Raw genomic sequence first — 72,089 nt, 5'->3', positions numbered from 1 at the left:
TAGGGTGAATGTCGGGTGGAGTGAGCATTAATTGAAAAATCCAACCAAGTGAAAATATTTGATGGTTACATCTTATATTTTCCCCTTTCACAAATGGAGCAAAATCATGATTATTTGACCATGAGCTAAGTTTGCACGATTATATTAGCAGGGGAAAAAATTGAACAGTTATAATGTTCTTGGAAAACAATAAGCTAGACCCGTTTGCTAAGAGTTAATTCAAGAACATTGTCTAATCTTCTTGTAAGGAGAAATTAGGTTCAATCCTCCTTTCTATAAGAAAGAATAAGGAGAAGAAAATAACCTATTTTTAGAATAAGGCTTAGGTTCAGTATCTAATTGTATTGGATCCATCGAAATGATGACATATGTTATGTGTCATCATCTTGATGGGTCTAGTACAATTGGACACCAAACTCAATCATTATCTATTTTTATAAGTTTATATAATTCATTTAATACAGTTGAAAGCGAGAGATTGCTATTTTTTTAACCTATACTGTTTCGAGGATCTTTGAATAGCTAGCTAGATTGTGAAACAAAGGTACTTTTTAAAGCAATGGCATTTAGTGCTTGTCATCTTCATTCCTACTATACATAATTAGGGCATGGATGATCCTGACCATGGTTGCTAAGTGTTAGAAAACGAAGGCTCAACTTAGTGGGGGACTGCAACACTCTTCAAGTCTGAGTTATAAGAAAGCTTCAACCCATTTGTCAAACACGCTTTTTATTTTTTACTCTGATGTCAGAAGATGTTTGACAAAAAGTCAATTACACTGTAAACCATATATTGATGTCATCTCCAATGAACATAAGTGATGTGATTAAGCCATTGGCCCCTTTTTGGAGTGATGCAAGAATTTTTTTTCTACTTTATAATTTAAAGATCATTTTTTTAAACATTTAACACAAAATGTTAACCTATTGCTTTCCCATGATTGCTATTTACCACTAGTTTAAGAGACTAATTATTTTTATTGTAGGTTGATTCAAATTTCAAATTTCAAATTTCGTATTTCGTATTTGGCGATTTAAAAAAATATATCAATTTTTTTTTTAAATTGGCACCAAGTGTCTAAGATTTTGTCCTGACTAGTTTTGGGGTGTACAAGCCTTTGATAAGGAGTTTTTCGCAAGTACATCTCAGGTAATTCAAAGGGCAATTAAATTCTCCTAGTTTGATGGCCTCAAGAAAGTGAATGCAGGTAGAGCTGCTTGAACCTAAGATGTCAGAGTTTTATTCCTTGTCCCAAAGTTCACCTGACCAATAATACGCTACACCTCTTAGGTCTTAGGGTTATATATATATATATATAGAGAGAGAGAGAGAGAGAGAGAGAGAGAGAGAGAGAGAGAGAGAGAGAGAGAGAGAGAGAGAGAGAGAGAGAGAGAGAGAGAGAAGTGTTTAAGTTACACCTGGTATAACTCTTTAGAATTACACATTTTTTAAACCATTGAATTTAAGTAGATTCAACGGTTAAAAAAAAAAAAAAAAACTCTCATTAATGCTAATATATTAATTAATCTCATTTGTTATTCTTTATTTAATACATTCCATACTTATTTCTAAACTCAAAAAAATTCATACCTCTCTTCTCTCTCTCTCTCTCTCTCTCTCTTTGCACGTTTCTCTCTCTATCTCCTCTAGGGCTCTTCCACCTCCATGGCTAGGTCGCCGGCAGAAAAGAAAAGAAAAGAAAAATAAATAAATAAGACACAACCTACCTAACTTTGATTAATAAGAAAACTATTGTTATGCCGTTTTGCTATTATGGATGAGAACTAATTATGCACAAATACACATGTTTCTGCTATGCCATTTTATTGCTTGGTCCTTTCTATCTTCTAGATAGTGATCTTATTGTTGTGTTACACAAGTAGAAAATACAAAGATAAATAACTATCCAAAGGAGTATACAACCAGAACCTTAAATTTATAGATGACTTCATAAACTAGTAATGGATGGTCCCCCTCTATTTCAAATTTTATTAGGTTCCTATGTTGCTTAAGTCCACATGAAAGCTTTATAAAGCTTTTTGTGAAAGGTCTCACATTGTCTTTCTGAGCCTCATAGCATGTTGGCTGATTAATGTGTATGTTTTGTTGGTTGTAGTTTAGGTCCTATCTTTGTTGCTCAGTAGGAAAAAAAAAAAAAAAAAAAAAAATATCAGCAATGCCTAATTAGCCCATTCTAATTCATGAGAACTCATACTAGATGATTTAGGTAAAGGAACTAAGGAAGCCCTTCGAGAAAAATGAAGTTCCATGACTGTTCAAAGATAGTAATAGTTGATGTATAAATCCCATTGTGGCCTGCTAATTATGTTGTTTCCGATATTATTAGTATGATCTGTGGACACTCATTATGGTTCTGTAGAAGAAAAGTTTTTAACTTAAAATCTTGTATTAGAAAAATAGTTAGTAACCTAGATGTAATACCATCACTTGTGCAATGCTTAATTTCAATTGTTCCCTTGCAACTATTGTTAAATGGGTCGGGTTAATGTGTGCTCTCAGAGCACACATTAAGTCATTTATTTGTGAAAATATTTTATGAGAAATTAAAAAAGTTGTAAATATTTTGTCAATTTTTCATAAAACTTTTTTAAAAATTGGTATATTATTGTGTGTCCTTAGGACACACGGTAATAAAACCCTTGTTAAATTCGTGTTGGCTAGAATTGCCGATGTAGGCACATTGCTTGCAGTAGGCTTGTTGACAAGATAGAATTGACTATCATCTAGAAGTAATGCATGTTAGATATATTGTCAGATCCTTGATTTTCCATTGCTAAAGGGCTTTTGGTTGGCATATGCAGATGTCCTAAAGCAAGGTTAGGTTGTGGACCCTGCTTCTCGAATGCATTACACCAGTAAGGGAGTCAAATTGTAATGCTTTCCAACTATAATTATCATCTACATGTCAAAGGATGAAGCAATAAAACGGCATAGCAAAACCATGTGTATTTGTCCATTATTGGTTCTCATCCGTAACAGCAAAACGACTTCGCAATATTTTTGTTATTGATCAAAGTTAGGCAGACTGGCTTTTTATTTTTATTTTTGTGAAGGAGATAGAGAGATGAGTATAAATTTTTTTGGGTTTAGAAATAATTATAAGATGTATTAAATAAGTAATAATAAATGAGATCAATTAGAATATTAGTATTAATGATAATTTTTTTTATTGTTAGATTTATTTAAATCTAATGGTTTAAAAAATATGTAATTCTAATATATAACTTGAAGTATCTCATACGCACATATATATATATATATATATATATAAAAATTATATCAATTGAATTAAGTGGAATATAAAGATATAAGGAGAAAGTTTATAGATAAAAAAAAATTAGATAACAAATTTGACAACTGCTGAGTGCTGACATGTCAAATTAGTATTGATGAGTAAAAATGTGATGAAGGCCAAAGAGCAGAACAATACAAGTTTTCCATTGTATATACATAGCATTGGTCAGAATGAGGTAAGCAAAAATACAGCCTTATATTGCAAAAAGACAGATTGGACTTGTGCCACAGAATGATTGCTTTGAGTTGTCCTAAACTTTGATTAATCTCAAAGGAAAAAAAAAAAAAAAAAATCCACAAAAGCTGATGATTATAAGCTGTTCAATTAATGACTTTTTCAGAAGTGTATATTTATTCACGTGCCTTTTGGATTTTGGGAGATACCATGTAAACAAATAATCTCCTTTTATTACTATTATTATTATTATTAGTATTTTTAGTATTATTTTTTTTTCCTGCTAACATTTAGTCATGATTACTTTTGATAATTCATCAAAAAAAAAAAAAGATTACTTTTGATAAAGGGACCCAAGCAACTCTCTTGACCAAGAATTGGAATCATAACCCGTGTCTGCTTTTTCCTTCTCTGTTTTTTTCTTCTTTCTTTGGTTTTCTTTTTCAATTTTCCTGCTCAAGGAAAGCAACAATGTTATAGTTAATTCGTATACCTAGTTCATATTTTGACAAAAGCAAATGAATCTAAATGAGTTGATTTTCTTTTTCTTTTGATCATTCTCTTTTTTTTTGTTTTGCTTTTTTGACAGGTCAAATTCTTGAATTGTACTCCATTCCCTGTCTTTTTATGGCTTCTTGAAACTATTTTGAGCCTCCATATGGAATTAGAAAATAATTTCTCTTCAATTATCTTAAAAAGTACTCAAGATTATAATCATTGCAAATTTGAATTGCTGATTTTCAACCCCCCCCCCCCTCTCAGTAAAATTTTTAATTGTATACTCTTGAACAATTACACTATTAGTCTCGGGTGTTTTATAATAGTAGATATGGAAGTTACTTATCACGCGACAGTATAAAAAATACAATTTGATTTTCAACTTCTTTGAGGTTTTATTTATTTCGATATAAAACTTATGTAAAATATTTTGTATAAAAAATAATTTTTGGAAAAATAATTAATTTTCTTTCGTTTGATTATGACTTGGAAAATTATTTTTTTAGCATTTGGTTACACAAAAATTCCCAACAATGTTGGCAATTATGGGTATGAAAGTGGTGCTAATGGTGGCAACATCAGAGGGAGATGTTTAGTGACAGAGACAACACAAAAGAAGTTGGGAGTGATAATGATGGGTGAGGTTTAGGTTCATGTGGTGCATTGGACCTGTTAAGATAATTACATGTGTTCGAAAGTAGACACATGTTATAATCTCAACGAATCCAGTACAACTGAGCATTGGACTCAAATCTTACCCAATGATAATTATAGGAATAAATACAAGGTTTCTTCCAAAAAGAAAAACATTTTTTTGTCAATTTGGTGTGATTTATTGTTGATTACAGAAAACGTTTTTCATTAAAATAACATTTTTTTTATACAAGATAGAATTATATTTTAGTCTAATATAAGTTTATATGTGTGTGAAACTTCCTCTTGGAGATTTGAGCTCTAGCCCTTACCCCCACACCTCACAAGCACTTATATTTGTAGAGTGATCATTGCACCAATGGTGTGCGGTGGTGTCATTAAAATAACATTTTGAATCATACTTAATACCAAAAGGCATAGAAACTGTTTTACACCAAACTCGTTCATACCACTAGACTTTTTTTTTTTTTTTTAATGAAAAATGATGACATACATGATACAGCTTTCTATTAACAGTTTTTGCCAATTATTGCTAATAAAAGTGTCTTAAGGCTAATATATACAATTGTATGACCAAAGGGGGATGTTTATTTTATATAGTGCAAAAATATCATTTTACATGTATATAAAATTCCAAATTTTTTACCTGAGAGTAAAAATTTACGTCATCAATTGAGAAATATGTTTAGACTAGGGGTAGCAAAATTTGACACGACCCGCGAACCCGACACGACACGACACGAAATTAGCAGGTTATGGGTTGAGGCTTAACGGGTTCGTGTCATATTCGGGTTGACACGGCTAACCCGTTTAATAAATGAGTTGGGTTAGTGTTGAACACATAGAACTCGTTTGACCCGTCTGACCCGTTTAATTAAATGATATTTTACCAATATACCCTTCAAACTCTAGGTATATAAACTTATTAGTTGTTGTGCTTAATTTTCTTTGACATATTGTGATTGATTATTTGTGATATTGGGATATGCTTTAATTTTGATTGTGATTGATTATTTGTGATATTGGGATATGCTTTAATTTTGAATGATTATTTGTGATGCAGTTACTCGTTAGTTCTGAATTTTATATTAAAAATATTTATTTGTTTGTTTTTTCATTAATTTTTATTTTTCATTTTGATAAAATCTGATAAACAGGTCGACACGATTGACCTGTTTAATAAATGGGTCGTGTTAGGGTTGAGGAATCTTGACCCGTTTAATAAACATGTCGGGTTAGTGTTGACCTATGTAGTCGAATACTCATGACTTGACACGATACGAACCCGACACGCGAACACGAATTGCCACCCCTAGTTTAGACCCATTTTTTAAAATTGAACTAAATTAAGTCAACTCAGTTAATTAACCAATGATGATATCAATGAATTCCTGACTAATTAGCTACAACATCAACAAAACACACAAAATTTAAGCCTTATAAACCATCCTCCATTCAATAAAAAAGGATCCAAGCACCCTTAGATCATCAAACTCAAAATCATAGTTCCCAGAATCACTACCAACATCAATCCTCTAACTGAGCAACTAAGAAGGGGTCGAAACGAGTCTTAAGGTGATGAAAAGATATATATATTCTTAAAAGTTTTAAGGGTGGGGGAATCTAATAAGAAAAATAAACCAAATGAGGATTTTTTGAGGCATTAATTTCAAAAACTAGTAATTAATTTTGATTGATAGAAATTCCACAATCATTTTGTAGGACTTGGTTGAAGCCATGGCAGCGGCAAGAGCTCTCTCTTTTGCTGCAGAACTTGGCTTCTCAAGATTAATATTAGAAGGGGATTCAGAATTGATAATCAAAGCACTACAGAGCAAGGAAGACTCACTAGCACCCTTTGGTCACATCCTTGCTGCAGAACCACAACAGATGTCAACTGTATTTCATTTTCCCACATCCGTAAACTTGGCAATTTTGTTGCTCATAACCTTGCAAAACATGTATGACATGTCGCAGGTTTAAAGGTATGGATGGAGGATGTTCCTCCACACCTCTATTCTGTATTGTTAACCAACCATGGTTGATTTGTTAATGAAATTCAAGTCTTGGTTCTCAAAAAAAAAAAAAAAAATTGTAGGATCTTTTAATGCATGCATTATCATGATAATATTTAATTATAACAATGAAAACAAAAGGTTACTACCGCACACTTTTGGTGTGATGGTCACTTCACAAGTATAAATACTTGTAGGATCTTTTAATGCATGCATTACTGTGATAATCTTTAATTATAACAATAAGAACAAAAGGCTATTACCGCACACCCTTGGCATGTTGGTCACTCCACAACTATAAGTGTTTATAGAGTGTGGGGATTAAGGGTTGGGATTCAAGTCTCCAAGAGGGAGCTTTATACACATATATACTTAGATTAGGCTAGTTGGATTTTTTATCTTGTATTAAAAAAAAAAAAAAGGCTTAAATGACTTTCTCAAATCCTCTCAAGGCCCCATAAAAATCAACTAATTTTAATTTCAAGCATTCATGCTCTCTTTGAATCAATTTTCAAACAATGAAATCATTATTTCATATGACTTGATCAAAAACTCATTATTTCACCTAGAAAATGATCACTTTGCCACTTAATTCCACAATAACATATTATGATGTGAATTTATTTAGAAGTAAGATAGTTGTTAGGTTAGTGTTGGCAAATTTTGACAAATTGTATATTTTGTTGTGTTGTAAAGTGTTTATTCTAGTCCAAGATGAAGAACCAAGTTCAGCTCAAGGAGAAAGAATGTTTATTTAATCTCGCCACTCCTTTCGATCAACCACAATCAATCAAGGTAAGCATTCAATCGACTCTTGGCTGAATCTCAATCAATTGAGAATTGGAAAACATGATTCTTTTAAAGGTCCATTAAGTCAATGATCAAGAGGAATTTCAAGCCTTAAATGTAAAAGTGTATAAGGGCTAATTAAACCCTAATCATCTCTTTATTGTGACAAGTTAATTTGAAGACACACGGTATATTAAAGGCTGGGGACTGCTTGCTGAGGCCATAGAGGCACCACAATCGGTTACTCTAAAACAGTGGTGGCTCCAAGATTTTTTTCTAGGGGGATTGGTAGTGGTGGAGTTAGGAATTTGTCATGGGGCAATTAAAAAATAAAATGATTAATTTATATACAATAATCCAAAATAAATACAATTTAGTCTACAATACAGCTATATCGTATAATGGTCTAAAAAATTTATTAATAGTTTAAAGATTAGTAAGACAACAACCATGTTTCTAAAAAAAAAAAAAAAAAAAGTAAGACAACAACCATTAAATGCATAATAACTTATTATATTTATATGTAATATTAATTAAATAAAATATATAATAAAGAAGAATAATTTTTTTTTTATATACAAGATAGAAATTTTACTCTAACTTAATGTAAGTGCATATGTATGTGGATAAAGAAGAACAATAACAAACCTAGGAGTAGAACTAGGAGTGTGTGAAACTAAGAAGAAGAAAAAAAAAAAACTTATATAAATTTTTGCTTTTGAAGTGTATGACTTTTTAGCCATACATGTGGTCACTCTCTTGGAATTGGAGCAAATAGAGATAAAAGCTAAGAAAACTACTTGATCAAACAAAGATAAAAGCTAAGAAAACATAAGAGGAAGAAAGAGAGATAAAGAAAATGAGGAAATAATCACAGATATAAATATATAGATATGTTGGTTGCAACGATAGTGTAATTTTTTGCTGACGAGGAAGAAAAGTGCAGGGAAAAACAACTTTATTTTGCTGTCAACGGAAAAGTAAGCCAAAGTCCCAGATAAAAGGTTTATTTATTTTAATGAATGAGCAAAAATTAAAAACATTTTTTTATTATAAAATTAAATATTTTAAAGTAGTGCTTTGACACTGCTTATACAAAAATTTCACAACAAAATACAGGTGACAAGTTGTTAAAGGTAGGTAAAAAAAAAGTGATATATTAGCAAAAAAAGAAAGGTAAAAAAGTGATGTCAGTTGTGTGTCAAAGTAAAAACTAGTTATAACTTATCACTTAGCCTCCATTATAAAATTCATTATTGTGAAAATATTGTGAAAATAATATTAAAATGATCATATTCAAGTTTATTTTAGCTGAATTTAACTAAATTTAAGGTAAGGGTGTTCAAATATTTATTTTAGGGGAGTCAAAACAATTTTTTTTAAAATTTTATAATAGATGGAGTCACATATGGAGTTCATGCAAAGAATTTCATAATAGAAGAGTCCAAGGTGCTTGGAGCAGTATAAGGTCATGTTGTAAGTTCTATTGGGAATAATACACAAAGTAATAAAAGAAAAACATGGATAACACAAAAGACAAACAGAAATAGATAACTTGGAGGTACAAAATTATTATCCTTAGACAATATTTACCCTCACACCCTTGTTGCTAAAGGGTTATCGCAAACTTGTACCTAGGATATAACCAAGTTGTTGGGTTTTACAGATAATAATTCTGGAGAATAATTAGATGATTTCTTGTGTTTCTCTCTAACTTATAATTTTTTGGTGTTAGTTATTTTTCAAGTGAACATAAGTCTCTATTTATACCCATAGGATTATATTTCATCAAAAGACATGTATGAAGAGTCAAAATATTTCATAAAACCATTCGCAAAATTTTTTTGCAAACATTTAGAATAGTTACTAGAAAATTTTGCAAAAAACTCAATTTTACGAGTTTTGATCGGTCGAGAGTTCCTTTCAACTGTACTCTATAATTCTAAGTAGTGAATTTTTCCTTGCGTAGGTAACACATTCAACATGTTTTTTCCTTTGGATTCATCCATAGATTTTCACATCATCAACAATTCACAATATCCTTTACATTTCTTGCACTTACTCTATATTGATTGAGAAAAATCGAAAAATATAGGAATGCACATTGATAGTTGCAGCCCTAGTCCTCTACAACTCTCTTTGATTGCTAATTGATGCCCTTTTTTGTTATGTTTCCTTTCCAAGTATTAGAGTTCAACTTGAACTCTTCCTTTTTGGAACTATCTTAGCTCATAATTTTTCTCCAAGGTGATAGCATATGGTTACACAATATAAAAATCAAGTTGGGAGTTCAATAATTGGGTCAAGAGCACAGGGTGTCGTTTGGGAGGCATTGTTATTTGATCAGCACCCTGAACAACACTTTATGTCTTGAGTCCTATTATCTATATTTTTTGGTTAATTTTTGCAAGATTTATTGACAAGTTTTTGGGATAATTTTAACCTATTATTTGCCTCTTTAGGCCTTTAAGGTAAGTTAATGCTAAGGGCTATCTAAGGTTTTTAAATTTTAAGTAAGCAACTATTTTTTGAAGATAGTTAATTAATTATCTAAAAACTCTAATTATTCATTATAATTATCTTGTGCATTAATGTATGTTATTAACCAAGTTTAAACCAATGGGATTTTGACACGTAGCTATCACAATTCATTATTTATGAGAACAAATCATAACTAACTACCAATAGTCATATGTAGCTAATCCAAATTTCAAAAATGCATTTCGTACATTAAAATGTGACATGGCTTAATTGTGTGATCTGATGGTTTGATTTTGGCGCTTAAGGTATCATTAGACAGTCTGATTTTTTTTTTAATAAGATATTATTAATATAATGGTTAAAAATGATGATTTTATCCTTTAATTGTAAAATTATCCCTTATCTTTGATTTAAGCAGGTTAAATGAAGGTTGCAAAATAAAGATTTTTATTTGCACTTAATCTCCAAACTAATAATATTGAGGGGTGTAGAATAATAGTTGTTTATGTAATTTTCATTTCCAATGATGTCAATAGAGTGACTATTTTAATTCTTTAAATTGTAACTAGGAGATACAGCCTTGTAATATTAGTTTTATGCATTGGAACAATGTGTATATTCTTTTCAATGCAATGTCTCTTTCAAAATGTTTATTGATTTTTGTCTTAAAAAACGATCAAGTGTGGCGACCACATATAAATCATTCATTTTATTTTTTTTTGTTTTGAGTCCATAAATCCTTCATTTTAGAGAGTTTAATATCCACAGATGAGCCTTATCAATAGACAAAATATAATAAACTTTTAGTCTCCATCACAATTCTTTTAACAATGAACTTGGGTTGTTACTTGTTAGATTAATGATATTTGGATGGAAAGAATGTAAACCAAATAGAATTATTCACAGAGTGAGAGAGAGAGGGGTGTGGTAGGAGGCCGACAAGGTGAAGGTGGGAGAACTGAAAATTATATTGGAAGTCTACATAAAAGTGAGATAAGACTAATCCTTATGTGTTCTTATGAAAAATGATGAATACGCACAAGTGGCTTCGGTAGTACTAGTGTACAACAGCACCAACTGTGGTTGGATTGCTCTTTCTCTTTCTCTTTTATTTACTTGTTATTCCAATTATCATAATTACTCCCCATAACACATCGATCTTATATATATCATTATTAAACAATGTTTGATAATGTTTTATAAATTTAGAACGATAAGCTTCTCTATGTGAAGCAGCATACATGGTAGAATGGATAATGTAAACTAAGAGAAGGGAGCCCACGTTGGTATTATGGAGGAAGAAAATCTTGATAGCAGTTTTTTACTATGTATGCCTCTATGATTTATTTTTGGTGTACAATAATTTTGCATCATCTGAATGAAATTTTGTTGAATTTCAGAGGTAATTTTTTTTGATAAATTTTAAATTTCAGAGGTAATATTAGCATGCTCATACGCAGTTGTATGTATAAATAAAAAAACAAAAAAAAACAAAAAAATTATTAGTGCATGTCTTTATTTTTGAAAAATACTGCATACATTTTGAAGTTAATTAAGTTCTTATAGACCAATTATAATGTATAAAGAATACCTAGATCTAAAGATAAAAGCAAAGCTAAATCTGGAGTGCCATACAATGGATTTCACAATAACCTCTTTAAGCTAGTGCATCAGCGCACTTATTGGTTTCCTTGCATCTGTGTCCTTGAATTCTTGCAATATTCAAGCACCATGCTCTGAATAGAATAATTAGGTTTGGTGGACACCACGCCGGACATGATACAATCCGATTCGATAATATGACAATTCTTAAAAATAAAAAAAATAAAAACGGAGGGGACATATATATATATATATATATATATATATATATATATAGAGAGAGAGAGAGAGAGAGAGAGAGAGAGAGAGAGAGAGAGAGAGATTTTATATATTTTGAAGCATATTTTATTTTAGGTTTTAGAAATAAGATTCAATTAACTGCCCTTAAAACATTTATTAATAAATTATTTTAGGAAAGTTCTAATACTATTTTTATGAGAAATATAATTTTTTTTATCAAAAAATTTAGTTATTTTTTTATTTTCCTATAAAAAAAAGTTTTTAAAAATGTTTCCTAAATCAATAAGCTTTCGTTTGAGAGTTCATAAGGAAATGAAAATGAATGGAATAAAATGTAATTAAGTAATTTGTTTGGATGTCTTAAAATAAAGGTATGAAAATAAATAAAAATGAATGGAATATAAGTAACCTTATTTGGGAGTAACTTAGAGGGAAATGAATGGAATAATTTTATGAAGATATTACTATTAGATCCCTATTTTAAAATAAATGGTTGAATATATAGGGGTATTTTGGATTTTTTTTAAAAAAAATTCATTAAATCTAATTTCATTTCCTCCGATTCCTCCCAATTTTAGAGGAATAAAAATTTGAGGTTTTAAAATAATAGAGAAGAATGTGTGTTTCTTCCTACCCATTTCATTCCTTTTCACTTAAACTCCTAAATTAGGGAATGAACTTTCTATTCTCTCTATTAAAACTTCCAAATTAGAGAAGAAAAGAGTATTTTAAAATTATTATTTTCATTCCTTCCTCCCAAATGAGGGTTAAGGGATCCTTAAAATTTCCTTTAAAAATAAGTATCATTTTTGTATTTCACAACATATCTAAAATTGATTTTAAAATAATAATAATAATATAAATTGATACTCATGATACTATTGTTTAGTTATAAGACTTTAATACCTATTCCTTGATGGATTTTTATTTTTATTTTTATTTTTATAGACAATGAATAATTTTCTTAACAGACAAACAATACACTTTCATTTCAGACCAAAAATAAGAACCTAAACCAAAGTCAAATTAGAAACTTGAGAGTTGATACATTAATTATAATCTAACACTTATAACGATCCATATGACAAACATATTGCATCATAATAAGCCACATATGATGCAAGCGCAACATGTAAGACAAGAACAATACTTTAATTTTAAGTTCTGAAACACTAACCCAATACTTCAGTTTTATCCTTGGTAAGACACTTAAAGGATATGGACTATATATGGACTATATAAACTTGACAAGTTGTCTGAGGTTCATTTGTCAACATACTTTTGACCAATTTGTCAAGACTTATTAGCAGTCCAATCTTTAAATGAGCAATCATTGATAATGGAACATTGAAATTCTTGTTTATATTTTCCCCACACTACGATTCTGTGTGATAGTGATATAACTGGCAGGCACTACAAAAGTCTTTTGGCCATGTTGCCATGCCCTATTGAAAACTAAGTTTAGGGCCTTTAGGCTTACAAAGATTCATACATATTACCAATCAAGCTTGAAGGATCTCGATGGGTTTGTCCGTTTCACCGAAATCAAAGCAATTAATAATCATGAAATAGCTCAATTATTATAAGAAAAAGCAATTGAGTGTGCCTTATGTTTCAAACTTCATTGTCTATAGATGTTGATTGATAGTATTGTTGTTTGGACCTTTAATTAGTTTAAATTGAACTCCATTATTTATTTAACCTTGAAAAGTTGTAAGTGCTAATTTTGTATAAGATCCAGTTCCAGTTCTATGCATGATGCATCACTTTTTTGAGAAAAAAAATAGTGAACATTCAGTGACAAATCATATATGATATCTTCGTAAAATCATAGATAATACTATGTAAGCAAGAAATTGGATTATGTTATGCCTAACTTTCGTCCATTAAATTTCATGGTTTTTCTTAGTTTTTTTTTTAACTGGATTTTCACGTGATTTAGTTTTTGTTTATTTTTTTGAGAATGGATTTTCACGTGATTTAAATAATTCATTAATTCGAGGTTTGTATATTGATCTTGAAATTTGTAGTAGTAATATTTATAAAATATATAGGATACCACACCACACGTCGTAACCTTGAGTTACGAAAAATTAGTCCTTATCTCAAATAACGATGACCATGTTTCATCCTAGTACTGTAATTATTACTAGCCTATAAGAAGAAGATAATCAACACCATTATCAGTAAAACCTTACCTCAATAACACTGATTTTGAAAGTTGAAACAAAAAAATTATAATAAATAAATATTAATTACTACGCTGATCTTGTTTGATCATTCTAATGAAATCTTTATTCAACCCAAAAAAAAAAAGTCAATACGTGGTAGAATGTAGAATCAGTAAGTAAAGATACCATGTAATTGGCTACTGTACTGACCTTGCAAAAGAACAACATTAACAAATTTGTTTTTAGAAAAATTTTATGAGGGTTAAAAAAATTGTCAAAATTTTTTCAATTTTTAATAAATTTTTCTTTTCAAAAATAGTACACAAGTTGCTCATGACAATCGTGTGTGTGTCTATATATATATATATATATATATTAGCACAATCCAAAAGTAAATATAGATTATCGGACTGTGTGCATGGCTTTGTGCGGTTCAGTTAGGTGCAGCCACATTTTCTGACTCATGCGACCTAGTTCTTATTAATAGCTGAGTTAAATTCTTTTGTACAAAAAAAAAAAAAAATTTCTATTACCAACAAAGAATTAATTATTAGCAAGAATTATAAAAGTCAAAGTGAGGAATTCTACGTTCAAAGCTCAAAGATCAAGGAATTAGCAGTAAAATCACATGGGGGTCATGTTGGCCATTGGCTAAACCGGTGCACCCTACCCCAAAATCAGTCGCAGTACTCTTGGATTTTGGTCGCCGGGTAGGCATGGTTGATTTTATACCCCATATTCCTATGTATTAGGACAAACTTCTCTGTATTGCTTAATTTCCCAAGAAGTTCTAGGCTAGAATTTGATGTGGTATGAATTTCATTAGAGAGACAGTGCCTGCGTGCTCATGGATTTATCATGCTCTCTTTCTTGGCTATCATTAATCATGTTGGTTTGACCCTGAGTCCGGAGCACAGTAATTTAACACCTTATTCGCCTCGACTTGGCACTTGGGTTCAAGTCGTGCATGAATCATTAGCATAGAGGTTGATGGGAGCATAGTGGTTAAGTATCTTGTTTAAACATCTAGCTTAGAGGTTTAAAGTCCGTTTAATAAGAAAATTTTAGTAATACTATTTAAGTTTTGTGAAAATATATATGGATAAAAAAATGTGTAAAAATACGCATTACGGTGTTTAAACAAAAATTTTTGTTATTTAAACATTGTTATTAAACAGAGCTTTAGTCATTATAATAAATATTGACTTGCAACTAATTTCACACTCTCATTTTCACAATTATTGGTTTATCACTTTAACATGAATAAGCAATTTTAGATATCACTAATTTGGTAACATTAGATTATTGGTTTAAAAGAATTCCATTTGAACCTTTTCTATGTAGGGTGGCTTTAGAACCTTAGGTCTTAAAAAGGGTTTAGGGATTTAGATCCCTTTAAAGTACTTTATTGTAGACAGTTGACAATCTAATGCGTTTCCCAACAAAGCATTACAAGCATCATTGAGGGAAAATTCTTTGAATGGGATACTAAAAGCGATGAGTTTCACTGGATTAGAGAGATGAAATTATTGTGTAATGGGTATTATTTTAGGTTTTTGATAACTAGTGCGTTCAGACATTCATTAAAAAGAAATATAATTAGGCCATTGCATTGGAACTTGGAAGGCAGTAAATCTAAATAAACAAACGCGTGTTTTTTTTTTTTTTTTGGTTTTTGTTTTTTTTTAAAGGAAAAGTTTAGTTTAGAAAATATTTTTAGAAATTATTTATGAAAAGAGTAAAAAGAAATTAACTTTTTCACATTTTTTTACATTTCTCATAAAAGTAGTATTAAATTTTTTTTCTAAAATTGTCCATTGACAAATGGTTTATAGGCATCAATTAATTAGACCATTTTTTTAATTGACTTATATGCAACTTAGTAGAAAAAGTTGAACGATTATAATAAAAAAAATTCAATATTTATCAATGCCTTAAACGCTTGTTAACCGAGCTGTTTATTTTATGATCTCTCTTTCACACAACACAAGATGTGCATGTTGAAAGTCTCACATGAACAAAACCCTAAAGAAGTTAAAGAATTAGTATAATATAATAGGACTCAAATCTATAAATTTTTAACTTCTAAATCATGATGTGTTCTATTAAACCTTCAATTAGAGTGCCCTCAAATTATTAATTGCCTAATAGTCTAGTATAGACACGCCCATCAGCAACGGGTACGTTGTGAGCCTTGCGAGCCACCTAACTTTCCCCAACCCATTATCATCAGCTTAATTAGCCTTTCAAAATTCAGGAAGATGGAGACTGTTAATTTGTCCCAAGTTATGAACTCTACAGCCACCATTAGTACACTAGTACCAATAGCCACTATAATTATAAGCATTTTATTAATCCAAACCTACTAAAGGAACTTGGACCAGTGTCATATATTTAGTCCTTTACATCGTTGTCTTTGCATAAAGCATGCTATTCATGGAGAAATTATAAATGCCAAATGGGAGACATGGTCCCCAAATTAATGGTCTATGCATTGGACTTTCGTTCATCACTAAACACCATTGCAACCATGCCGATTAATTTTTTGGAAATGTGACTATCACACATAAAATGGTAATGGTGTCTACCTTGATTGATTACCTTGTTTAATTTTTGCAAGAATATTATTTGCCATTGTCGACCACTATTACTGGTGTTACTTGCAACAATGAGGAGTTTCGAATTCTCAACCATCTCTATTGGAGTTTCGAATTCATAATATTGGCAAAGTGGTACGAATTGCCACAACAAGTGAAAACATTTCATTGATCAAAAATTCAAAATCCTATACAAGAACTTTTGACTAAGTTCATGATCCTTGAAATTTAGTCCTTGCATGACAATTATTCTTCGATGAATACTAAATGTACACATTTTTCATTGATGAATACTAAATTGGGAACAAAGTCCTTAATTTCATAGTCTCTGCATTTGGCTTTAGGTGGACACTGAATACTAAGTACAACCATGTCTATAATTTAAATAGATAGTGCGATATAATTTTGTCACTTCTAGCGGTGCTTAGAAGTTAGAACCTAGAAGTGATGCTCCTTTTTGCTAGACAATATATTAAGTTTTCAAGGAAGCAATCACATAAGCTATTGAACACTACTTAGATTAAAGTTATTCATGAACTATATAATTTTCAATTTATATATATATATATATATATATATATATATATCCTAGTCTAAATCTCATCTCATATCACTTTTCTAGCTCTTACACAAGTATTAAATTAAGAGGTGAATCTTTTTTATTAAATTACAATATAGAGAGGTTTTTGATTATCTACCGCAGCTAAGTAAAAGCTCCCATCCTCATCACTTAATATAATAATATCAATTGCCACTATAATTGAAAGCATTTCATTGATCCGATCGGAGCCCTAAAAAAGAAATTTTGAGAGATGTCAGTCCTCAAATTCAATCCCATTTTTCTAACATACTGTGCATGGATGAATATTAAATGAAATCATGCACCTTAATGATAAGACTACTCGATAGGCTTTAGTACAAGTGTTGACACCAAAAATACTGGAATGCATGTTGATAATTTTAAAAGATTACTGCGATTGATGTTGACCCTTTGTTAATTTAAACGATAATTTTGGACGTTTTACTCTTTCTTTTTCATAGGAAAATTTATTTAGTATATTCTTGGAACAGTTGGAAACATATTGGCAATCGGCCAAACACCATGAAACACATATATCTATGCTAACATTTTGAAAGAGTTTCTTCCCAATCACACTTTATTTTTATTATTTATTTTTTAGATAGTGTGGACAGAAGGAGATAAGGTTCAAATTCAGGTATGAGACTTTAAATAATGTTATTATCACTTGAACTACTTCTAAATCTTACTCTAAACAAAGTGAAATCACCCAAAATTTTAAAAGTTCAATGTGTAGTATGATGTCAATCTTCTTTTACTTTTAATTTGAAGATAGACATGAAACTTGAACGTATTTTATATTTCCTCTACGGGAAGAAGTATGCAAAAGCATGTTAAAAGGATAACCTTCATTGTTCTGATACACCTCAATCCACACCCACGGTATAAACTATAGACTATGGATCTAGATGGGAGAATGACAAAACCAAGGCTAACAAAGAACTATGATATATACATCTCATTTCCACCACCACTCATACGGTTCCAGTAAATGGACTGAATTATATGACGATCAAAAAAATCATTTATGGGTCTGTTTAGATACTGTTTATTTTGCTGAAAACTGAAAACAATAAAAAATAATAAAGAAGTTACTGTTCATAAGCCTAACTGCATTGTTCATGGACCATGAATAGTGCAAGAAGTGCTGTCTAGTGGGAAAAAAAGGCAAACGTAGGAGAAATTAATGCAATCCAAACGCTCATTATATATGTGTAGTTTTAATTATATGACTTTCTTAACGAGTCATGTAGCTTGTTTAAATAATATGTATATAATCTTATAAACCATGACATAATAAGAGTTTGTTTGGATACCGCTTATTATTAAAAACTGAAAACTAAAAATTGAAAATACTGTAATAAAATAATTTTTAAATATATAAATAATACCATAAGACTTAGTTTTAATGTTATTTAAAAAAAAATTGTTTATAAGTTTCGTAAATAGTGCACGAAACCCACTAAAAACATGTCTCGGGAAAACACAAACGCGCTCCCAAATGGAGGCTAAATTTTTTTAAAAAAACTTTCAAACTAGTTTAAAACCAAATCATCTTCACATGCGCATGACAAAGATACATCATCTTTCTATTATTGGTTATAACCCAAGTTTGTCCGTGAAACTTTGCATTCATTCATTTATCAATCTGTTTAAGATAAGAAAAAGTCAAACGAGGAAGTGAAACCCAGCAAAACTTGTCATTCTGTGCATGCTACACAAATATCAACAAGGCATCTTTGCGTAGTTTTTGTTTGCTACACTGGTAACCTAGCTAGTACTCTCCTTGCATTGTCTGCACTGTGTACGTAGGGGCTAATGGGTACTACTTTGTTATTAAGCCCAGGCTTCATCGTGATGCTAAAATTTATTGAATACATGTTTACAGCTACGATCAGAGAGATGGGGCCCAACACAAGTACAGAGGTTGAAAAATTAGCCACACAGCCACACAAATACAAATATACAATACGGGCTTAGCTTTGCTGTGTACTGACCTAGTTTTGTGTCTGGGTCGTACAGTGAATTTACTTTCCATTTATACCCCTTAAAATGCCCACATAATGTGCAGAGATTCTTAGGGCAGAATAGGGTCACTTGTGTCCAACCAATAGGGCAGTCCTGGTTGGCAGTGGTACAGAGAAAGAGAGAGAGAGAGAGAGAGAGAGACACTTTTATTTATTGTGACTGAGATTTTCAGATTAAATATCTTATGAAAGATATTCCGCTTAACACGAAGTACAGCTGAGCTTACCCTCCTTCTCCTTCTAATTTTTAATCAGACATGCTGGACACTTCGTCTGCTACTTCTACACGAAATTCAATCTTTTGTTCTTTCATTCTCTGCCCTTAAAAAAAAAAAAAACACACACACACAATAATCCTCAAAATTTTAAACACCTTTTTTTTTTATTTGAGAAAATCTTTTTTTCTTTTTTTACTCTTAACCTTATTTTGGGGTTAAATTTTTACTAAAGTATTTTACTTTGTAGAATCATTTTTACTATGAGAAGCATAAACACTTTATCTAGATTATTATATTTGTGTCGCACTTAAATTAAATTGGTGTTGTATCGACTATTTTATGTTGTAATTTTTTAAAAATTGCATTTGTTACCGTGTCATATTCGTGTTGGTATTTGTACTCTTGTTTGTCTGTGTGCTTCTCAAATTAATATTATTGAGGTAGACTTTATTTCGTATCATTAAATGAATGAAAATATGTAAACTAGATTGACCTAAAGACATATACATAACAAAAAAAAGTAATGAGTAATAAATGCATATTTATCATGTGAATGTGATATTGAAAGAATAAAAAAAAAAGAGTTGAATTTTGATGGTTATCTAAACATTTTTTTTTCCTCCTGAGCAATACACATTATTAATGAAATGAAAAATATTTTTCTTAAAAATCCCATGATGGTATTTGGGGAGAGATAGATTCGGCCCAAGTCCACTTTGTAAGATTGTGGGCAACAAGATTAAAAGATATGATAGTTTTTAAAGAATTACTCTGTATAATTTAAATTAAAAGATATGATAACAGTATAAAACAAAACTAAATAAAAACTAGCTTAAAAAATGTGAAAATAAGTGGTGATTTAAAAGAATTCACAAGAAAATCTTCAAAATACGAATGGTAGTACCAAATATTCCAAAGTTATAGATGGTAGTACCAAAAATTTATAGCAACTAAAAGATCAAGTTCATAAAAAGTGCTACTGGTAGAAGATAATACTATATATATACACACATATATCATTTAATTTTTTTTTTTTTTTAGATTTGTAAAACTGCAAACATGAACAATGCCATTGCATTAATGAAGCCATGGACACCAATAAATCAAAAGGAAAAAAATAAAAAAGCAATTAATAGATGAGAGAGAGTGAAAGAGTAGAAACTAGAAACTTTTTTTTTAAAGGCTTGTTTAAGCCGAGCCGAGTGGAGCCGTATTTGAGAGAAAAAGTGAATTTTATAAACTGTAAAAAAACAAAGCAGTAAAAAGGGTAAAATAGTAAATTAAGAAAAATTGTAGGAGTGGAAGAAGCAAAAAAGATGACGGAAGCAGAATTAACGGCAAAATTTGTCCGTTAGCCTGCAACGGGGGAACGGGGAGATGAGAATCTGATTTAAGATGTACGGTTGATTTAAGTGTGGGTCCCAAACCCATTACGACACAGAACACACCACGCTTCATTATTACTCTCTCTCTCTCTCTCTCTCAAGTATCGCCGCGCCTAAGCATATCCATTCACACACACTCCTATAGAAGATAAAACTAGATAAATTATAAAATTGAAAAAAAAAAATTTATTTTCAATTGATAAGGGTGCAAGAGTAATTTTATTTTATGGGTTGAAATAATATTCCAATAGTAATGCTATTCTTTTTGGCATGGTCTAGGTTCAGTGTTTTTGTACATCGAATTTGGTATCATGTGGAACATGTGTGTATCTAGCGTTTAAAGTGTGTTTGCATTTTATCGAGTCTTTCATGTTTCATGTTTGTGATTCGAAATTCTGACCCCACTTCACCCCTAAACTATTTCTACTTATAAAAAAAATAAACTTTTTTATTTTTTTATTGTTTTTAATGGAAACAAGTATTGATGGCATGCGTGTATTGAGTTTTGCATTAATTGTGTACTTATTCAAACTAAGTTACATAAGTGATTAAGCATAATTGTAACTTAACTAATCTTTTGCGGTATAAGCATATATGTGGTTACCTTTCTTGCGTTCTTTCTTTTTGTTTTTTGTCATGCCAAATAGTATGAGAGCCAACCTAGTAGCACATTGTGATTCGAAGGTAGTGTAGCGCAATGTAATCCTTGAGAAGCATGTCATGTTAGAAACTTAAGTCGAGGAGATTGTGACACTCAAATTGTCTAAATTAATATCAAATTAGATATCAATATTAGTTATGAGAGTGTGATGAGTGTTACATCGATTGTGTACTATGTCAAATTAGTAATTTTAGATAGGGGTTAGCAAACACTGATTGCACCTGACCCACTTGCTTGAATTGGTTTGACCCGACACTTATTCTGCTGATTTAACTTCCTTGGCAGTGGGTTAATCCCAACAAAACTTGATATAATCGGGTTGAGTATCGGGTTTCCTTGCAGGAAATTCCACAAAACCCAACCCATGCGACACCTCCATATCTCCAACTGTTTCTCCTGCCGCCACTGATATAATAGGATCAAATTATCATTTGAATAGACTAAAAATCAAGATTACGGAAGTTAGAATTGCCATAACCATCAAGGCATGGGTGTTTTCAATTGATAAGATGTGCATAAATCTCCATTCGGATTTGTCTAACCTACAAGTTGATGGTAGTAAGGACAAATATAATTGTACATCAACTAGCATTTTCTCAATTCATGACAAAATATGTTAGAAATTAATAGAAAATACTAACAAGATGTTTGATTTGTTTTAAACTAATATTTAAAACAGTTAACTGTAGAAATTTAAGGATAAAATTGACGTGATATTTTTAAAATTTCAAACTTTTTTTTAAAGGATCAATTTTGTTTATACAAAAGATAGTATTAAAATTTTTTTTTTTAGATTGTTTTAATCTATGCCGTCCTCTCTTGATAGCTCTTTATCATCAGACCAAGACACCAACCAATTTTTTGTGTAGGCGGGGATTGAACTTCGGATTTCTTATTTAACCATTGGAGACTTTACCAGCTAAGTTAACTAGAACCCACAATAGTATTTTAATATAAAATGAAGAGTATTGTAATATTATATTTCTATTTTGATTAATAATCATATTATTTGAAAGGTTTATATTTATTTTAGGAGGAACAGAGGGAAAAACTAAATGTCGCTAAACAAATAAATAAAAAATAGAGAGATGTTTAATGTTTGTCGATATAGTGATATCATTATAGCAGAAAGTTTAGTTTACTTGAAATAGAAGGTGATGAAGATGGTTAGTCATGATGGGTATTATCACCTCATGCAGGAGATAAATTACACGGTTCTTATGGTGGACCATGTCACTTATCCATCATTCTACTAAAAGATTCTTAATTATTTATAATTGCTAAGTCAGTAGTTAGATTCTATTAATTTTTTTTTTCTGATTTAGTAATTTTAAACAGGTAAGAGTCTTTTAATGGAATGGTGGACAAATGACGTAGTCTACCGTGAGGATACTATAATTTCTCCACGCGAGGGACTGACAATTGAGGGGGGTGTGAGTGAGTGAGTGTGTGAGAGATTGTGTGTTGTTTTGTGTGTATGTGTGTGTATGGTTGTTTTTGTCAGAGATTGGGTTGGATCATTCGCATGAGTGTTGGTGAGAGAGAGGGTGTGTGTGATTATGTGACAGAGATTGTGTGGTCAAACCCTTTGCGTTATTATTGGGTAGTTAATGGGTAGGTCTCTCGTAAGGAAGGTGAGGGGAGGGGTAAAGCTATAAAATGAAAAACTCATGCTTCACACACACCCTCATTAATTTGGTTTTCCTCAAGTGCCCTTTGTATTGGGTTTTATAACCACTCCTTATAGGTAATTTGGACATAAGGCCTTTGACATTGAGATCATCGACAATGGGTTTAGCCTGAGGCTAGTCCTCCTATATATTTGATGCAACATAGATCCGATATGTAACCTAAAATGATATATGTTGATTCCATATCACGTTAATTACACAATGGATTTAGCTTGGGTCCAGTCTTCCTCTATATTTGATGTGACATGGACATGACATGTATCCTAAAATTGATTATGTGTTGATTCTATATCTTGTCAATTGAACATGAGCAATCGAAGTTGAAAGTCCTATATGTAGACAAAAGACATGAGTGCATGGGTGCATGTGAGGAGAAGGTATCTTATGTATAACGTGTATATGCAAAACAATGAGACTCTCACATCCTATAGTTCCTTCCATGTTGGTAGCACCTACAAGCTATGAATGTCTCGTTGCATTCACTTAAAGCACAAAATACTTTTTCGTATGAGATCTAAGTGTTGTCTATTGTTGTGGGTCTTCTAGTAATGTATTAAGTCCAATGCAGGTGCTTCATGAGTAATGACCATGCTTGCTGCAATGTTGGGTTTACTTTAACGTGAAATGTAAGAATTAGGTTTTACATGCAACTTCTAGATCATAAAAAGTATACAAGAATTTGGAAAGTTCATAAGTGAAATCCTAAATTTTAGCGGGAAAAACAAGGTAATAGACCACGGAATATGGGCTTTACTCTTATTATAATGTCATGAAAATTTTAAATAAATGGGGTTGAAATCATTGAAAGCAAAAAGCTCTTTTATTTCAAAAATTCTTCACAATTAAGTTGTTTCTCATGTGGGCTTACACTCATTGATTTTTTTCTAATCATTATTCACTATAATCATGCATGTGAACGAAGAAAAGAGGGGTAGCCAAACAGTATATCAGCCGTGAATTAGCAATGATATAGGTGTAAAAGTTGGATTGATTTGGATTCATCAGTTGCCAAACCATGGGCCAATGTCTCCATAATATTGCTGAGAAAGGATAGCTAGAATGACAGAATAGGGTCCATTGTAATTGAAAATGTGGGCGCTACGTGAACGTGACCAGCTTTAAATCATTCTATGTATGTAATTTTTGGTAAAAAAAAAAAATCAAAGGTGGGGGAGCTAATTTCGGCTTTGTTATCACTTTCTGCTTCTTGACCGCTAGAGAAGGAAATTGGAAGTGAAGGTTTTGTATTTTATTGAAACAGGAAATGAAGGAAACATTGCTGTGCTATGATATGATGCTATCTAATGGTGGACACTTCCATGAGAGCATTCAATTGGGTTTTTACCATAATGTGGTGGGTGGCCCAAAAATTGAAGAAATGGAATGGAAAAAATGTGTGCTCAAGGCCCATGTTAGGCCCATATTAGTTCAGGCCCGTTGATTCTATCAATGTTAATTTGTGCTTCACATTGTGGTTTGTACTAGCCTATTATCAATGTTTATGCTCCCCATTCCCCAACTATGTTTTTTTTTTTTTGTTGTTATTTATTTGGTCAAACTTTGTTTGAACTACTCAACTACCGCAATTAGGCTCTTCTTTTTGCTTGAGGAACTCCTAGTCCTAGCTACAAGAATGGATTTGGGGTATGTGAAAATGACACTAAACTGGAAGTCTACAGTCAATAGGGTTTTGGTGAGACCAAACCAATCAAAATAGACTTAGGATGTTATGCTTTTTTAATCTCTTTCTGGGCTTTTACAATTTTCCTAGTATTGATTATGGAGCCCATAGCCCGACTTGATCCAAATCCAATGTCCTGAACCCGATATGGATCAGCATTTGGGCGTCCGTTTAGACTATCATTGCACCATGGAATTAAAAATCTAGTAAAATCTCTAGTGGCTAATACGGGAAATACTCTGTAAAATATTTTCTAAAAATATTTATAAATAATATATATTTAAATATTTATAAAATATTTAGTCTAATTAAATGGATTTTTTTAATGAACAAATCATAATTTGTTTAATATAAGGTCACTTTTATTTTAATAAAATAATAAGATATAATTGGTTTTAATTATTATGAATCTATCACATATATATGTGTGTGTGCGTCTGTGTTATATAATGATGAATTTAGCCCAAAAACTAAAATACAAATGATGAATTATTATGAATCTATGATTATATGGGTTGAAATAAAAAAGATTTTTTTTTTTTGATGAACCGAAATAAAATAGATTATATAGACAAGGGGGGAAACATTTGCATTTCATTAAGTTTGAAATAATGAACAGCAGATCTACAAATGGGTTTTATTTTTTTAATATATACTGTATAAAATATTTGGGATGAGTCATGGATTTAAATTTTAAAATTTATTTTTTGATGGAGGAGCTAATTTTTAATTAGTACTAGTTTCATAATGTATATGAGCAGACATATCGGACTTTCAAGATCTGTAGAATTTTGACCTTTGTGCCAACCCAATGGCACGTTTGCTGACTTAAGGTTAAAGGATAACAATTTTTTTTCATCACTGAACTACTGTTCCACTCTTTTTATTTTATTGTTTTATTATATTTTATCTATTTATTTATTTCTGGTAAATTATTATATTATATTTTTCATCTTATATTATACGTATCCCCTATTCCCAAGACATGAATTATATAGGGGCCACGGTATGACTGAACAGTCAATATTTAATTGGCCAATAATAGTGCCTAAGGTGTACGTGTATCCATAATTCCATACCCTTTTGTAAACTAATATAACTTTGAGAATTAATATTCCAAGGCTAGACCGATCACATTGAAATTCAAAACCAAATCAATTCGAATCAAAGATGCATCAATGGTGGAAGACTCTAGTTTAATATAACAGTAAGTAGTAATAAATATAGGAAAAGTAGGTCATGCCTTTTGGATTAGAATCTCAAATTATTAAGATTACTCTATCATGAAGTTATTAAATTCCTAATAATATATAATTAAATGAATGACTCAGATTTTATTTATCATAAAAGTAAAAAAATATATATATTGGTAATGAATGTGACAAATTAAATACGAAGCATTGACTAGAAATCCTTTGTTTAGATATCCTAAAAATTCCAAAAGATGTTAATCTATAGTGGGATTACATATCTTATTTCAACATACTTATAAAAGAGAAGCAAAGAGAGTATGTCAAACATTTCTCAGGCCAAGTGATACTATATTAATAATACAAGAATGTATGAAATTCACTCGTCAAATTCATGGGAGAAGGATGAGTGTAATATGTACGTGTAAGTGTACCAAGTCAACTCAACAGCGACCTATATATTTTGTAACTAAATATGTAGTATTCAAGCATTTCTGAGACCAATATGTATGACCCAAACTTTTATTCAACTTAAAGAAGGTTTAGACTTGATTATTACTATCCAAGCTTCACTCAACTTCAAATACAGTTGCACATATAGAAGATGGAATCAGAATACCGCTTTTTCATTTTGCTCAATAATTATTCAACTATTCCAGTCCATATATCTATGTATATGAACAAAGGGTTCCATTTATTATGCATACAATTTTAACAGACCCTAAAAGTTGATCTCTGGAACAAACTAAATCTCATTAGCATAGATGGTCTCTGAGCAGAAACTTCTTTGAACTTCAATAGCTAGTTCCTCCACACTCAGCTGACATTCAAGCCCTATCTATAACAGTGAATGAGAAATCCACAAATCAGCAAGGTTTGTGATAACTTTGCAAGTTCATAATTTACTAATAGCAAATACAATATCCAATATTGAATAAAATGCAATTATTCTGTATGTCACTTAATATTGGGTATGACGGGGAATCTCTATGTGCGGTTTGTAGAAGATTCATTGGGAGTAGGGATTGTTTGTTCTTTGAGTGTTCTTTTTCAAAGAGACTTATGTTTAATATCATTACAGAGGTATTCCTAGAAGAAAGCTATCTTGCAATGGGATGTGAATTCCTTAAGAGGAAGAAATATGATATCAGTAATTTGGAGGGTGGCTTGGGTTGCTTTGTTTTCCATGTATGCATGATTGCAAAGAAATGCTTAAATCTACAAGGATGTTATTAGGACTGAAGAAATCATACTTCAAGCTATTAAATGGGGAGCAAAAACAAGGGTTGAGTGCGGTAAAAAATTAAATCAAAATTTTGTGTGGCTTGTGGGGGATTTCCTGTTCATTTTTAAAGACTGTAAAGGGTAGTACATAGATAGTAATAGCAGAGTTGCTGTTGGTATATATATTGGTCCTTGCAGGTGTAAGTAATTGCTCATGTATTGTGTTTGTGATCAATAACATCTTGCCTATTCATAAAAAATAAAATAAAAAAGAAGAAGCAATTATTCGCTTATAAATACACAGAAGCATGCCTTTCTTAAATTTGGATTAAATCATACAAATAGCCTAGCTCTAGGTTAAATCATATATTTGGTTCTCAAACATTTAACCTTTATCTCAACATTGTCTTTATATTTTAAAATGCATCACTTTAATCTTTATAATTTTAAAATTGTTTCAATAACATCTTTATTATCATTTGATGAATAAAGACATGTCATTAGTGTGGCAAATGAAATTCATGACATGTCATTAGCTCCACATTATCAAAGTGGTCTTAGTTGCATGAATTTCATTTATATTATTTGTATTTTTAATCCTATGATATAAAATACATTTTTTTGAAACATTTTAAGTATAAAGATGATTTTGGGACAAATGTCAAATGTCAATGACGAAATATATAATTAAACCATAACCCAAACAAAAAAAATGTTTGCATCAAATTCACTTAAGCCCATCCAAACTTATGAATACTACTATAATGCTAAGTGCTCATCTAAACCCGAAAACAACAAATTAAACCCTGAAGTTTAAAAAATAATATATTAAAACTCAATTCATTTAAGTATAATAACATTGTACTTGATGTTTAATATAAGCTAAAAGCGTAATTTGTTACTTTTCAAACTATAAGAAGTGTTGTTTTCAAAAAAACTATAAGAAGTGTTTTTAATTTGTTAAAATACCCCTAATTATAGGGTTTAAAATATATTTCTTTCCATTTATTTTTTACTAGGGTGAATTAGCTGCATGCCCTAACACTGCCTGTGGGTGCCATATGAGACATATGCCTAGCTCATCCGATGGGTGTCAAACAGGCAATGAATAACCTATATTTAAGTGTGCCATGTATGTCGTATATATACATGAAGCTTATTCCTTAAGCGAAAGGTACTGGGTCCAAATCCAATAGACTATGCCTGCAATATGGAAATAATAGAAGCAAAAGAATGTGAAATGATATCTCCCTCCAAAGTTCTCACCAAATTCTAGACAATATAATTAGAGTTTTAAAACAATTAATTGGATGCAATAGAGAATATGATTTCTAAAAGAATAGAACAACAAGAAAAAATACATGTGATCATGAATTCATGATTGGTTTATTGAGAATCTATCATTGACCCTAAAATTTTGAGAATAAAAATTAGTTGTTGTTGTTGTTGTTTGTTTGTCATCTAGAATAGTTTTTTCAATTTCACCTAATAATCATCTTAAAATTGCTTATTTTGTCATAGATGATTGTTTAACCAGATAGATTAATCTAGGTTAAAAAGTAGATTTATATGTTGATATACCTTAATGACAAAGGAGTATAGAACAGCATCCTCCATGCTACTGATATTGAGATGAAGAACTTCGAATTGAAGCATTTCCAACACACTGATTATCTTCAAGATTTGACCAGGTATTCGCTTCGAGATAATTTTCAAGACCACATTCGATCCTGAAATCTTTGCTTCAACATCTGCAACTGGAGAGTTGCAACATGCTCCTAGTTCCTTAACTTGTTCAAACCCAATAAAGGGGCAATCAAGTTGAGGAGGAGTTAGCTGTAGTTGTGGCTTAGGACTAGGAGCAGGGCTAGGGCTTAGACTATTCCTTCTTTTCTTGGATTCTAAAGATTGAAGAACTTGGTGCAACTCCTTGATAAATTCTATCACACCCCCTATTATAGATGCTTGATCTCCCTACAAAAATTCATCATGGAATAACGAAAACCCTAATTAGAAACCATATGTACATATATAGATGTATAGAGAGAGAGAATCAAGGAAGAGAGGATTACCCTTTTGATATAAAAACATGGGGTCAAAGAGCGTAGAACTTTGAGGTGCTCATTCATTTGTCTTCTTCTGTTTCTCTCCACAGCTATGTGAGACATGTTAATGCTTTCTTTCTCTATGTCAAGCTAGCTTTCTTCAAGGCTCAATATAGTGCAGTCCACCCTATTTATAAGATACAATGTACAAGCCAGAAACTACTCCTAAGTTCATATTAAATGCTATATGTTGGTCTCCCGTGAGGATATATATATATTTTTACTTCTCTCTTTCTTTCGCTCTCTCTCTCTCTCATTCATATATTACGCGTCTCACGTTTATTATCTTGGGTCAATTACGTACGTGCCTGATGTGAGTTAAAAGGAGGGTAGTTTTCTCTCATCTTTCCCATGCACATTTATCTACTTCTTTCATTCATTCAATCATGCATGCCATATGCAACCTCTTCATCACTCAATCACTTCGCTTGCTATCTAGCCTTTTATTTTTTTACCCAAATCCTTGTGGGTTTCAGAGTTGTACTAGTTTTTCTTTAGATATGTTTGCCATATTTCTGTCAAACTACGCTTTTTTTATAAGCTAGCTAGCTGTCGTGATATGAGCAAAAAAAATCAACGTACGTGTTGGTCCTTGGCAATGAGACTTGTAGAGTAGATCGATGAGACTATAAACGTATATCATATATGTAAATGATTTTGTAGGAAATTGAAAATAAACACAAAGTCTTTAATACAGTAGCATATGTAGGTCACATTTTACACCTTACATCATTGAAGTTTTTTAGTAGCCTGCATGTATATAGGAACATGGCATGGTGTTTTGATTTGATTTGATTTATTTTGCTTTAAGAATGCTTTTCATACCATATTTTCAAGTTATAGGAACTTATTTTGGATGGTGTTACATATTTTGTGTATACTTCTTAATTGGATGATTACCTATTAATTTTAATTTACTATTAACTCTATATATAAGTATTAACTTTAAGAGCAGTGTTTATTACACACTTTAATCCATAGAGTTTTGTACATACGTCCTAAAGTTCAAAAGTGTGATTTGAAGTCACCAGTTCTACTGCATAGAGGTATGTGTGCAAAACTATGTGGATTAGTTTGCGTGCAACAACATTTACCCTAACTTTAATATAAAATTAAGTCCATAAATAAACATTATATTTAGTTTAAAATTAACCTTAAGGTAAGAAGTGTATAAAAATGTTTGAGTTTGTTTGTTTACTTGGTTATGTACAACTTTTTAAAGTCTTTATATACTTTATTTTGTAATTGAATAAATTAATAAAAATAAACTTATTCAAACACATTATAAATATTTTATTTTTTATTTAATTTTAACAAAAAAATCTATTTTTGTTCCATTATTTTTGGTAATGAAGTATTTGATCATTCCGTACATGTTCATGTAAAAAGGTACGTGTTGCATTTCTAATCCTATGCACATACCACCCCAACTTTCCCACCAACCTAACTTTTCACATAGTTTATTGAGATAGCAAATTGTGAGTTTAAAGTTTTTGAGGTTTGCAGTCCATTAAAAATAATTGTGAGTTTAGGACAATTATTAAGGCATCACTAACACCGTTATTGATTTCAACACTTACATCTTTAAGTTAATTTAATCAATTATGGAAAAATTGTATAAAAAAATTGTCTTGATATAGGCACTTATTTTGGATGGTGTTACACATTTTGTGTATCCTTCTTATATGAGTTGTTAACTATTAACTTCAATTTACAATTAAGTATTAACTTTAAGAACGATGTTTATTACATACACTCTAATTCACAAAGTTTTGTACACAAGTTCCAAACAACAGAACCCACAACTTGAAGTCACAACTTCAAGATTTGAAATTGTGACTTGAACTCATGAGAGTGTTGCTATTTAGGGGCATGTGTGCAAAATTGTGTGGTTTACTTGTGTGCAATAACATTTACCCTAACTTTAATATAAAATTAAGCCCATAGATAAACATTAACTTTAGTTTAAAATTAACTATAGGATGAGAAGTGTACAAAAGCGTTTGAGTTTGTTTGTTTAGGTTATGTACAACCTTTTAAAGTCTTTATATATATATATATATATATATATAATTAATAAAAATAAATTCATTCAAACACATTCTAGATTTTTTTAAAATTTAATTTTAACAATAGATTTCTGTTTTTGTTCTATTTTTTTGATAATGAAGTATTTGATCATCCCGTACACGTTCATGTAAAAAGATACATGTTGCATCTTCTAATCCTATGCACATGCCACCCCAACTTTCCCACCAACCTAACTTTCACATAGTCTATTGAAATAGCAAATTGTGTGTTTTGGAGGTTTGCAGTCCATTAAAAAAAATTGTGAGTTTTGAGCAATTATTAAAACATCACTAACATTTTTTAATTTTTCAACATTTATATCTTTACTAGTTTAATAAATTATGGGAAAATTGTAGATAAAAAAAGGTGTCCAAACAAATTTACTCGAGGTGATGTGAGCAATACACAAAAAAACGTCTAGAACCTTTAGAAAAAGAGTTAATGAGCAGTTGTCAATTGTCATCGGGTTGGTCACCACTCACATTCAGATGATTATGATTATATTATACATATAGAGTGCGAATCCCCACACCACTCTGCCTTGTAGGCGGCGGTGGCTGCCAGTTCTTCAAGCCCGGCAAACAATTCTGAGTGCTTTATTTATTTTGTTGTCATTTTAGCTAAAAGACAAGAATTTAAACCCCCACATAATCATTGAATAAGTGCATTCAAATTCCTGTGCTGTTAATGCATATCATGACCAGGTTAATAATTAAGTGAACAAATTGGTAGAACTAATCAATATATACAGCTGGGATATTGTTTTCTTCCTCTAAAATCATTTCCTTCAACGAATTAACCCATGGCTTTATTAATCTGTCATTGTTTTGATGTTGATAGTATGAGTCTCTTTTCCTATATATGATTTAAAGGAGGGGGGAAAAAAATCACACGCAATGAACGAGGCTCCTGTTTACAGTGACTTATTTTCTAAGTAACACTCACCAAAAACATTACAAAAATCTTGAAGTGAAAGGAATATATGAACTTATTGTCGTATCCTAGTACCACACACACACACACACATATATATATATATATTATGTCCCGTTTATTATTAATTATGTTTTATCATGTTCAAAAGATAAGGATTAATAAATCAGTAATAAAAAAGTGAATTAAGTTGAGAGAACGAAAAAAAGGTGAAAGAAGACCCAAAAAAAAAAGAAGTAACATTATTAGAAGTTATTAAAATAGAATTATTAATTAGGGAAGTCACAAAGAGTGTGACTTCAAATATATTATAGAATGAAGGAAAAAAATATTTGCAGTCACTCTAACTAATTTGTTGAGGATTTATAGTTGATCCCAAAAAATTTGGAATTAAGGTTGTTGTTGTTGTTGTTGTTACTTACTATATCATACAAACCAGAAATTAACAAAATATTTCTTAAATTATCCTCCAATAAATACCATCGAAAAATCTATGAAGGGTAAACTTGGATTGCCCATCCCATCCCAAGTCCCAACTACATTGAAAGAATTCCATGATTAAATGAATGCAAACATAGCTAGGAGAAGTTTCGAGTGAGCAAGAGCATAAGCAGAACACTTTTGAATTCCTATTCAGCCATCAGGAACCACAGACACATTTGAAAGAAAATCTTGTAAGAAATTTGGTGTTTATGGTAAAGGATTGGCAAAGAAATTTACCCCTCAAGGCCTCAACTAATCATCTAGAGGGAGAGACAAGGACCTAACACAATTAGCTATATATTATGTTCATCTTATTCCAGAACACAATGGATTCTCAAGACTCACTTGGGAGCATTAGCATTTGAAGTTCTAAATAAATTCTAATTTTACACTCTAAAAAGCTAAGTTCAGTTAAAGTGGAATTCGTATTTAGGAAAGACGAGTCCAATGGAAAACACAATTTAATAAAGTGAAAATCATCTTTAAAAAAGACAAGTACATGTTTTTAGTTGAGACCAATTTCAATTAAACTCATTATCTAGTCAGCATTGCCAGATGAGTAGCACAAGTGAAAAACTCCTCTACTGGAGAGAGGATTTCAGTGCTTGAACTTGTCTCAGAGAGAGACGAGTTTATGAAACGGCTATTTTCCAAACTAATTTTACAATAGTGCTAGCACATATATTTCAAAGATGTACTGTTTATCAAAAAATGATTAGGTGAAGCCTAAGCATGGGAAAGGAGTTAGGTGAGCTACCATTCCCTCAAGTATAGATAATCAAAATCCTCCTGGTAGTCCAAAATGTCAAATCCTCTTCACAGGTAAACTTTGAATGTATGTACCATGTCAACATCAATGCTTCCATTATAAGGGGGCCAATATGGTCCTGATTTTTCAAGACTTTGGTGGGTTTTCAAAGTTCAAACAGCATCCACAGAGCTTTCCTGATATGAAAAGCAGAACCAAAAGGACCTTTGTCACTCTATATCCACAGCACCTAGACCAATAAGAACATATGGATAAGACAAAAGAGGAGCAAGAGAATTGCAGTTTTAACCTAGCCTGTAAACCATCTAGTCCTTATTTTCAGGGATTATTTGGCAGCACCAGCTTTGCCCTTACATTCAGAATCGTGGCCCAAATATTATTTCAGCTGCAACCTTGTGCAGAAGTGGCTATTAAACTGCAAACAAATGCTAGTTGCTTGCTGTGCCACAAGGAATCATATACTGATTCAAAGTGACAATAATTAAAGAAAATGACAAAATATATGAAACCTTTAATAACAATAAATATGGGAAAAAAATTCAAAATCAAACATAAATAGTATTTCACTCTTGCTTATATACATAATGTCCAACAACTGGTATCTCTGTATTAATTGTACCCATTTTGCAGTATATTTCAAATTTTGATCAGCAGCATCTGTATCTAAGCATAGTTGTCTACAAAGATGATTACTCCTAATCCTTACAACAAACCAAAAGCTATCTGTCCTGCGGTGCTAGACCTCTCAGAGTTTCATCAAGTAGCCCTCCCATCTTCATTTGAAGCATTATAAAGAAATTCATGCCAAAAGGGGGGAAAAATCATTCAAGTTAACTCATAATACAAACAAAGAAAAAGAATATTAATTGCAGCAGAAAAAATAATAACAATTGTATAGGTAAGACAACAAACATATATAGTAGCAAGAAATCTGTTCCAAACACCATCTAGGGCAACAACAAATGCTTCATTGAGACAATAACTAACAGAAGCATTCATTAAACGCAGTATAAAATTTCATTGTTAAAAATAGTTCCACAAAACATAACCAATATTCAACACTTAACTTTCATAACCTTTTTTAACACCATACCACAGTCTGCAAATTATACACATTCTCCATGTAACCCTTAAAAGATTCCAGACAGAGAACAAACATTATTTTACATTCTTCATGTATATTTTCTACTCAACTCAAGGTTATTCTTCAATTTTATTAGCCTTCAGATGGAAGGACCGATAAAGAAGTCACATACAAGGATTTGAATACTTTCTGAATGGGAGAATGGTTGTGCAATGTGCAACAAATTCCACTCTGATGAACTAATAGTATAAAAACCACAATCCCACATCAAGAACAATAAAACCCCCTTTTATGAATTGAAAATTTTTTAAATGGAATTACTTATTCATTATTTCTTTTACAAAGGACAACAAATTTTTATTAAAGAATGTTCTATTTCCAATCTATGGAAAACTCAAAAAGCAAATTGTCCGAGAGAGAGATTTTGACTACAGAAGGTATTGTGACTATTTTAAGTTCTCTGTAAATTTTCATATCAATAGCTTTGGTTATGGGAGCAACATATGAGAACTAAGAAATGCAATCAACCATTTAGTCAAGTAGCAGGGAAAAAAAGGGTGGATAGTATAGAGGTGCAATTGGAGTGATGAATTTAGCAAGGACTTGCTAGTTGGAAGAATGTTAGACATATGAATTTACAGATTTTCCATATATCTTATTGAGAATAAGGATGCCACATAGCTATTGCTGGAAGCATTCAATTACAGGCATTAAAAAAAAAAAAGCTTGCCATAGTGTATGCAAAAAGCCAGAAAGTCATCAACATTTCTAATAATGGCAACACCAACAATATCTATGCTTGATTTTTGAAGTTTTGACAGGGTTAAGGGTAAACTTGTAAAAGTCCAAGTTCAATTCAGTAAAACAGAACAATTCTCAGAAAGTTACATGGCTATACTTCATTTATTACATTGACGTCTTCAAAGCTTAATGGGAATGCTAGTTCAAGATGAGAGGTTGTATAAAAAAATTACAATAAATACAAATAATGATACAAAAACGACTAACCTTGAAGAGATTTTTCAAAGTCCTGTAGTTGTTTAATAAAACCAGAATTAGGACCTGCCCGTGGACGTTTGGTCTTTACATGTTCCAGAGCTTGAGATAGATTCATTCCATGCTTTTTCATTAGATAGGCAACAACTACGGTTACACTGCAAGCCAAAATATGCAAAATAATCTAAGTTCAAAATGAAAGTTCAAACAAGATCACACTCCAAGTGCAAGCCAATTCAAGGTATAGACATAGTTTGCATCCCAATTCCACTTATTTAATGAAGCAAAATATGGTTTCCTTGAAGCATACATCTTAAAAGTTTGTGCACACTTAAGAGATAAGACAAGGCTTCAATCATAAATTTTTTTTATTGGAATAACTAAAACTAATAAAATACATGAGAGAAAAAGGTAAAATCAGAAAAGAAGATAATATCTCATTATAAAAACTGTAAAATCACAACACTTTGAAAGCCCATGCATCATTTATAAGGAGAGGAGATGTCATCTGGTCCAGAGACCATTGGCAAGAAGATCCCCAGAAAGCAAATAACCTAGATAGGGAAGAAAAAATCACCTTCTGGACCTTCCAACAAGGCAGTGGACCAAAACACCACCACCCAATCTTTTAGCTTCATCAATGAAATCGAAACACTCATCAAAGTACTGTTTTATATCTGTGTCTTCCCTGTCAGTGACTACCTCAAATTGCAAAAACACCGAAGATAATAATTTCAGTTCTAGAAACTCAACAAGGTTCAGAACAATGATAAGTATCAATAAATTTCGCATCAAAATACTCGTATCTTTACGAATTAGAACTCTATAAGGTGGGAGCAATAAAAATAAATTGCAGCACTGTGAGATAAATCCACACACAAAAAAGGGTGTTGGTGAAACTTGTTTAAAAAATTATTGTTGGGATGCATGTATGTACCATTAGAGTAAAACCTAAAAATCATGACAAATACAAATAAGAGACACATTACAATGCGAGAAATAGAGCAAAAACATTCTTTAAGCTAACACAAAAACAATTACTTAGATAAAAAGAGAGGACAATGGAAAAATCTACTCAGAGAGCTATAGATTAAAGGAGAAAAATTAGATATAGATACAGAGAGAAGAAAACTAAAAGACTTTAAGGTGGCCTCAATTCAAAAAACTATATGTTAGAATTTAGAAAACACACATGCATTTCCAACCGAAAGAAGAAATTTTTCATACCACTGATGATTTTGTATACGAAATCATTTGGATGTGCTGGTAGCAATGCACTAGCCACAGTCAATATATGTGTGATATTCAAGGCTTTCAATGCATCCTTGTTATTTGCAGCACCAACAGAACCCAAGAAAAGACCCTGAAAAATCAAGAAGAAACATATAAAACAATCTTAGTAACAAACAAAAGTTAAAGGATAGAATGAAAACAAAACCAAGATGCTGAGTAACTAAGCAGTAAAAACACCATACTGGATCATAATACCCAAATTTCAATCACCTCTTCAAGTTTGCACGGAACATTGTCATCTTTAATGCATCTTGTAAAACTTATAACTCGAAAAAGTGCCGCTACTTGTTTCCTGATGGACTCGTCAAACTGATCCATTGTAAACTAGGAGAAAATTATACACTTGTTTCTTCTTTTTCACCTATAAAACAGGCATAAAGTTGCTAATTTGTGATTCTCCAATAAGTTTCAGGCACAAAATTGCTAACCAACTAAGTGTTTCTCCTACATACCAATAGAGTCATGTTGTCCCACAATTTAAGAACGACAATTCAAAGATTCCCCATTCCGTCACAGCAACTAAGACTGTGACAAAAGTACTACATTTCCAAAACCCACATCATCATTTTATTTCACTATTGTCCCTTGAAAAACATGTTTTGAGCTTTGAATAAGTTAAACATACAGACGCGCACAAGATTGTCTAATGGCACATGAATCACCAAGGGAAAAAAACAGTATCTTTATGAATCACCATGGGAAAAAAACTATCTTTATGTATTTTTGACTCCAAAGAAACAATTTTGACACCAGCAATCTCAGCAAAACAGTAAAAACAACACAAAAGTGATTAAGAAACACAACGAATAGGCCAAATTCTCATCTGGGTAATTGATAAAAATCCAAAAACAAAGTTAAAGGCAAGCATATACATAAAACAGAAATAGCCCATATCAAAAAATTTACTCAACAATCACTTTATAATAACTAGGATCGGATTATTCATATAAGTAACGCGAATTTGCAGGATTGCAAAAATATTATTTGGAAAGGACAAAAAGGAAAAGGAAAAGGAAAAGGAAAAGGCAACAAACTCACAGAAGAAGCTCTGTATCTATTGGAAATGGGGTCTGAGAAAAGACTGAATATTTGGAGTGTAAAACTAACATCCCTTCCGTTTTTATCGCATGCATTTGATTTGTTGATCCATATAAAAATGATTTATATAATATAGGGGTTCGCTATCGTGTAGAGTTTAGTTTTTTATGTGGGTGGGTGAATCGAGAAAGGTCATGTCGCGGGAATTTGCTTCTCTACGGTCACTCTTTATGCTGTCCTTTCTTTTAGCCGCAGAGGGACGTCCTCCATAAGTACAAATTTAACATATTCCAACAATTTACTTTTATAAAAAAGTAAACAGAATAATACATCAATTTAAAAATAAACAATAGCACAAATAAATATGATAAACAATAGCAATAAATAAATACTGAATATATATATACACACACATATAAAGAGAAATTTATAAATAATTAAAAACTCACCGACTAAATGCGTGAATGATGAACAATTCAGATCAAATCTAGTATTTGATACGATTTTCTTAAAACAGATTTTGAGCTTCACACAATCACTGTGGTGTTTTGAGACTCACAGACGTCTGCCTCCTACGATAAAATGATCTACAACACGAAAACGAAGCACACAAGATCGTGCTCTGCGAACTACTCAATATCTCTTTTTCTCTCTTTGACACAAAATGAAATGCACAAAATATTCTCATTGGGAGAGTTTTTCTGAAAAGTAGTTTTTTATGAATGGGGGATTATGAAAAATTACACCTTACTGAACAGGCGTTCTGTTTCAGTAATAACTGTTGTGCACAGACTAACTGACTAAAAAAATTAAAATAATAAATATTAGGCAAAAATGCAAAACTGACCCTCTAACTTTCACCTTTTTTCATTTCAGTCCTCTAACTTTCAGTTTTGTCAATTCAGTTCTCTAATTTTCAATTTTTGTTAATTCAAGGCTATGTTACAAATCTGTTACTGCTGCCAAAATGACACCGTTTTGCATTTGGTTTTTTTTTTTTTTTTTTTTTCGGAATTAAAAGAAAAATCTAGAAAAAAAAGGGATTCAAGAATCAAATCCCTAACTTTGAGAGAGAGAGAGAGAGAGAGAGAGAGAGAGAAGAGAGATCAAGCGCTTTCTGGGTCGTCTCAGACCTTGCGATTGCCTTTTCTTCCCCAAAAATAAAAAATAAAATAAAGATTTACTTGTTACTAATAGGGTCTAGCCCCTGTTCTTCTTTAGATCCCTTGTTTCACTCCGATAGTATTATATATATATATATATAAATCGGGTCAATGCAAAGGAAATGAGGAACCTTGCCACCCCTGCTCTGCCACCCCTGTGCACCGTGTAAACCACCACCACCACCTCGCTGCCCTGCCTTGACTCTGCCATGATCACAAATCCATGAATAGCTTCCGGACCTGTTCAAGTGTGACAAATAGCACCACAGTGAATGGACCTTGCCTTGAGATAGTTGGAATAAAACCCTTATACAAAGCCATAACCCCCTCTGTCCTCACAGTCTTCATGGCATACCCATCACCGATTCAGTCAAGGTAGAGCAGCGAGGTGGTGGTGGTTTACACGGCGAACAGGGGCGGTGAGGTTTAGAGCAGGGGCGGCGAGGTTCACACGGTAAGCAGGGGCGGCGAGGTCTCTGAGTAGGGGTGACGAGGTTCACATGGCGAGCAGGGGTGGCGAGGTTCCTCACCGCTGGTGAACTCAGTCTCTCTCTCTCTCTCTCTCAAACTGGCTCACTCTCTCCCTCTTTCTCTCTCAAAGTTAGGGATTTGATTCTTGAATCCTTTTTTTTTTTTTTGATTCAGTGAAGGGGAACAACGACGTCGTTCCCCTTAATTTTTTTTTCTAGATTTTTCTTTTAATTCTGAATAAAAAATAAAATAAAAAAACCAAATGCAAAATAGCGTCGTTTTTGTAGCAGTAACAGCAGTAGTAACATATTTGTGACGGAGCCTTGAATTGACAAAAATTGAAAGTTAGAGGACTGAATTAACAAAACTGAAAGTTAGAAGATTGAAATAAAAAAAGATGAAAGTTAGAGGGTCAGTTTTGCATTTTTGCCTAAATATTATTATTTGGACAAGTAGGCCTCTCAAAAAATTAAAATAATAAGATATTATTATTTGGACAAGTAGGCCTAGTCCACATATGCCAAAAACTCAATTCAATGTCTAACTCATGAGCATATAAACTCATATATTATTTATTTCCTTTCCTATGTGGGACTCATGATTTTTACCACTTTTAATAACATTTTCAAGTGAACATAGAAAACATCAATTTTTTATTCACTCCATGCTATTTTTCCAACAATCCCCCACATGAATAGAAATTGATAAACACAATGCAAATGATGATGTAGACATAGAGAGAGTAGAAGAAAAGTTACAGTATCGGGAGAAGTAGCTTGTGGCTTTGAACTTTCCTTTGTGAAAGACTATCGGATATACTAGTTAACTAGTGAACATGATATCTTGAACTGTTCAGCTGTTTGTGTATACCGAGACAATAGAATTCACACAGCTCATTTTCGGATATATTTCGTTCTTATAATTGTATTCATTTCGGCCCTGACCATATCTTGGTAAATTCATAAAATGCTTTAGAGAATTCAGCCTTAAAACTCTCATGGAAGTGGCCCACTTCACACTCATATAGGTAACTCTTATCAAGAGTATCCTACTATACCCCACTTGGTTTTCCAAGATATAAGAATCATTAAAAGCAAAGCTTACCTTGAATATCTCTTACAGGCATCACTATTTCATCATAGGAATAGGAAGGAGATGCTATCTCCATAGTGATAAAACTAGTCTCCACAATTCAATTGTCCCCTTGAACCTAGATCTTGGGATCTCTAGTCAGCTAGGTTAGGTTACCATCCCAGAGACTTTTATGTTATAGGCTTTAACCCCATTTCCCTCAATGAGCAGTTTACTTGATCTCTACTCAAACCTTTGGTTAACGAATCCTCTATATTTTTTTTCGACTTTATGAAGTCAATGGAAATAATTCCATTAGAGAGCAACTGTCTCTTGGTATTATGCCTTCGACGTATATGTCAAGACTTACCATTGTACATATGACTGTGCCTTACCTATAGCTGATTTGCTATCACAATGTATACAAATAGAGAGCACATGTTTCATTTACATTGGCATATCCTCTAGGAAATGACGTAGCCACTTTGCTTCTTCTCCTGTTTTGTCTAATGCGATAAATTCTGATTCCATTATGGATCTAGCAATGCACGTTTGTTTAGAAAACTTCCAAGATACCGTTGCACCACCAAGTGTAAAGACATATCCACTCGTGGATTTGGTGTCTTTTGTGTCAGATATCCAATTAGCATCACTATACCCTTCTAGTACAGCTGGATACCGAGTGTAGTGCAACCCATAATTTAGGGTGTATTTCAAATACCTCAAAACCCTAACTAAAGCCTTTCAGTGGTCTTCCCCTAGATTACTAGTGTATCTACTCAACTTGCTGATAGAATATGCTATGTCCGGTCTAGTGCAGTTCATTATATACACAAGATTGCTTATTATTCTCGAATACTCCAATTGAGATATGCATTTCCCTTTATTCTTAGTTAGATGTAAATTTACATTTATAGGTGTTCTCACTGAACTGCCATCATATTTCTTGAATTTCTCAAGAACTTTCTTAACATAATGTGATTGAGATACGACAAGTCCATCAAATTTTCTAGAAATCTTCATTCCTAGTATCACATCTGCAACACCTAAATCTTTCATGGCGAACTCACTAGTCAACATTTTCTTGGTAGCTTTAATGATATCATTATTGCTACCTATAATGAGCATATCATCAACATAGAGACACACAATGACATAGTCATTTGCAGTATCTTTAATATACACACATTTGTCACACCCATTGATTCTAAACCCATTTAACATCATTGTATTGTCAAATTTCTCATGCCATTGCTTTAGAGCTTGCTTTAATTCATAAAGAGATTTAACAAGCTTGCACACTTTCTTTTTTTGACCAGGAACAATGAACCCCTCTGGTTGTTCCATATAAATCTCCTCATTTAATTCACCATTCAAGAATGCTGTTTTTACATCCATTTAATGTATCTCTAGGTTATGCAACGCTACAATAGCTATCAACATCCGAATGGATGTTATTCTTGTAACAGGTGAATATGTGTCAAAATAATCCACACATTCCTTTTGTTTGTAACCCTTTACAACAAGTCTTGCTTTATACTTGTCAATAAATCCATCAGCCTTTAATTTCCTCTTGAATATTAATTTATATCTTAGAGGTTTACAACCTAGTGGAAGATTCACTAGTTCCCATGTACGATTTTGAAGGATGGATTCAATCTTACTATTGACAGCTTCTTTCTAAAAAGGTGCCTCAGGTGTAGAGATAGCTTCCTTGAAGTTTTGAGGTTCATTTTCTAACATATATAGTTAGAAAATCCAGACCAAACGATTTTGATGTTTTAGCCCTCTTACTACTTCTAGGCTCAACCTCATTTCTCTCTTCCATCAACTCTTGATCATGAGAGGCACTAGATGTAGACTCAAAGTTTCTCTTAAGAGAACTTGATACTTGTGTAGATTTTTAAGGAAATATTTCTTCAAAAAATACTGCATTCCTTGATTCAATAATGGTATTTACATTCATATCAAGAACGTCAGATTTATGAATTAGAAACCGATATGCACTGCTATTATGAGCATAACCAATCAAAACACAATCCACTGATTTTGATAATATCTTTATCCTTTTAGGAATAGGGACAACCACCTTTGCCAAACACTCCCACACCTTTAAGAATTGATAGGAAGGCTTTTTACATTTCCATAATTCATATGACATCTTCTTGGTTTTCTTTCTAGGTAATTTATTAAGAATATAATTAGCGGAAAGAATAGCATCCCCCTACAAGTTCTGTGGTAAACCGGAACTTATCAACATTGCATTCATCATTTCTTTTAAGATTTTATTTTTCTTTTCAGCAACTCCATTTTACTGAGGTGAATAAGGTGCAGTGGTTTGATGAATAATACCATGCTGTAAATTAAATAGAACTCACCAAAAGGTGATTCATATTCCCCATCTCTATCATTCCTTAGAACCTTACTCTTTTTGTTGAGTTGATTTTCAACCTTATTCTTACATGGCATGAATGCTTCAATTGCCTCATCCTTGCTCCTTAGCAAGTACACATAACAACATCTAGTGCAATCATCTATGAAAGTGATGAAATATTTCTTACTACCTCTAGTTTGCACAGATTTCATGTCACATACATCATTATATATTAAATCTAGAGGTTCAGTGTTTCTTTCAACTGATTTAAAAGATGCTCTAGCCATTTTAGTTTCCACACAAGTTTCACATTTATGATCAAAATCAAGTTCAAATTTAGGCCATAAATTTAAATTGATTAGTCTATATAAAGTATGATTATTAACATGACCAAATCTATTATGCCATACATTAGATGACTTAAGCATGTAAACAGAAGATGCATCCTTATTATTATCAATAGCAATCATTACATTCATCTTAAACAAGCCATTGGTCAAATATCCTTTGCCCACATACAATCCACTCTTAAAGAGTGAAAATTTATCAGAGTAAAAAAACCAACTTAAAACCATTTTTACTCAACAATGAGCCAGATACAAGGTTCTTTTGAATTTCTGGCACATGCAGTACATCTTTCAAAGTAAGAAACTTGCCCGTAGTCATTTTGAGCACAACCCTTCCAATTCCTTCAATCTTAGAGGTTGACGAATTTTCCATGATAATTTTTTCTCCACTACCCTCAAGATTATATGTAGAAAACATTTTCTTTTCTGAACATGCATGGCGAGTAGCCCCAGTGTCCACTCACCATTCCTTGGTAATTCCTTCTACCAAGTTCACTTTAGAAATCACAGTAGAAATGTTTATGTTGGTTTGAGCCACAACTGAATTCACAAAATTTTTCTTAACATCTGTGTTCAACAAGATTCAAATAAATTGAATCCTCAAAACTAACCAAGTTTAAGAAATAAATATAAATATTTTACGTTCAAACGTTATTGTGCAAAATAGAAATTAATGTTAACTGCATAAATTGAGCCAGCACAATGCGAACTGTAATTGAACAAATGAAACCAAACCTCAACCAAACAATAATTCAAGTAAGACAAATACCCTAATATAATATAATTCAATTAAACCCACCACTATTGTCAATCATCAAATCAACTTATCAAATGTTTAGAAAATGTCTAAGACACAGAGGAGACACTAGCAAATACGACAAAAGGTCCTAATCTAATATAATAATCAAGAAGAACAAGATCAACAACAAAATAGTATACACAAACCAAATTTTGTAGTCAAACATGAAATTTAACGTTTTCAAAATATTAAAGTCCACAATTTTAACTTTATAAATAAGCATATACGTCAACCGATAAACACAAACTCAGTTTTGCCAAAATTTTGCGTAGTGTAAAACCAATTGTTGATAAAGTATTTTTAACAATCACAAAATTCATTTCACCGTGAATCACAATAAATAAATTAAACATATTTTTTATCTACTTTAAGATTGTTGGATATATTTAAACAATTTATTTTTGTGATAAAACAAAAAGAACAATACACAGATCTAAGAATAAGCAATAACACAAATAGATATGATAGACAATAGCAATAAACAAATACTGAATATATATAAAGAGAAATTTGCAAATAATTAAAAAATCACAGGCCAAATGCGTGAAGAATGAATAATTCAGATCAAGTCTTGTGTTTGACACAATCTCCTTAAAGTAGATTTCGCCATTCACACAATCACTATGATGCTTTGAGACTCACGGACGTCTGCCTCCCACGATAAAATAATCTACAACATGAAAACGAAGCACACAAGGTTGTGCTCTGCGAACTACTTAATGTCCCTTTCTCTCTTTTTGACACAAAATGAAATGCACAAAATATTCTCACTGGAAGGGTTTTTTTGAAAAGTAGTTTTTTATGAATGAAGGACTATGAAAAATTATATGTTACTGAACAGATACTCTGTTTCAGTAATAACTGTTGTGCATAGACTAACTGACTCAAAAAATTAAAATAATAAAATATTATTGTTTGGACAAGTAGGCCCAATCCACATATGCCAAAAGCTCAACCCAATGTCCAACTCATGAACATATAAACTCATATATTATCTATTTCCTTTCCTATGTGGGACTTATGATTTTTACCACTTTTAATAACATTTTCAAGTGAACATAGAAAACATCAATTTCTTATTTACTCCATGCTATTTTTCCAACACAAATTTGCCTACAAATTTGATTTTTTCCATCAACAATATGAAGATGTCCTCAAAAATATTTTACATGTAAAATATAATATTTTTAGTAAAATATTTTTAAGTGTTTGGTATGATAAGTAAATTTTTTTTAAAAGTAAATTGCCAAAATTAATGGCTTAACACTAAAGTTGCTGGAGCTAGACCTTTAGAATCAGAAGTAAGAGTGGTGGTTTTAGTGACCAGACTGCCAACGATCACTATCAAGGCAGTGGCTTCAACGATCAGACCACTAACACCAGTTGACAAAATGACATCTTTGATTATTGAACCTTTGGCACCATTTACGATGCGACGTCTTTGGCCACTAGACTGCTAGCATTAGTTGTTGGTGCGGTGTCTCCAAATATCGAATTGCTAGCATTGATTGCCAGTGAGGCGTCTCCTACCATTGAACTGTTGGCGTTGGTCACTAAAGTGGAGTCTTTGGCCACCAGACTATTGGCACCAATCGCTGTAGTGGTGTCTTCGGCCACCAGATCAATGACTTAGTGACAAGATGGGAGAGGGGAAGCCATTGTGTGTTTTTTGAAAATATTTTACGAAATTTTCAAAGGTAAAAAATTTTACAATTTTTTATAAAGGATTTTATGGTCAACATAAAATATTTTACAACTTTCACTATATATTACCTACAAACAAATACCTGAAAATGAGAAAATATTTTATATCAGAACAAATGAAGTGAACATGTGTACTTATCGCATGTCACTTTGCTGTAGCCAAACTTTGTTTTTTTTTTTTTTTTTTTACTCATGTATAATGAAGTCTAGCTTTGTTTCCATCCAAATCTCAAAGTCTATTAACATGTGTTTTCTTGGCTAATGCATGAGCCATAGAGTTGCCTTGTTTCTTTGACATGTTCAAAGCTCCACCGTAGTACCTTCCTAGCTTGCCCTTGTGCATCCTTAATGATATGGTCACAAGTTGTTAGGCATTCCTTTTTAACTTGGAGGAGGAGGAGGAGGAGGAAAGGAGAGGAGAACAGAGCAAAGGAAAAAGGAAGTGTAGCATTCAATAAACTTTGTTTGGATTTTTTTAAAGGGGAGGAACAGGAGATTATAGGCAAATAAAATAAAAATAAAATAAAACATAATTATTAATTGGAGGAAAGTAAAATGAAATTAAAAACAAAATAAAACATAATTAGTAATTGGGTCATATTAAAGAGTGTCCTTAATACATTTATTAATAAAATATTTAAGAAAATTTTGATATAATTTTTATGAGAAGAATAAAAGTTGTGAAATAGTTGTGAAATAAATCAATTACTATTTTTTATAATTTTTTTAAATATATTTCATAAACTAATACTCTTATAACATCCATTAATTTTTTCATTAATAATTTTGATACCAAAGCGTTAAGAGGTTAAAAATAAAATATTTTAATAAACAATGCCCCAAATTGTGGCCGATTTGTTTGTGTCATAATATAAAGTCATAAAACCTATAAAAAATAGATTTTGGTGGGGACATCCAAATGACCAAAGGAATATACAAGATCCAATTGGGACACCATTCCTTCCTCAAGGGTCAATCACATATAGGGAAAATTATACCATGTATGGAGGCCGAGACAAAGTACGATAAAGGCAAGATACGTCATAAATATAGGAATGTATTATGTATGGATAGTTCATAGTGCTTCTCAAAAAAAAAAAAAAAAAAAAGGTTCATAGTTGGTTATGGTTTGATAATTTGGGGTGGCAAATGTGTACAAACCTTTGATATGCATAAAATCGTCTCATTCTAAATAACCCTCGATGAGAATGCCACTGTGACCAAATTTATAGAATCAGGAAATGCACTATGGAATGCCATGTGAATAGAACATCTTCATGCCCCAAAAAGCATAAACTTTCAAAAGCCTCCCTAAGTTAGGCCTGTCCACGGGTCGTTCCGGGTTGGGTCTGTGCCCAACCCGGAACCGACCCGATCACATCGGGTCTCCTAATCTTGGACCCGCCGCCGACAGCAACTGTTTGGGTGGTCGGATGTCGTCGTTTTTTGGTTGGGCTCGGACTGTGCGAATCGTCACCGGATTTTGCCGAAATCTGCTTATTTTTGCTGGATTGACCGGATTTCGAAGAGATCTTTGCGGATCTCAATGAGATTAGGCCAATCTTGAAGAGATCTTGATAGATCTTAATGAGATTAGGCTCGATCTCAAAGAGATCCGACGAGATCTCGACGAGATCTTGGTGGATCTCGAAGAGATCAGGCCAAATCTCGGTGAGATCTCGCCGGATCTCGACAGATCGGGCAAAATTAGACGAGCGAACTTCTTCAATCGGCGGAGAAACCTATTTCCGGAGTGTTTTCTGGTTGGGTTGGTTGAAAATAAGGTTTCCATGCTCTAACCCATCAACCGACCTGCCGGTCTCAGGTTTTGGGAGTTGAGATCTGCTGCCGGCGTCGGGTCGGACGAGTCTCGGGCTAGATCGGCCGAGTTGGGCGGGTGGGTCAAGTGCCGGGTCGTGTTGGACACCCCTACCCTAAGTGATGTCGCAGAAACCTAAAGAAAACATACACACGATACTCTCTTGATAGAACAAAAACTAAACCGTTAGTTTTTAGTAGTAAACATCGAATTCACGAGGGGTTTCCCTGAATCCATAAGGAGAAGAAAACTGGAATCCACTAGAGAAATAATTTGACAAAAGTATGTGTTTATTGATAATAGTCTAATATGCCTCCAACAGCTACAAAACATATAAATATTAAGAAAAACGTCTAAAACCCTAATTCGTACTAATTACGCGATTAGGTGACAAAATACCAAAATTTACCAAAAATGACAAAATTAAGTTAAATGCAAAATCATAAAACTCCTGACCTTAAGGGTCGTTCCAAAATAGATGAGACCTTATTCTAACTCTTAAACTAAAAGCTATTAAGAAAAAACAAATATTACTATAAATAGCAAAAACACTATTTTCAGGCCCTTAACAAAGGAATTCGCCTAAATTTAGGTGATGCTCATGGTAGTTATAAGTTTGGATCAGAATGCTGTTTCCCTTCAACCTGTTAAATTTTATGCAATTTCAACATTGTCGCTTTAATGGCCTCTACTGGTACCTCCTTTTAATCTTGCGTTGTGACTTCTTACGTCCCTGTTGCTCTAGGAAGACATGTATTCTCTGTTCTATATCACTAAGTGTCATGTCTAATGACACAAGAATCAGGATAAGTACCCAAGATGGTGAGTTTTCCATTATAAGTGCATATATCACCTAAAACCTAGAGTAACCTAGCATTCAGGCTTTGTTTCCATGAGCCTTGCAGTACATCTGACACTACAAGTGTCATGAGTCGGCTAGCATCAAGGTTCAAATTCCTTCTTCTTCCATTATAACTATTGAATTACCAAAAAGCATCTGGATGTCGATACCATGCACCCAAAGGAATTTAAAGGCCTAAACACTAGTTTGTATAACATTGAACAGTGAGAGTAAAATTATGGGTACTTAATATCTGTGTTCGTTTGAGTTCAACTAATTTAGGTAGCTTTTAATATTTAATTTTTATGTAAAACTTTTTAAAATTTCATTTTTTCCTCACTTTTTTAAAATATTAGTATATTTTACCAAACTTTTAGCCAAATAACGGCAGCAAAAAACTAAATAAGCTAATACCAAATGCATACTTAAATATACCAACCTCTTTCATTTTTTCTGCACTACACATGCATATATATATAGATAATTACATATTTTGTTTTTATAATGCTTCTCTGATTAAAGGATAGAATTAACTAATTCCATGCCATACCTTAACCTCATAAAGCAAGATACGGAGCTTATTTTTCATTTTCTTTTTGGCTATACATTTTCTCACACTTTTCCTTGATTTGGAGACTTCCATGTCATAATATATACATGAATCAAATTAACACAGTTAAAAAATTGAGAGATTATATAAGCTAAAGGGGTTGGTCCTGTGATTTTCAGGTCTCCTGTTAAACATAAAATCTTAAACCAAGTCTCCTAATCTGGTGTGTTTGATTTTGAAGTCCTTTTATTTTGGGGGGGATTTCGGGTCCCCTCGTCCGTTAGTATCAGGTGTAGTCTGCTCCTTTGTACCATGGTGGACAATTTGTAGTATTGTTTCCAGTGTGATTTTTAATTTGTTAGCTTCATCTTCTCAATTCCTTGTTTTCTCTTTGGTCTAGCATCTAACCTTGGTCAAGGAACCACGTCTTCAATTTCTGTAACGATTGGAAGAGTGTTTGATTTTCCAACATCATTTCTTCTATGTGATCTTGATCCCTTCATTTAAAATGGTGGCCCATGTGGAGGAATTTTGCTTGGATTGGATCCATATTGATCAGGAATCCAGCTTGCTAGTATTGGTACGGTTGGGCCCTATCTAATAACATTTTCAGGGTGGTACGTTGGGCTTTAAAATTACACCAAAGCCCATCAAAATCTTGACTCCGTTTACACCTTAGGAACCCTGCCTTTAGCTCCTTCTCTTTCCATGTTGTATTGTTGGAAGAGAAAGTCTCTGGAAACAAAATAATTTGACACCTGGCATATATGAGAAATTATTAGTGGTAAGTAAAAAGATAATGTCAACAATAGTAAAAATTTGCTAACTCAACTGTTATGAAAGATATTGTAAATATTTTTGGGTTTTTAGCATTTTTCTAGTTGAAATGCATATGCAACATGTTGATTTTGTTTTCATTTTTAAGTGGAAAACTCATGTGACACACTCAAAATCATACCCAAATCGACTCTAAGCTTATATGCCAACTTTTGATTGGTGAACCAAATATTTTTTTTCACCAAGTACATATAGTGGTTACATGTAATCTAATCACATGTTAATACTGAAGCATGTTATGAAATTGACCTTGAATTTGGTTGTGTTATAGACAAACAAAATGTCATTCTTTTTTATATTATTTTTATATTTTAATTTAATGAAAAAAAGGAAGCTTGTAGATGAGTTTACTACCTCTGACCCACTCAATCCATACTTATAAATAATGGGCAATTTTAGCTAATTAGCCATTTTTAGTGAAATTTTTAGCCAAAGAATTTCGCAAGGAACTCAATGTTTGAAAATTGAGTTTTCACTAATCAGGGTTGACTTGGCCATGGCTAATGGCCTAATGTGGCTATTTCCAAAAAAAAGAAAAAAAAAATTCCAAGTAGAACTCTTTATAAAAAAAAAAGAAAAAAGAGTTCCATGTATTTTTTTTCTTTGAACTTGATATTAATAATATTGAGAGTTTTCACTAATCAGGGTTGACTTGGCCATGGCTAATGGCCTAATGTGGCTATTTCCAAAAAAAAAAAAGAAAAAAAAAGAAAAAAAAATTCCAAGTAGAACTCCTTATTAAAAAAAAAAGAGTTCCATGTAATTTTTTTTCTTTGAACTTGATATTAATAATATTGAGTTTCGTTGAAATGTTTCTCTAACTATCTTATCTCGCTCTCTCTCTTCCACTCTTGTCCTTCTTTATTTCTCGTCTCCATTAGTCGCTTAGTCTCTCTCCCTTGTCTCCCAAAAGTTTAAAGGAACTCGATTTCATCGTCTTTAAGTTATTTTTCAAAAAAATTAGAAAACTTGTTATTACAAAAACTAAGTTCTTAAAAAAAAAACATAGATTTCGCATTCGTATAATATTTTACTTTCCATAAAACTCGATTTTACTAATGTTGAATTCCACCCAACAATGTTTTTTGGAAATAGCCACATCAACCGTTGCTACCTCAGCTGTATTTATTGAGAATGTTTGAGTACCAAGGAGAACTTAATTTTTGAATTATCAAATTCCAAAATAGGGTAGGAAAAAGTAATGTTATTTGGCTAAACAATTCGGTAACTAATCAGTCAAAGTTGCCTACATAACAGAGGACTATTTACACCATTAAAGCAGTGGTTGCTCCAAGAATTTTGTTTAGAGTGTTTCTTAAGAAGCATAAATAACACAAATTTTTTTTTTTTTGGCTTTTAGGTAATTAGGTAATTAGGTTTGATTCAATGTTATTAATTTCATTCTATTCCGACGGTAATGGCCGGAATATACCGTGCCGGTAAACAAACCGAAATATTAACCCACCCTATTCCACTTCGGAAAAAATTTCAGGTCATTCCGATCTATTTTGGGTGTTTCGGTAAATACCGGCCCGAAATTCAAGATTTAGCCGGCATGAAGTTTGTGCTTAAATTTTTTTTCCCTAAAACCAAAACTAATTTGCATTCTATAAACCAAAAAACCTCAAAAGGGAAAAAAAAAAATGAAAAGAAAAGAAATGAATAAAGGTACTTGTATAGCTAAAAAAAAATTGTATTGAGAAATTTGAGACTCAAAACTTGAGAAGAGGCACTGCCGCACTGGTACTGGTAGAAGACACAGAAGTTACGAACAAAGAGAAAGGCAAAACGTAAATGTAAAAGTGAAGATGAAGATGTGATAAAATTTAAAAGTATGAACTGTAAAAATCGAGGAGACAGAAGACGTGTGTGGTTAAGAATAAATAAGAAAACATAATTAAAAATGAGAAGCAAGTAATATATGTCTGGTGAGGAAAAATAATACTGTAACAAAAAATAATAAAAGGTTGATAATTGTGTTGTATTGGACAGTGTGCTTAGTCGAAGGAATCAAGCCACTGCCTAGCTTGTAGTAGTTTTATTATAATTCTTTTTTCAGATTTTAATTCAAAATTTTTTTTTGAGTTTTTTATTTTTGCTTGAAAGATCCTAATATATTGTTAAGTTGCTCAAATTATGGAGCAAAATCTAATTTTATTGGAATTAAAAAAATTTAGGAAGGAACCAAATTTTTTTAAAAGGTAAATAAATATAAAATTTTAAATTATTATATATAAATTCTTTTACCCTGCCAGGTGACGCGGCCACTGCATTAAAGGAAAGTGTTAAAGGGAACGCGACGCCATTCTACCCTGTCGGTGAAGGTGGCGGTGCACAAGTATAAGGATAAAAGACTGTATATATTCTACCCAAAAAGAAAAAGAATGTATATTTATATGATTGAGAGTACAAAATACTGCTAAATGATAAAAGCACGTGCAAGTTTGTAATCAATATTGCCAATTGACGAGGCTTGCCAACCTTGACCACCAAAAACCCGAGACGCCAGACTGTGCAGTAGCCATCACTCAACACTAGTACATAAAGGGAATCGATTGCATTCTTTCCATTATTCCATTGTAGCATTGATAATATTCAATGGCTTCTACACTCCATCTCTTCCTCTTTTCCATTGCTGTTGTCTTCTTCTCTAGCTCAAATGTAGCAAATTCTATACCCCAGGCCTTTCAGCTTTCCATCAGGAAAGACGATGTCACACTCCAATACTATACTTCATTTGAAGTTGGACTTACTCAATTTATTGTGGATGCAGTCATTGACCTTGGGGCACCATTTCTATGGTTCAACTGTGATGATGGTTACAACTCCTCATCTTACAACCCAGTTCCTTGTGGCTCATCCAAATGTAAAACAGCTAAGGGCATAGGATGCAGTGGCTGCAACGGGACACCTAGGCCAGGGTGCACCAACAACACTTGCTCTATGTTCCCATATAATCCATTCAATAATTCACTTCGAAGTGGGGGATTAGGCGAGGATAACATTTATGTTTATGAAACTGATGGGAGAAGTGTCTTATTACATAGAAATGTGCCTAGATTTCCTTTTGTTTGTGCAGATTCAGGCAGCTTAGATGGCCTTGCTAAAGATACTAAAGGTATTCTAGGCCTCGGAAGGACTCAAATTGCATTACCAATGCAGCTTGCAAATGCATTTAAACTTAAGCGTAAGTTTGCCCTTTGTTTACCTTATTCATCCCAGTCAGGATTAGGGGACATTTTTATTGGTGGTGGACCTTATTATATGCTTCCTTATACCAAAAATGTGTCACAGTTGCTCATAACCACCCCACTAATCATCAACCCCGTAAGCACTGCACCTATTTATTCAGAAGGTGACCCATCTGATGAATATTTCATCGGTGTAAAGTCCATCAAAATAGATGGACAAATTGTCAATCTCAAGACCTCCTTGCTATCCATTGACAACAAAGGAGTTGGTGGGACTAAAATTAGTACCATAAATCCTTACACTATTTTGCATACTTCTATCTATAAGGCTGTCCTAAAAGATTTTGTCAAGAAGGCTGCATCAAGGAAGATAACTAGGGTGGCATCCGTGGCACCATTTGGAGCATGTTTCAGCTCAAAGACCATTGCTAGCACCATGACTGGACCAGCTGTGCCAACTATTGATTTGGTCCTGCAAAGCAAGAGTGTGTATTGGAGGATTTATGGTGCCAATTCGATGGTGAAAGTCAAGGAAAATGTGCTATGCTTAGGAGTTGTGGATGGTGGATCGAAGCCAAGAACTTCCATTGTTATTGGGGGACATCAGTTGGAGGATAATATGTTAGAGTTTGATCTGGCTTCTTCAAAGCTAGGCTTTAGCTCTTCGCTTTTGCTTCACAATACAAATTGTTCTCACTACAGAATTTTTTGAAGTGGCAGCTTTGGTTCAGATGCATATTGTACTTGATTTTAGCTTTGCTTCATGTGCAATTTTTTGTACCACTTTTCATAGCCAAAACTAAATGTTTTTCTACCTCTTTTTATCCTTCCGCCTGTGAGACTAGCTATTACTATTTATGTCGGTTGAACTGTGATTATTTGCGTAATTAACATAATTAATCAACTTGGGCAATTTATTAAAATTAATTAGGGTTTAAATTTCGTAACATAATTAACTAATGGAAGCTCTAGGGGCCAATTTCATTGAGGCCAAACATGGCCAATATTCCAAATGACCGATTGTCCCGAGTGGCTCAGACTGAGGGGATTAAGATGCGTTGAAGGAATGTTGGCCTAAGAAGATATCCAAAGCTTTAGCTCTTCGCTTCTTCTTCACAATACAAACTGTTCTCACTACAGAATTTATTGAAGTTGTAGCTTCGGTTCAAAATCAGAAGTTCAAAAGTTTAATATATATATATATATATATATTTGTTTTGTATATATTATATATTTGTGGTAATTTTAGTTCTCTGTCAATCTGTCATGGATATTTTTTTTTTCTTGCATATATTTGTGTTACTTTTTTTGATACACATGATATATATATATATATATATATATATATATATATATATATATATATATATATATATATTTAAAAAACTTAATTATTGTCATATTGACATGATTATTAATAGTAAATTAAAAATTGGTCATGGTATCTTAAAAAATCTACCATCACAAAACCAATGAAACCACACATTGTACACCGCATCGAACTACAATGCATCGCACATGTGACTGCAAAATTGAGGTGCAGTGTGGTTATGGTTTTGGTCAAACTACACTGCAAAGTGTAATACTTAAAATGGCTCAAAGCTACACCAAACAACACCACAAATACCTTGTATACATAATTGCTAGATATAAGTCAACATAAATTTGAGAAATGATATATCCATAACACTTTTAACACAAAACTTAAGTGGCTAGTTGTTATTAGCTGTAACAAGTGTGCCAAAAAGTAATTTCAGTTGTGAGTTCAAATTAGGACGAATAAGTACTTACTACTTATTATTTGTTGTGAAACTGTGGCAGATGTAATACTTTTTCATAAATATAGGTTGATGCAATAATCTATGGGGGGTTGATTGGAGTATATAACTAACCTTACGGTGGAATTAGGAAGAAGTTTTGCAGTGAATTGCAAACTTTACTTGAGGGCATTAATGAGCCTTGGGTTTGTCTTGGGACTTACATAAACATAACCATTCATATATGTTTATATAAGTCACACTGTGTTTCTTAATGTGAATGCCATATTTGATATAGGAAATGTCTAAAAAAATAATCATTTATGTTTATTTGATTATTTTTTTTTCTTGTACTATGCTTAGACAAATATCCCGAATTGTTTTTTTTTTTTTTTGCTAAAAAATATCCCAAATTGTTATACAAGCAGGTGAGTGTCTTTAATATTTCAGTAAGCCAAGTATTTTATTATGCATTGATGAGGAATCCAGCTTGCTAGTATTGGTACGGTTGGGCCCAATCTAATAACATATGTGGGGTGGTAGGTTGGGCTTTAAAATTACACCAAAGCCCATCATAATCTTGGCTTGGTTTACACCTTAGGATCTTGGAACCTTGCCACTAGCTCCTTCTCTTTCCATGTTGCCTCGTTGAAACGGACAATCTCTAGAAACCAAAAAAAAAAAAATGACACCTGGATTATATGGTAGATTATTAGTTATAGATAAAAAATAATGTTAGGAGTGAGTCCAGAAAAAAATTAGTAAAAATTTGTCAACTTAACTATTATGAAAAATATTGTTGTACGATTTTAGGCCCCTTAAACATAACCACATTAACCTAGTTATTTAGCCAAGTGATTAATTTAGGTAAATTATGCAGATCTAGGTTAACACATATAAATTCTATAGTTGTAAAGTGCGGAAAATAAAGAACATGACAATATGATAACCCAGGAAAACCAAACCGGTAAAAAACCTTGGGAGGATTTAACCTAGCTATTCTTAAGGTAAAACTGAATTCACTATGAAAGAATTGAAATTTACACAATAGCGACTTAGACCACTAACATCCTATTGCTACCTCGAGTAGGAAACTTACTACCATGACCACGTGATAGCTCCGAGTTCACGGACTACTTTTTTCTTGAATTCTCAGCAAGCACAAGCACTCACGCTTGTATATCTTTAAGCTCTTGAATCTGCAACTGAATTGATTACCAAGCTCTTGACATCAATCTAGATCTGGATAATCCTAAGTGTATGTGAAGGCAAACACCTCTAAATCTCACAAAAGATTCACACACATATCACAAAGAGCATCATTAAAACGTGGCTATGGTTTTCCCTTTTATACTTAGGGTAAAACATAAAACCCTACACGTAAAACGAGTCTGGGTTAAGTTGTAAAATTCTGCAGAAAAAAAATTTGCACGAGCTTCAATCGATCGAATCTGATTTTCGATCGATTGAGCCAGGCAAATTTACACAGTAAATCCTATAGAACACTCGATTCCAACTTTACAACATCAACATACTTTGAGCAAGTCTAAAACAAAACTAAACGTCTTGATCATGGTTTGCCAACATTACAAATTGAAGTTCTAATACATTTAAACTTAAAGTCTTAGAACCCAACAAACTCCTCCTTTGGCAATCCGTGACAAAACACAAAATTAAACACAGTGCTCAAAGTTACAAACAAAACAGCCCAATACAAAATCATTGCCCAACATAACAAATTCAACCTAACTACCATCCATCAGTTGCAAGTATAGACAGCAGCACGACTGAATCAACCTGTATATTCCTGTAACACTTAACAAACACATAAACGCATGTGTGAAAAATACAAATAACACAAAATAACTTCTTGATTTCACATAACACAAAAAAAAAAAAAAAAAAAAAATATATATATATATATATATATATATATATATATATATATATATCATGAATAACCTCATAAATATAAACCAATAAACAATGTGAAACAAGAAACATATAAAAACAAAGTATCTCTCCCTATCATGGATAACCCATACTCAATACATTGTGAGCCAAAAAAGTAAATACAGAAAGAAGCACCTAGATACAATCTAAAAGCTCTATGGCTCCAGAAAACATCAAAAACTCCCCCTAACATCAAAAACTCCTCTCTACAACAACATATGTACTCCCCATTTTTGTGACGAATTGCCAAGGGGCACTCACTCATTATCAAAAGGAGGTGGTGGTCTAATACTCTCCAAATCTGCTTGCAAAGCACGAAACTCAGCAAGAATGTCCACCAAAAGCTGACCATGAGCCGCCTGAACGGTCATTATAGTCTCCAACATACGACGAATGTCTGAATCATCTGAAGTAGAAGGTGGAGGAACATCAGCAGCAGCAGCAGACGGATCGACAGACGCCTTAGTAAAAGTATCACCTGTAGAGGAGGGAGGAGGAGGTGCGACACCAGAAGACTCAACTCTAGGACGTTTAGAGCTTGCTCTCATCTGAGCAGCCCTTTGCCTAAGAAAGGTGGCACTTATAGGAGCAACTATATGGACAGGCTTAGACGCGGGAAAGTTTTCTAAACCCAAATGTAAAAGAATCAGATGAATAAAAATAGAAAAGAACAGAGCATGAGAAACAGAACTACTTTGATGAACCTCAATCAAAGAACGAATAAAAAGATGAGAAAAACTCATAAGAGCATCAGTGACAAGGGCATACAAAAATGCACATCTCTCTATAGGAATGGTGTGCAAATGAGAGATAGGACACAAAGAATGACAAGCAATCCTAAAGAAAAGATAATGAATCTCAGACAACTCAACAGATCCGAGGATCTAAACCCCACTGGATAGAAGTACTAGTGATGTATGACATGATGTCATCAAGAGGAGGAGACTCATCATAAGGATAAACAGGATGTTGGACCAATGGCACCCCAAGAGCAGCAGCCACTATGGAAGGAGTAATGGTGTACTCGTCACCCCGTATCCAACTTCTCACAAGAGTGTTGGAATCATAGGAGTGGACAGAGAGGTTCAAGTATAACTCTCTAATCAAGGTAGTTGGAGGGGGATGAGAAATGTCCAGCAAAGGTAACCAACCCCTATGCTCAAAGTTTCTCCTAATCTCAGGATCAAGCTCATCTAAAACAACCTTTCTCTCAGCCCAGACGTTCCTAAATAGGTTCAAGATCTCATACGTTTCTTGGTTTTTCTCACTCAAAAACCTATCACTCTTAAAGGAAGGAGCAGAAGAAGAAGAGGCTTTCCTATAGTTTTCCTAGGCATGGTGCTAAGGATAGGACAAGACACACATAAGAGACCAAAAGAAAAGAAAACACAAACTAAGGGCAGACTGTAAATTAGCACAAAACAATATAGAAAAATAACAATCTATATGATGCATGAACAATACAATTGAATGATGCATGATCTAATGCAATGAGAATAAGTTCAATTTAACTTTAAAAACACAAAATTGGCTTGAGCATAGAGTTTATATCAAAAACCTTAAAAATTGGAAAAACCACTTGTACAATTTTCAAGAAATTGACTAATTGGTCATTAAACAAGATAGATAATACATTATAATGATCAAATCAATCAATCCAATAAGCCAATTTCATTAATTTAAACCAAATGGAACAAAATCCCCAAATCAGGTAACTTCAAGCCCTAGAAAAATCAAATCTTCCTAATTCAACAAATTGATCAAATTAATTCACCAAGAACCATTTTAAATCATCCCTCAACAAAAACCCAGTGATCAATTTCACAAGAAAAAGCTTGAATCAACACAAATCCCAAATTCCCTTAGATTCAAAATTCTCCCCAAAATGCATGAAAGGTGAAAATAAAAGAAAAAGAAGGGCAAAAAGGTCTTACCAGTCTTAGATGACAAAAACCTTGCAAACATTTCAAGGGAAAACGACAAATCTTGCTTGGACCTTTAGACCGATTGAATAGAGAGACAAAGAGTTTTGAAATTTTGAAAAAGTGAATGAACACATGAGAAAACCCAGTTTTTAAAAAACTCTCTAGATGACTTTCGATTGATTGAAAAACAAATTCGATCGATCAAAAATGCCTTCAATTGATCGAATATCAATCGAGCACCGATCGAAACACATAGAACCAAACCAAAATTTAATTGCAATTTCGATCGGTCGAGAAACAGGTTCAATCGATCGAAATTCTAGAAAAACCAATTTTTTGAAAAACAAAGCACTTTTATGCAGAAACTCCTTAAAGCATATTAGTTTATGAATAAAATGCATGACTATGAGATGAAATGCTTTTCAAAAACACATGTTTTAAACCCAGTTTTCCCAAAAATTAAGATTTTCAATCAGTTTACCTTAAATTCTCAAACTTCAAATATGTTTTGTATAAAATTCATAGAATTTTTCAAACTTGGTTGGCCAAACCAAAATCACACACAATAACATGTACGAAGTTTAGCAAAAAGTAACTTGTGTAGTGTGTGCAATTAGCAAAATGTACGAGTATGATATGAAATGCTTTTCAAAAACACATGTTTTAAACCCAGTTTTTCCAAAAATTAAGATTTTCAATCAGTTCACCTTAAATTCTCAAACTTCAAATATGTTTTGTATAAAATTCAAGGAATTTTTCAAACTTGGTTGGCCAAACCAAAATCACACACAATAATATGTACAAAGTTTAGCAAAAAGTAACTTGTGTAGTGTGTGCAACTAGCAAAAGCTTGAGATACATGTGAGGTGATATGTGAATAGAAATCAAATACAATTTCTACAAAATCCATCACATATATTTAAAAGAAACTATCCCTTAAAAAGTTACATCATATAACTCTCACACCTCCTAGAATAAAAGTTTGCAATCATGTAAGTTTCTTGATTTGCTTCATAATATACACACCAATTTTATTTGATCAAAAACTTATTAAGAATTAGACGGGATAATGTACACACCAATTTTATTTGATTGATTTAACTTTAATCCAATAATATACACACCAATTTTATCATTAAAACCGAGGCTACACCTTATGTTTTTTTTGTGCATATGCTATACTTTCTCGAGTACACAATCTTATGATATGCACTAAGGTGTTCATGATTGGCTATTTATGCCTTTCTCGTTAAGATCAAGTCTGACAATCAAAGTCATGTGACTTCAAGATCAAGACAAAGTGATCAAAAACCATAAACATCTTCCCACACAACATGCACTACAAAACTCAAACTAGCAAAGTGCAATAAAATAAGCTCATCCAAGCTAAACAAGGTGCATAAACATGTTATGTAAGAATAAATTGGCCAACCTTGATTTCAAATCCAAGAAAAATAATGCAAAAACATTTTGCTTCCCTTTTTTTTTTTTTTAAAATTTTTTTTTTTTTGAAGAAAATAACAAAAACAACCTAGAATGAAATGCATAAATGTTATGCAATGCAAATCCTAGAAAGACAAAGAAAATAAATAAGAATGGTCACAAAGATAAGAGCGATGAAGGACAAGGACTATGTCAAAAAGACTCAATTAGATCGAGCCTTTTGCATCCAAAGCCTTTTAGATGCAACTCTAGCATTGGAGTTATTATTCACATTAGAATTCTAAGCAACTCCAGAATTGGAATAAAGGTTTAAAACCTTTACCAACTCACCAATTAGTATCATAGGATCCTGTGCTTGAGGCACATGTATTTTTGGTTTATTTGCTCGCTTAGCAGCTTGCAACTTGAAACAGTTTGGACGAATGTGCCCAGACTTTCCACAAAAATGACAAACCCATGCAGGTTTATCATGCAACTTACCCTTAGAAGGATTAGAAGTCTTAGGTTTAGACTCTTGAAGATCAACCCTAATCTTCCTAGGAGGTGTAACTTCTATAGGTTTGACAACCTCACTCACTGGAGGCTCCGAAGAAGGAATAAAGTTTGTGGAATGTGTTTCAGGAACATAGATACTTTCTACAAAATCTAAGCCAGTTTTGTCTGAATGAGACTTTTGAACACTCGGCATATGATCAAGTTTGGAACTAGTATATCTATTAGTTTGTTCTCTAACAACAGATTATTCATGTTCCAAATTCTTAACTTTATCAAGCAAAAGCATGTTCTCAGTCTTCACATTCTTTCAACAGTTCCTTAACATCAAATAGTTTTACAAGCAAATTTTTCTTATCAAGTTCAAGAGATGCAATTTTCTTTATGACTAAATCAACACTCATAGCATCCTTTGCAGCAACTTTGCAAAGTTTATTATAGATTTCTTGTAAATCTGCATCCTCAGAGAGTTCCCTATCAGAAGGGTTCTCCTCAACAACAACACTTTCATCAACTACAGCATTAGTAGTGAAAGTAATGAAGTTTCTATCCTCATCATTATTAGACTCATTGTCATAAACTTCATCATCACTAAGGATTATAGCTATAGCCTTGCCCTTAGACCTTAAGAATGTTGGACATTCAGATTTCACTTGACCATACCCTTGACAACCAAAACATTGTTGACCCATAGAATTATTAGAAAGTTGACCTACTTTTTCTTTAGGTTTCTCATTATTGTTCAACTTAGTGGGTTCATTCTTCCTAAAATTTCTAGGTTCGGCATTATTTTTACGTCTTGTCCTTTTGTTGTTCCTAAGAAAGTTTTTAAAGTTCTTGGCAAAATAGACAATCTCTGTAGCAAAGAGCTCATCATTAAATTCACTCACATCAACATCATCAACAGACTTAAGAGCCATTGATTTAGATTTACTAGTCTAAGGTAGGTCCAACTCATAGGACTAAAGAGATCCTACAAGTTCATCAACAGGGATGGAGTCCACATCCTTTCTTTTTGTGATGATAGTTACTTTGGGTCTAAAATCTTCAGTTAAAGATCTAAGTATCTTCTTAACAATTTTAGGTTGATCATAGATTTTACCCAAATTATAAGCAGAATTAACAATATCATTAAGCTTAGCATAAAATTCATCAAAAGTTTCATCATTGGACATCCTAATGCTTTCAAATCTAGTTGTTAACTGCTGCAGCTTATTAATCTTAATTGCCTTTGTGCCTTCATGCACAGTTTGGAGAATATTCCATGTAGTGTGAGCAACCTCAACATTAGAGATTTGTCTTGAATTCCTTCATAGAAACAACATTAAAAATAGCATTCATAGCTTTGCTATTAAAAGTGGCTGCTTCTTTTTGAAAAGTTTGCCATTCACTCACTGGAGTAGTTGGCTTCTTCCATTCGTATTCAACGGAGTTTCAGACTTTCTCATCAATAGATTTCAGGAATGCTTTCATCGTTACTTTCCAATAAGCATAATTGTTCCCATCAAAGTGAGGTGGGATCACAAGAGAGTGACTGTATTCCATGACAACAGGGATCAATGATCAACTCTTAGATCAAATGATCTAAACACAAGAGCTAACCCACTCTGATACCATTTGTATGTTTTTAGACCTCTTAAATACAACCAGATTAATCTAGTTATTTAGCAAAGTGATTAATTCAGGTAAATTATGCAAATCTAGGTTAACACATATAAATCATATAGTTGTAAAGTGCGAAAAATAAAGAACACAATAATATGATAACCTAGGAAAACCAAACCAGTAAAAAACCTAGGGATGATTTAACTTAGCTATCCTCAAGGTAAAACTGAATCCATTATGAAAGAATTGAAGTTTACACAATAGCAACTTAGATCACTAACATCCTATTGCTGTCTCAAGTAGGAAACTTATTACCACGACTACGTCACAGCTCAGAGTCCACAAACTACTTCTTTCTTGAATTCTCAGCAAGCACAAGTACTCCCACTTGTATATCCTTAAGCTCTTGAATCTGCAACTGAATTGATCACCAAACTCTTAACATCAATCTAGATCTTGATAACCCTAAGTGTATGTGAAGGCAATCACCTTTAGATCTCACAAAAGATTCACACACACAGTATAAAGAGCATCATTAAAATGTGGCAAGGGTTTTCCCTTTTATACCTAAGGCAAAACATAAACCCTACACGTAAAACAGGATTGAGCTGAGTTTGAAAATTCTGCAGAAAAACAATTTGCAGGAGTTTTGATCAATCGAGTCTGATTTTTGATTGATCGAGCCAGGCAGATTTACACAGGTTATCCTGCAGAACACTCGATTCTAACTTTACAACATAAACATACTTTAAGCAAGTCTAAAACAAGACTAAATGTTTTGATCATGCTTTTCCAACATTACAAATTGAAATTCTAATACATTTAAATCTAAAGTCTTAGAACCCAACAATTGTAATTGCGCGCGTGTGCACGCGCGTGTGTGTGTGTTTATGAGAGAGAGAGAGAGAGAGAGAGTTTGTAGCATTGTTCTAGTTAGAACACAGATGCAACAATTTGATTTTATTTTCGTTTTTAAGTGGAAAATTCATGTGACTCCCAAAATCATACCCAAATCCATACTAAGTGTACATTCCAGCTTTTGATTGGTAATCAAAATCTATTTTTTTCATCAAGTACATATAGTGGTCAAATGTCTAACCCAATGTTTTAAAAATCGAGATCTCACTAATTAGGGTTGATGTGGCCATGGCAAGTGGCCTAATGTTGCTATTAAAAAAAAAAAAATCTAGGCGAAACTCCACATTAGCAAAATTGAGTTCCATGTAATTTAAAAAAAAAAAAAAAGAACTCGATTTTAATAATATTGAGTTACGTTGAAATGTTTCTCTAACTATCTTATCTCACTCTCTTTCTCTCTTCCACTCTTGTCCCTCTCTGTCTCTTGTCTCCCTTTGTCACTTAATTTCTCTCTCCCTTGTCTCCCAAAAGTTTAAAGGAACTCGATTTATTACCTTTGAGCTCTTTAAAAAAGTACAAAGAACTCAATTTTTTTTAATATTGAGCTCTACTTAAACAAAACTTGCTATTACAAAAATCGAGTTAAAAAAAAAAAAACAGAACTTGCATTCAAAGATATCAAAGTTCTACTTTTCGTAAAACTTGATTTTACTAATGTCAAGTTGCACCTAACAATATTTTTTGGAAAAATAGCAACATCAACCATTGCCACTTTAGCCATATTTATAGAGAACTTGATTTTATAAACATTGAGTGTGTGTTTGGTACAAATTAAAAAGCCAGTCTTTTTTATTTTTTATCTTATTTTTGCTACTATTCATGAGTCCCATTGCATTTTTTGGTACTATTTACGGGTTCCATTTTACTATTTCAGCTACTTTTTAGTTTTATCTACAGTATTTTCAGTAAAAAGTTTTCAATTTCAATTAAATAAGCTGTTCCCAAATAGACACTAAATTCCAATGAGAACTTAAGTTTCATATCAGCAAATTCCAAAATAGGTCAGGAAAAAGGAAGATAACACTTCTCTGGATTTCGGGGATGGTTACTAGGAGGAGTCTCTAGCATGGATTTCTTAGTCGAGCCTGATGGTTTAACCCAACCTAGGGCTAAGGGATCATCATAAGACTTTAGGCGCACCTGGGGGAAGGACTACCCTTAATATGCGCAATTTATATCTATCACTTGCTAAAATTCGAAGAGAGTGACCCCTTTCAATAAAGAAATGCATGAAAGAGCCCCTTCAAGTAACAAATATTATTCAGATTTTGAAACGAAAGAACTCTCTTTCTATCAAAATATCCAATTTTGAATCAAAATTCAATCAAGTGGATCCTTAATAAAAAAAAAAAAATTTAATTAATCAAAATATAAATTATTATTATGGGCTAATCAGAAATTGCCTACATGATGGAGGACCATATACACAATTAACGGGCATACTAGGGCCAAAATTAGGAATTAACCTTATTTTTCAAATAATATAATTAGTAGGCACTGTTACAAAATTATATTTTTTTACTAACATCTTGAGTCTAAAAGACTTGATTTTGGGCTTAAAAATCGAGTCTTTGAGGGTCGATTTTCATGGTCTGATCACGTTTGATGTGACATTTTTTCCACATGGCGTCCATCTAGAAATTAAGTGTCTAAAACTCGATTTATAACCCTTTACAAAACAAGTATAATGTTTTAAGCCCACCCTTTACACCTTCTCATTAGAGAAGAAAGAGATAGAGAGAAAAAAAAACTCAGAAACAGAAACATGGGTTGTAGTCAGTTGAAGATCGAGATCGGAGTGGGTGGCTTTAGATCGACGTGGGACCATGGGTGGGTGGGTTTCAAGTTAGCGTGGGTGGCTTCAACTTGGCGTGGGCCGTGTGTGGTCGTGGGCCATGGGTGGCCGTCGGTGGTCGTGGCTAGCCGTGGGTCAGGTTCGGATCGCCGTGGGTCGCTGTAGGTTGAAAAAGCTGAATAGAATGGGTTTTCTTGGTGGATTAGTTCTCTATAACTTTGTTTTTTTCAAAATTTTTGGTTTAACCTCTCTTATGTGTTTTGCTTGGTGAGTTTTTCTCTCTTTCTTCTTTGATGAGAAGGTGTAAAGGTGTGCTTAAAACATTATGCTTGTTTTGTAAAGGGTTATAAATTGAGTTTTAGAGACTCGATTTTTAGCTAGACGCCACGTGGAAAAAGTGCCAACTCAGACTTAATCAGAACATGAATATTGACCCTCAAAGACTCAATTTTTAGGCCCAAAATCGAGTTTTTTAGACTCGAGATGTTAGTAAAAAATATAGTTTTGTAACAGATCCTACTAATTATATTGTTTAGAAAATAGGATTAATTCCCAATTTTGGCCGGCATACCAGTCCTAAAACTTTCAATATGGGACTCGTATAAAGGAAAGATTAAAGAGAACAAGATGCCATTTTATCCTGTCGATGAAGGTGACGGTGCACATGCATTAGATAAAAGAATGTATATTTATATGCTTGAAAGTACTAAATTAGCTTCTCAAAAAAAAAAAAAAAAGTACTAAATTATAAAAGCACGTGTGCAAGTTTGTAATCAATATTGCCAATTGGCATGGAAAAATTTCACTATGTTTCGAATGCATGTTACCTCTCCCTCACAAGGGGGGGTGGACCCCACACTGAAACCGTATATTGTACACCACATCGAACCATACTGCATCGCACATGTGACTGTAAGGTGCAGTGTGATTATGATTTTGGTCAAATTACACCGCAAAGTGTAGTACTTAAAAAGACCCAAAGTTGCACCAAACAGCGCCGCAAATACCTTGTATACATAATTGCTAAATATGAGTGTACATAAATTTGAGAAATGATATATCCATAACATTTTCAACACAAAAACTTAAGTGTCTAGTTATTATTAGCTATAACAGGTGTGCCAAAAAGTAATTTCAATTGTGAGTTCAAATTAAACTAATATAAACAAAAAGTAATTTCAATTGTGCCAAAAAGTACTTTCAACATTAAAGATTTTATTTTAGCATACAACACTTTTTTTTTTTTGAAAATTTTTAGCATACAACACATTAAACTAATATAAACAATACAATAAAATAATATATTTGACACAATAAACGTTACAAAAAACTAAAAAGAGAATAAAGAAGGACAGCAATGTAATGTGCCACAATAAATAAAAAAAATATAACTTTTAGCTACAGTGAGTTGCTATCTTTGGCAGCTTATTGTAGTTAAGACTTAAAAATTTATAGGTTTGCCAACTTTGATCATGTTGATGGTATTTTTAACGTGTGTTGGTGCTAAACTAGTTTTTTCTAAAAAAAAAAAAAAAATTATTTTGACTACTTTATTGTGAATGTCCGAGGAAAGTGTTAAAGGATTCAGATCTTCTAGAGTTCCTAGGTATTCTACCAAGTAGAGTTCATTAAATCCTAACCACTCTTTAATGATTTAAATATGCTTGAGAGTATAAAATACTGCTAAATGATAAAAGCACGTGCCAGCTTGTAATCAATATTGCCAATTGAAAAGCCTTGCCGACATTGACCACCAAAAACCCGAGACGCCAGACTGTGCAGTAGCCATCACTCAACACTAGTACATAAAGGGAATCGATTGCATTCTTTCCATTATTCCATTGTAGCTTTGATAATTTTCAATGGCTTCTACTCTCCATCTCTTCCTCTTTTCCATTGCTGTTGTCTTCTTCTCAACCTCAAATGGAGCAAATTATAAACCACAGGCCTTTCATCTTCCCATCGGAAAAGACGATGTCACACTCCAATATTTTACTTCATTTGCAGTTGGACCTACTCAATTTATTGTGGATGCAGTCATTGACCTTGGGCAACCATTTCTATGGTTCAACTGTGAGGATGGTTACAACTCCTCATCTTACAACCCAGTTCCTTGTGGCTCATCCAAATGTAAAACAGCTAAGGGCATAGGATGCAGTGGCTGCAACGGGACACCTAGGCCAGGGTGCACCAACAACACTTGCTCTATGTCCCCATATAATCCATTCGTTAATTCACTTCGAAGTGGGGGATTAGGCGAGGATAACATTTATGTTTATGAAACTGATGGGAGAAGTGTCTTAGTACAAATAAATGTGCCTAGATTTCCTTTTGTTTGTGCAGATTCAGGCAGCTTAGATGGCCTTGCTAAAGGTACTAAAGGTATTCTAGGCCTCGGAAGGACTCAAATTGCATTACCAATGCAGCTTGCAAATGCATTTAAACTTAAGCGTAAGTTTGCCCTTTGTGTACCTTCTTCATCCCAGTCAGGATTAGGGGACATTTTTATTGGTGGTGGACCTTATTATATGCTTCCTTATACCAAAAATGTGTCAGAGTTGCTCATCACCACCCACACTAATCATCAACCCCGTAAGCACTGCACCTATTTATTCAGAAGGTGACCCATCTGATGAATATTTCATTGGTGTAAAATCCATCAAAATAGATGGACAAATTGTCAAACTTAAGACCTCCTTGCTATCCATCTATGAAGCACGGGTGTGTTTCGAGATTCAGGTGCGGGTGTGGGAGCGGGTGCAGGACTTGGTAATTTTTGAAAAAGTAGGGTGTGAGTGCGGCGATTAAAAAATTATTAAAAATATTTTTATTTATATTTTTAATATATTGCTAAACATACTTTTTTCACATTATATAAATATATACCAAATTTAAGAGCAATAGTAAATAATAACTAGAATACAGAGAATGAGAGAGAGCCTAGCTGAAGAGTGATGGCAGAGAATAGGAGAGAGGCGCAAGAAAAATGAAGAGGGAGAGGGCTGGGTCTTGGTTTTTTTCCAAACGGTGCGTTTGCACCTTTTTTTTTTTTTTTTTTTTTTTTTTTTTTTTTTTTTTTTTTTTTTTTTTTTTTTCGGCCATACGCACCTGTTGTTGTTGTTTTTTTTTTTTGAATTTCGGCCGGTATTGGTTTTCGCCTGATACGGACCGATTCGGGCCAAATCGGAGCGAATCGGCTCGATTTCACGCGCGTCGGCTCGAATCGGCGCAGTATCGGCACGAATCGCGACGAAAAAATTAATTTTTTAATGCCTAACGCGGCACGGACGCCCAGGCAGCGGCTTCGCCTACGCGCCCCGCGTCGGGCCGCGTCGGACGTGGGTGCGGCGGCCCAAACGCCGCACCCGTCCTTCCCAGGTATCCATTGACAACAAAGGAGTTGGTGGGACTAAAATTAGTACCATAAATCCTTACACTATTTTGCATACTTCTATCTATAAGGCTGTCCTAAAAGATTTTGTCAAGAAGGCTGCATCAAGGAAGATAACTAGGGTGGCATTCGTGGCACCATTTGGAGCATGTTTCAGCTCAAAGACCATTGCTAGCACCATGACTGGACCATTTGTGCCAACTATTGATTTGGTCCTGCAAAGCAAGAGTGTGTATTGGAGGATTTATGGTGCCAATTCGATGGTGAAAGTCAAGGAAAATGTGCTATGCTTAGGAGTTGTGGATGGTGGATCGAAGCCAAGAACTTCCATTGTTATTGGGGGACATCAGTTGGAGGATAATATGTTAGAGTTTGATCTGGCTTCTTCAAAGCTAGGCTTTAGCTCTTCGCTTTTGCTTCACAATACAAATTGTTCTCACTACAGAATTTTTTGAAGTGGCAGCTTTGGTTCAGATGCATATTGTACTTGATTTTAGCTTTGCTTCATGTGCAATTTTTTGTACCACTTTTCATAGCCAAAACTAAATGTTTTTCTACCTCTTTTTATCCTTCCACCTGTGAGACTATTACTATTTATGTCGGTTGAACTGTGATTATTTGCGTAATTAACATAATTAATCAACTTGGGCAATTTATTAAAATTAATTAGGGTTTAAATTTCGCAACATAATTAACTAATGGAAGCTCTAGAGAGGGAAAATTCCTGTAGAGAGGGAAAATTCCCGACCTATCACAAGCTGACACATCATGCTATCAAGTCCACAAAATACAACCAATTACAAAGCGCCACGTACTGCTGCTAGGTTTTGCCATCACTATTCAGATTCCAATAGAAATATGCCAAGTGTCATTGAAATAATGGCATGAAACTGCATCAGCATGCGTAAGCGATGACACAAGCAGCCCTGCACGTGTAAGCGATGACACAAGCAATCTAGCATGTGTAAGCGATGACATAAGCGGACCAGTCAGGCTGTGACAAGTGTCACCAATCAGACTCCGCCACGTGTCGCTCACCCACCCCTAAACTCCTATAAATAGAAGCATTCCTAAGACATTCAGAGGACAGAGAGAAGGAAGAAGATATCTTGAGTTCAGAAACCCAGAAGCTCTGCCGGAATTAAACTCCAAAGCCTTCAAAAATTTCAAGAACTTCAACCTCGAATACAGACAACATTCGAAGCAAAATCATCCAAACTACTCGTCCAGATCTCAAAGTTCACTGGAATCAAGCTCAAAAGCCTCTAGAAACCTCAACAAACCATAAATCAACGAAGCTCTACGGAATCAAGCCTTTAAAGCACCGTAGAATTTCCACCACAAACCTTCAAACATGAAGAACATACGAAGAACACGAAGAACAAAGAATTTCTAACAAGCTCATAGCCAGAGATTCATTGTAATTCCGTTTCAAAGATCTTCGATCCATTCCTCAGCTAAATTGAAGAATATCTTATGTTCAAATCAAAATCACATTACCACAATTCCAATCAATAAATCTTTCAAGGAGATCGAATCAAAGGATCACTCTTTTGCAATTACAGAGAATTGTACCACATATTTATCAATACAAATTCGTATTTATAAAACTATTTTACTTGTTTGATTTATTTCGAACTAAGAATTTAGTCGTCTACAATTCCAAAGGACCGATTGTCCCTAGTGGCTCAGACTGAGGGGATTAAGATGCGTTGAAGGAATGTTTGCCTAAGAAGATATCCAAAGCTTTAGCTCTTCGCTTCTTCTTCACAATACAAACTGTTCTCACTACAGAATTTATTGAAGTTGTAGCTTCGGTTCAAAAGTTTAATATTATTATTATTATTTTTTTGTTTTGTATATATTATATATTTGTGGTATTTTTAGTTCTCTGTCAATTTGTCATGGGTATTTTTTTTGTCTTGTATATATTTGTGTTACTTTTTTTGATACACATGTTTTTATATATATATATATATATATATAACTTATTGTCAAATTGACATGATTATTAATAGTAAATTAAAAAATGGCCATGGCATCTTAAAAAATATACCATCACAAAACCGACAAAACCGCACATTGTATACCGCATCGAAGCACACTGCACGACACATGTGACTGCAAAATTGAGGTACAATGTGGTTATGGTTTTGGTCAAACTGCACCGCAAAGTGTAGTACTTAAAATGGCCCAAAACTGCACTGAACAGTGCCACAAATACCTTGTATACATAATTGCTAGATATGAGTCTACATCAATTTGAGAAATGATATATCCATAACACTTTCAACACAAAACTTAAGTGGCTAGTTGTTATTAGCTGTAATAGGTGTGCCAAAAAGTAATTTCAATCGTGAGTTCAAATTATGACCAATAACTACTTACTACTTATTATTTATTGTGAAACTGTAGTAGATGTAATATTTTTCTATAAATATAGGTTGAAGCAATAATCTATGGTGGTTGATTGGAGTATATAACTAACCTTATGGTAGAATTAGGAAGAAGTTTTGCAGTGAATTGCAAAATTTACTTGAGGGCACTAATGAGCCTTGGGTTTGTCTTGGGACTTACATAAACATAACCATTCATACATGTTTATATAAGTCACACTGTGTTTCTTAATGTGAATGCCATATTTGATATAGGAAATGTCTAGGAAAATGATCATTTATGTTTATTTGATTATTTTTTTTCTTGTACTATGCTTAGACAAATATCCCAAATTGTTATACAAGGAGTTGAGTGTCTTTAATATTTCAGTAAGCCGAGTATTTTATTATGCATTGATGAGGAATCCAGCTTGCTAGTTTTGGTACGGTTGGGCCCAATCTAATAACATATGTGGCCTGGTAGGTTGGGCTTTAAAATTACACCAAAGCCCATCATAATCTTGGCTTGGTTTACACCTTAGGATCTAGGAACATTGCCACTAGCTCCTTCTCTTTCCATGTTGCCTTGTTGGAAGAGACAATCTCTAGAAACCCAAAAAAAAAAAAAAAAAATTTGACACCTGGGTTATATGGCAGATAATTAGTGGTAGATAAAAAATGATGTTAGGAGTGATTTTATTTTCGTTTTTAAGTGGAAAACTCACGTGACTCTCAAAATCATACCCAAATCCATACTAAGCGTATATTCCAGCTTTTGATTGGTGATCAAAATCTATTTTTTTGATCAAGTACATATAGTGGTCAAATGTATAACCCAATGTTTTAAAAATTGAGATCTCACTAATTAGGGTTGATGTGGCCTTGGCAAGTGGCCTAATGTTGCTATTACAAAAAAAAAAAAAAAAAAAAAAAAAAAAAAAAATTCTAGGCAAGACTCCACATTAGCAAAATTGAGTTTCGTTTATTTTTTATTATTATAAAAAGAACTTGATTTTAATAATATTGAGTTACGTTGAAATGTTTCTCTAACTATCTTATCTCACTCTCGTCCCTCTCTGTCTCTTGTCTCCCTTAGTCACTTAGTTTCTCTCTCCCTTGTCTCCCAAAAGTTTAAAGGAACTCGATTTCATTACCTTTGAATTCTTCTTTAAAAAAGTACAAAGAACTCAATTTTGTTAATATTGAGCTCTACTTAAACAAAACTTGCTATTAAAAAAATCGAGTTAAAAAAAAAAAAAAAACAGAACTTGTATTCAAAGATATCAAGTTCTACTTTTCATA

General features: G+C 32.8%; 3 protein-coding genes and 1 pseudogene across 4 annotated transcripts; 2 read left to right on the top strand and 2 right to left on the bottom strand.

Annotated features, from left to right (window-relative positions):
* Positions 1 to 26,573: 26,573 nt before the first annotated feature.
* On the bottom strand, positions 26,574 to 29,402 carry LOC142626446 (transcription factor MUTE). Its single transcript, XM_075800266.1, has 3 exons — positions 29,268 to 29,402; positions 28,777 to 29,169; positions 26,574 to 26,809 (listed from the first exon to the last, which is right to left on the bottom strand). Exons 1-3 carry the CDS (start codon positions 29,361 to 29,363, stop codon positions 26,717 to 26,719), a joined length of 582 nt encoding a protein of 193 aa, XP_075656381.1. The 5' UTR covers positions 29,364 to 29,402; the 3' UTR covers positions 26,574 to 26,716.
* Positions 29,403 to 34,054: 4,652 nt separating this feature from the next.
* Positions 34,055 to 38,162, bottom strand: LOC142625665 (dual specificity protein phosphatase 1-like). 2 transcript variants are annotated; one of them, XM_075799339.1, is made up of 6 exons: positions 37,967 to 38,162; positions 37,139 to 37,289; positions 36,863 to 36,998; positions 36,213 to 36,333; positions 35,648 to 35,793; positions 34,055 to 34,328 (listed from the first exon to the last, which is right to left on the bottom strand). In XM_075799339.1, the coding sequence occupies exons 2-6, from the start codon at positions 37,244 to 37,246 to the stop codon at positions 34,312 to 34,314; spliced, it is 528 nt and encodes a 175-aa protein (XP_075655454.1). In that variant the 5' UTR covers positions 37,247 to 37,289; positions 37,967 to 38,162; the 3' UTR covers positions 34,055 to 34,311. The 2 variants fall into 2 exon arrangements, with proteins under 2 accessions (XP_075655454.1, XP_075655455.1); XM_075799340.1 differs by lacking the exon at positions 37,967 to 38,162 and adding an exon at positions 37,381 to 37,899.
* A 14,353-nt stretch (positions 38,163 to 52,515) lies between these two features.
* Positions 52,516 to 53,947, top strand: LOC142625939 (putative aspartic proteinase GIP2). Its single transcript, XM_075799698.1, has one exon. The coding sequence runs from the start codon at positions 52,541 to 52,543 to the stop codon at positions 53,843 to 53,845; it is 1,305 nt and encodes a 434-aa protein (XP_075655813.1). The 5' UTR covers positions 52,516 to 52,540; the 3' UTR covers positions 53,846 to 53,947.
* A 12,899-nt stretch (positions 53,948 to 66,846) lies between these two features.
* On the top strand, positions 66,847 to 68,969 carry LOC142626210 (putative aspartic proteinase GIP2; annotated as a pseudogene).
* The last annotated feature ends 3,120 nt before the right edge of the window (positions 68,970 to 72,089 follow it).

The sequence above is a fragment of the Castanea sativa genome, chromosome 2 (genome assembly GCF_040712315.1).
Source record: "Castanea sativa cultivar Marrone di Chiusa Pesio chromosome 2, ASM4071231v1".
Taxonomy (NCBI): Eukaryota; Viridiplantae; Streptophyta; class Magnoliopsida; order Fagales; family Fagaceae; genus Castanea; species Castanea sativa.
Note: the sequence above shows the minus strand (reverse complement) of the source record. Positions and strands in the feature narration are given on the sequence as shown.

Coding starts and splice junctions, on each gene's coding strand:
- LOC142625939 (XM_075799698.1), top strand. CDS start 52,541: ATGGCTTCTACACTCCATCTCTTCCTCTTTTCCATTGCTGTTGTCTTC.
- LOC142626446 (XM_075800266.1), bottom strand. CDS start 29,363: ATGTCTCACATAGCTGTGGAGAGAAACAGAAGAAGACAAATGAATGAG. Junction 29,170..29,267: donor CATGTTTTTATATCAAAAGG/GTAATCCTCTCT, acceptor GAATTTTTGTAG/GGAGATCAAGCATCTATAAT. Junction 26,810..28,776: donor TATACTCCTTTGTCATTAAG/GTATATCAACAT, acceptor TCACTGTTATAG/ATAGGGCTTGAATGTCAGCT.
- LOC142625665 (XM_075799339.1), bottom strand. CDS start 37,246: ATGGATCAGTTTGACGAGTCCATCAGGAAACAAGTAGCGGCACTTTTT. Junction 36,334..36,862: donor CGTATACAAAATCATCAGTG/GTATGAAAAATT, acceptor AATTTGAGGTAG/TCACTGACAGGGAAGACACA. Junction 35,794..36,212: donor CTTGTTGGAAGGTCCAGAAG/GTGATTTTTTCT, acceptor TTTGGCTTGCAG/TGTAACCGTAGTTGTTGCCT.